This window comes from Pecten maximus, chromosome 10 (assembly GCF_902652985.1).
Source record: "Pecten maximus chromosome 10, xPecMax1.1, whole genome shotgun sequence".
NCBI classification, from domain to species: domain Eukaryota; kingdom Metazoa; phylum Mollusca; class Bivalvia; order Pectinida; family Pectinidae; genus Pecten; species Pecten maximus.
In genome coordinates this window covers 6,233,551-6,296,959 of record NC_047024.1, presented here as the reverse complement: position 1 = coordinate 6,296,959, position 63,409 = coordinate 6,233,551, and the positions used below count along the sequence as shown (strand labels likewise).

The 63,409-nt window shown below is 36.2% G+C and overlaps 2 protein-coding genes across 3 annotated transcripts; both read right to left on the bottom strand.

Annotated features, from left to right (window-relative positions):
* Positions 1-10,428: 10,428 nt before the first annotated feature.
* Positions 10,429-15,583, bottom strand: LOC117336743 (ETS-related transcription factor Elf-5-like). 2 transcript variants are annotated; one of them, XM_033897362.1, is made up of 10 exons: positions 15,452-15,583; positions 14,419-14,497; positions 14,074-14,245; positions 13,498-13,758; positions 13,179-13,307; positions 12,821-12,961; positions 12,499-12,693; positions 12,149-12,344; positions 11,631-11,754; positions 10,429-11,003 (listed from the first exon to the last, which is right to left on the bottom strand). In XM_033897362.1, the coding sequence occupies exons 2-9, from the start codon at positions 14,443-14,445 to the stop codon at positions 11,646-11,648; spliced, it is 1,230 nt and encodes a 409-aa protein (XP_033753253.1). In that variant the 5' UTR covers positions 14,446-14,497; positions 15,452-15,583; the 3' UTR covers positions 10,429-11,003; positions 11,631-11,645. The 2 variants fall into 2 exon arrangements, with proteins under 2 accessions (XP_033753253.1, XP_033753254.1); XM_033897363.1 differs by lacking the exon at positions 11,631-11,754.
* Positions 15,584-50,883: 35,300 nt separating this feature from the next.
* Positions 50,884-54,391, bottom strand: LOC117335950. Its single transcript, XM_033896235.1, has 2 exons — positions 54,274-54,391; positions 50,884-51,959 (listed from the first exon to the last, which is right to left on the bottom strand). The coding sequence occupies exons 1-2, from the start codon at positions 54,389-54,391 to the stop codon at positions 50,884-50,886; spliced, it is 1,194 nt and encodes a 397-aa protein (XP_033752126.1).
* Positions 54,392-63,409: the final 9,018 nt, after the last annotated feature.

Here is a 63,409-nt window from a genome sequence, read left to right as displayed (position 1 = left end):
TGTAAAGTTGGACACAGTAACGTTTGACAGGTACAGTAGTGTAAAGTTGGACACAGTAACGTTTGACAGGTACAGAAATGTAAAGTTGGACACAGTAACGTTTGACAGGTACAGAAATGTAAAGTTGGACACAGTAACGTTTGACAGGTACAGAAATGTAAAGTTGGACACAGTAACGTTTGACAGGTACAGTAGTGTAAAGTTGGACACAGTAATGATTGACAGGTACAGTAGTGTAAAGTTGGACACAATAACGTTTGACAGGTACAGTAGTGTAAAGTTGGACACTATATCTGTTCAAGTTTGAGACGCTATGACTATGTTATGTTTAATATTATCTGTATGTGCTGTCACGATAAAAGTTAAACAAGTATTCACATTTTCTCACTGTCAAAGACATACATGTTATCGCTAATATATCACGGGGGAGTAGGTCCCAGTAACATATCAGTCTAACTGATATCATAGCCAACATTACACGGTACTAAATCATTCTTAAAATGTAGCGAAGTACAGAAAACAAAGTGGAAGGAGAGATCTGATTTAGATTGCTACAATCTAACACAACTGTCAAGTTTTAAAGGACACGTGTACTAAACTCACCTGTAAACGATAGGCGTGTGTCCGACCTTCACACAGATCAGGTTTTCATTAGCTTTGTCTTTTGAAAAAAAGAAATACGCTGGTAAAAATATTGATACTAATGTGATCTTTTATTTATCAGAGCAGACTTCATGATATATAGAAATAAAATCAATTTTTTGGAAGTTCTTTAGAAGGTTGGTTTAAACATGCAAGTACACAAACACAAACAAAAAACAGGTTGCAAATAATATTGAAGGGAAGCAACTCGTGTTTACTTGGTAGACGCGCTGATTACACACAAGACAGGCATACAGGGATGAAACACAATTAAGTATGCTAATTATGTGACTGAGTAGACAATTACAAGGAGTTACGATAAAAATGTTTATATAGAGTAGCAATGGATCATTCAGTTTATTAGTAGATGCTTAAAATCATGAAAGCATACAAGTTCATGTAAGAATGAACTGTATGAAGTCTGCTTATCATTGTACCAGAATTTGTCATAGTTTGGTTTATTTCATTTATTATTATTTAACGTCCTATCAACAGCTAGGTTAACTTTAAGGACGGCCTCCTGTGCGTGCGACATGCATGCGTGTGGTGAGTGCAAATTGTTTTGCTGGAGGCCACCGTATGTTCGTGTTAAGTCTCTTTGTGATAGTCCGGAACTTTTGCCGATTTATAGTGCTACCTCACTGAAGCATACTGCCAAAAACACCCACCAGGACACCTCACCTGGTCACGTTATACTGACAACGGGCAAACCAGTCGCCCCACTACCAAAATTCTGAGCGCTAAGCAGGAGTAGTAACTGACTCTAGTATGTCTCGACCAGGGAGTTGTCACACACGTGGTATGCAAACTAGAGTACCCGTGCCCAGACACCTACTCAAATATCTGCCTCTGTCTCTGACTTGTTATGTACCCGTGCTCAGACTTACTTAAATCTCTTCCATTTTGTCTCTGACTTGTTATGCTATCGTAACTTTTTTCTGCACAAATCTTAAATTCACACCACTTAAATGTGATACATCTATCTAAAACAAGTATAGCCTGCTGTTTATACATGACCAACATATAGATATACGTCAATTTCTCTATTACCGCCCTCCAAACGGCTGAGTTTCTCTTTCTATCTTTTCAGTTTAAAGCGAATAAATGAATTAGTAATTGCTTTCTGAAGAGAAATTCTATCTACTCCTCAGTGTTTGGTACCAACAGTTGGACTTCATTTTAGATAGATTTCAATTTATATAAGGCAATATCAATAGTCATTATGTCACGTCAAGGTAATATATATACTAAGATTTCTTCCCTTAAATGACATGTCAATCTATTTGTTGGAACCATCAACTTATAAAATGTAAGTAAATATCAATGTTGATGTCAAAAGTTTAAAAACTGTACACAATAAGTGCAAACAAGTGTGACCTCTCGTTTTATGGGGCACTATAATGTAAATCACCTTACTGTGCATGATTTGTACCAATGTGTTTTGTACAAATATGGGAAGGGGCTCCATATGCATGTATGTTAGGTTTTTAGTATTAGTCCTTTCTTTTCCGATTGAAGTTCATGGAGAATAAGGCACATGTTTTTGGGTTTTTTTTAAATGCTTTTTTAAAATGCAATAAAAATTCATAGCTATATATACTATTTACATAATTATGCACCTTTATTTTAAATTTTAAATTCCAAATAAATCACTGTTATATGATGATCCATATTTTTGCATGTCATTTGAATGTATAAAATGACTTTTAAATTGCCAGGCTTGTTGAACCTTTACTCAAATATGTTTAGTTATGTGCAAATGTTCATCAAATCCAGTCACAAATTGATTTCTTAAAGTCATTGTATCTTTGTAATGCTCGTTTTCTTTTTCTAAATATATCCTTATATACAGCCCAATAGTAAAGTAAGAGTTGCTTCCCTTTATTCGGTTATGTGGCTTCGGTGACGAACTATAAAGGACATACTACCAAACTAGCTGTGGTATCAACGTGTCATCATTAAAGTGTGCGTACCCCGGACTGTAATGGAGAGTAGGTACCCGTCACGTGATGTGGCTATTATATACGATATAGGCATTCAAGTCTTGATAAAAAGCAGTTTTTATGTTGAAGAATGATATGATTTTTTGACAAAAGCGCAGCACGATTTAGAATATGAAAAATATCCAATTAAATATTATTTAACGTGTCAGCAATAATATTGTGTTTATTACTGTTTAAGGTATGAACTTCTCTGATACGTTATCCATCTCACGCGCTCAGCTTTTGTTGTATTCTGCATGAAGAGTTTTATATTTTTTATTGTATTAACAGCATTTTGAATTATTAAATATACATATATACTACAGAAATTGGCACTAGGAAAATATAATAACAACCACCTTGTTAATTAAATACGAACATTGTAAATTAATCCATGCATATATACGTGTATCAACATGCAATATACATCATCACAGAGATTGAAAGGGTTGTTGTACGTTCATGCTGGTATAAATATCGGTTTTATTTATATTGGCTAAAGCCCTCTACGACGACAATAAAAAAAATACATTATCAACTTTGTAAACAAATTCAATTCAATTCATTTCCAAATGCAACACAGACTATAGGATTCCAAGATACATATATATTATACAACACTTCATGGGTACAACAGTAGTAAACTCGACGAGATGTGAACTAGGATGATATGCAATAAGGAGTTCATTAACATATAAACTTGTGCTTACTTGTCTAGAATCAATCTATCTAGAAATCCACGTGTTAAAGAAGCACTATTGCTAGTATACCTTCATAAGTGTTGCTACATTGTACCAGAGCTTATGAAATAAATGATTTGAAAAAAACTTCTACAATAAAAATTAACCCAAAGAATTAAGTAATAGATTCAGATCTCCTTAAACACAATCAGTTCTTTGCTGCTAAAGTTCGAAGGTAAACAAAAATTGTTTATATGGTGAAATTGAAATTCCAACTGGAATCATATCTATCTAGCTTTGGCGACTCCAATCTGAGACGACTATACATTAAGATTAGAGTTAGCATGACCTCAATCTGAGACGACTATACACTAAGTTTAGAGTGAGTATGACCTCAATCTGAGACGACTATACACTAAGTTTAGAGTGAGTATGACCTCAATCTGAGACGACCATACACTAAGTTTAGAGTGAGCATGACCTCAATCTGGGACGACTATACACTTAGTTTAGAGTGAGCAAGACTTCAATCTGAGACGACTATACACTAAGTTTAGAGTGAGCATGACCTCAATCTGAGACGACTATAAACTAAGTTTAGAGTGAGCATGACCTCAATCTGAGACGACTATAAACTAAGTTTAGAGTGAGTATGACCTCAATCTGAGACGACTATACACTTAGTTTAGAGTGAGCATGACCTCAATCTGAGACGACTATACACTTAGTTTAGAGTGAGCATGACTTCAATCTGAGACGACTATACACTAAGTTTAGAGTGAGCATGACCTCAATCTGAGACGACTATACATTAAGTTTAGAGTGAGCATGACCTCAATCTGAGACGACTATACACTAAGTTTAGAGTGAGCATGACCTCAATCTGAGACGACTATACACTAAGTTTAGAGTGAGCATGACTTCAATCTGAGACGACTATACACTAAGTTTAGAGTGAGCATGACCTCAATCTGAGACGACTATACATTAAGTTTAGAGTGAGCATGACCTCAATCTGAGACGACTATAAACTAAGTTTAGAGTGAGCATGACCTCAATCTGAGACGACTATACACTAAGTTTAGAGTGAGCATGACCTCAATCTGAGACGACTATACATTAAGTTTAGAGTGAGCATGACCTCAATCTGAGACGACTATAAACTAAGTTTAGAGTGAGCATGACCTCAATCTGAGACGACTATACACTTAGTTTAGAGTGAGCATGACCTCAATCTGAGACGACTATACACTAAGTTTAGAGTGAGCATGACCTCAATCTGAGACGACTATAAACTAAGTTTAGAGTGAGCATGACCTCAATCTGAGACGACTATAAACTAAGTTTAGAGTGAGCATGACCTCAATCTGAGACGACTATAAACTAAGTTTAGAGTGAGCATGACCTCAATCTGAGACGACTATACACTAAGTTCAGAGTGAGTATGACCTCTATCGGAAGGTGATAAGGTATTACCGTTTTGTGAGCTAGTACCTCTGAGATTAGATTGAGAACATGTCTATACAGTCATTAGAGCCGAGGAGAGTGGACTTGTAATCAGTATATAACCCAATACTCAACTTATCACTTGTACTGTTAATAGAAAATATAACAACTAAAATCTTGAAATTGGCATTTTTTCCCTTTACGGATTTTAAACACGCAATAAGATGAGAAATCTTGATTGATGATTTTTGAATAATATTATGCTTTATTATAAACCGTTTCCATAAAAAGTAAATATCGGCGTCAGACATATATCTGTTGTATATATATACTTAACTCTGTTTTAACCCTAGCAGTCATTGTAGTTAGGCTTCTGTGTCTCTACTTCAATAGTTAATGTTTACATGAACTATACAATCTATATTTATTAAAGAAGATAATGATGAATACCTTAACCACGAATACAACATACCTACATGTACATACAACATACCTACATGTACAACTACCTATATCGATAGCTCTCCCCTGTAATATTTTATAATGCCAGATCTCTGGACTAATATTTCTATTATAAAGCATGTAATGTCAATATTACGCCATACGTTTTCTGTAGATTTAATCACACGGGCACCGTCTAGTGGACAGTCAGATTTACAAATTACATAAGTGTGTGTGAGAGGGTCTGTGTGAGAGGGTCTGTATGAGAGGGTCTGTGTGAGAGGGTCTGTGTGAGAGGGTCTGTATGAGAGGGTCTGTGTGAGAGGGGGTCTGTATGAGAGGGTCTGTATGAGAGGGTCTGTATGAGAGGGGGTCTGTATGAGAGGGTCTGTGTGAGAGGGTCTGTATGAGAGGGTCTGTATGAGAGGGGGTCTGTATGAGAGGGTCTGTGTGAGAGGGTCTGTATGAGAGGGGGTCTGTATGAGAGGGGGTCTGTATGAGAGGGTCTGTATGAGAGGGGGTCTGTATGAGAGGGTCTGTGTGAGAGGGTCTGTATGAGAGGGTCTGTATGAGAGGGGGTCTGTATGAGAGGGTCTGTATGAGAGGGTCTGTGAGAGAGGGTCTGTGTGAGAGGGTCTGTATGTGTAGACATACATGTACAGTGTAGTTTGTTTCCAACTTAAAGACATAAAAATAAATTATTTTGATAAAAAGACAAACATCAGCAGGAACTTAGACGAGTGTTTCCCCGGATACAACAAATAAACCTTGTCTAAGTTAGATATTTATATAAATAAACCTTGTCTAAGTTAGATATTTATCTAAATAAACCTTGTCTAAGTTAGATATTTATCTAAATAAACCCTATCTAAGTTAGATATGTATCTAAATAAACCTTGTCTAAGTTAGATATTTATCTAAATAAACCCTGTCTAAGTTATATATTTATCTAAATAAACCTTGTCTAAGTTAGATATTTATCTAAATAAACCCTGTCTAAGTTAGATATTTATCTAAATAAACCTTGTCTAAGTTAGATATTTATCTAAATAAACCCTGTCTAAGTTAGATATTTATCTAAATAAACCCTGTCTAAGTTATATATTTATCTAAATAAACCCTGTCTAAGTTAGATATTTATCTAAATAAACCTTGTCTAAGTTAGATATTTATCTAAATAAACCCTGTCTAAGTTAGATATTTATCTAAATAAACCTTGTCTAAGTTAGATATTTATCTAAATAAACCTTGTCTAAGTTAGATATTTATCTAAATAAACCTTGTCTAAGTTATATATATTTATCTAAATAAACCTTGTCTAAGTTAGATATTTATCTAAATAAACCTTGTCTAAGTTAGATATTTATCTAAATAAACCCTGTCTTAGTTAGATATTTATCTAAATAAACCTTGTCTAAGTTAGATATTTATCTAAATAGACCTTGTCTCAATTATATATTTATCTAAATAAACCTTGTCTAAGTTAGATATTTATCTAAATAAACCTTGTCTAAGTTATATATTTATCTAAATAAACCTTGTCTAAGTTAGATATTTATCTAAATAAACCTTGTCTAAGTTAGATATTTATCTAAATAGACCTTGTCTCAATTATATATTTATCTAAATAAACCTTGTCTAAGTTAGATATTTATCTAAATAAACCCTGTCTTAGTTAGATATTTATCTAAATAAACCTTGTCTAAGTTAGATATTTATCTAAATAGACCTTGTCTCAATTATATATTTATCTAAATAAACCTTGTCTAAGTTAGATATTTATCTAAATAAACCTTGTCTAAGTTATATATTTATCTAAATAAACCTTGTCTAAGTTAGATATTTATCTAAATAAACCTTGTCTAAGTTAGATATTTATCTAAATAGACCTTGTCTTAGTTAGATATTTATCTAAATAAACCTTGTCTAAGTTAGATATATTTATCTAAATAAACCTTGTCTAAGTTAGATATATTTATCTAAATAAACCTTGTCTTAGTTAGATATTTATCTAAATAAACCTTGGATAAGTTACATGTATATATTTATCTAAATAAACCTTGTCTTAGTTAGATATTTATCTAAATAAACCTTGTCTAAGTTAGATATTTATCTAAATAAACCTTGTCTAAGTTATATATATTTATCTAAATAAACCCTATCATAGTTAGATGTTTATCTAAAAATAAACCTTGTCTCAATTATATATATTTATCTAAATAAACCTTGTCTAAGTTAGATATATTTATCTAAATAAACCTTGTCCAAGTTAGATATTTATCTAAATAAACCTTGTCTCAATTATATATATTTATCTAAATAAACCTTGTCTCAATTATATATATTTATCTAAATAAACCTTGTCTAAGTTATATATTTATCTAAATAAACCTTGTCTAAGTTAGATATTTATCTAAATAAACCTTGTCTTAGTTAGATATTTATCTAAATAAACCTTGTCTAAGTTATATATATTTATCTAAATAAACCTTGTCTAAGTTAGATATTTATCTAAATAAACCTTGTCTAAGTTATATATATTTATCTAAATAAACCTTGTCTCAATTATATATATTTATCTAAATAAACCTTGTCTTAGTTAGACATTTATCTAAATAGACCTTGTCTAAGTTATATATATTTATCTAAATAAACCTTGTCTAAGTTAGATATTTATCTAAATAAACCTTGTCTAAGTTAGATATTTATCTAAATAAACCTTGTCTTAGTTAGATATTTATCTAAATAAACCTTGTCTAAGTTATATATTTATCTAAATAAACCTTGTCTAAGTTATATATATTTATTTAAATAAACATTGTCTAAGTTAGATATTTATCTAAATAAACCTTGTCTTAGTTAGATATTTATCTAAATAAACTTTGGTTAAGTTATATATATTTATCTAAATAAACCTTGTCTAAGGTAGATATTTATCTAACTAAACTTTGTCTGAGTTAGATATTTATCTAAATTGGCAATTTATTCATATTTAAGCTCAGATATGACAGAAACGTGTGTTTGTTAATGAACAAGATGAATTACTGTGTTTATATGAGAACTATTTTTTTGCGATTAAAACATAATCTTTTTTGTTTTCCCCAGCATCATTTGAAAAACAATATCAGATTTACATTAAACTAGCCAGATTTTTACGGCGCAAAACTCTACACCCCTGATAAAACAAATTTTGCAACCATCCGAGAAAATATCTGGACTTGATAAAAAATACTTATCTGACTAAAAAGTTTATATTTTTTTCGTCCGTTATGATCAGAAATTTATCTTTTTAGTAAATCATCGGTTTTTATCCCAATCATGAAGGCACTATAGTACAGTATTGTTATTCCTGAAATCTCATTCTCTGTACTTTATTACATGGGTCGCACGACACTGACTTAGATGTGAGGTATGATTCTAATTAATTTCAATGGAATGAGCTTTGAGGTCAGTACTAAAGTAGATACAGCTGAATATCAGGAAAATGCAATCTTTTTAGGAGGGAGACTGTCTTTATTTTAACAGTGCTTCATTAAGTTGTTTGGACATGAAGAATCACTGCCTTTAACTATTTATTGCGGAACTTTCACGCACCATTTCTGTGTGAAATGGTGTTGTTTGCCTTAATTTATTCTCACAAACCTTGCAGGTGCGTCCCCATTTTGTGACCTGCCATGATAAACCTTCTAATACATGCGTTTTCCAGGCAGGTTTTTATTTATGGTATCCTTTATATACATTTTTAGTGTTTTATTGTACACATATCAATCAGTTTTGTTTTCCCTCTCCATTCTGTAAATAATTTTACGGTGATAACCTTTTATATCATTCCACATAAGAGCATTATTGATAAAAGATAAACTTTCAAGAAAACCGATACATCACGCACACGTTCAAAGTCTGCATACATGAGATCACGTGTCATGACAGTGGTTATATGTACCCTAGTCCATACCAGGATAACTAATGTTACCCCAGTCCATCTGATGATGATGTGTCGTCATGACGACTGTTGCCCCAGACAGTCTGATGATGACCTGTCGTCAAGATTACTGTTACCCCGGCTCATGTAATAATGACCTGTCGTCAGGACGACTGTTACCCCGGCCCATGTAATAATGACCTGTCGTCATGACTACTGTTACCCCAGCCCGTGTGATGATGATGTGTCGTTATGACGTTGGCTACCCCAGACCATGTGATGATGATGTGTCGTTATGACGTTGGCTACCCCAGACCATGTGATGATGATGTGTCGTCATGACTACTGTTAACCCAGCCCGTGTGATGATGTGTCGTCATGACGACTGTTACCCCAGACCATGTGATGATGATGTGTCGTCACGACGTTGGCTACCCCAGCACACTCGACCATTAAGAAGAACGTGTGGTCGATGTTCTATGTGGTTAACCACTTACCCCGGGCCAAACACTCCCAGAGTTAGTGCATTAATATGATCCAACTACGTGGGACATAACAACATCTAACCCATCCAGCCTTGTCCAATAATTTTTACTGGGTTTGTCTTTTTTCATTTTGTTACAGAAAACAGGATTTCTCACACCAAGACGATTATATAGTCCAAATAATTTGCGTGTAAACTTATAGCAACAAAAATGAAAATAAACTGCCAAAATATCGTTTGGAACTGGAAGTTATAGAGAATACCTATAACCAGATAGCTAATATAGGTTATATTGCCAATCGCCATAACTAACTTCAACAAATTATAACAATATACATTTGTTTTAGGTATTTCATATTTATTCATATAAACTTACAAAAATATAATATCAAATATATAACATTTTAACAACATTTAACAAAATCACAAATAAATAAATTAGTGAGAAAGAACAACATGGTACATTATGTAGCTTATCTTGCACGAAAATTGTAGTTTAGTGTACATTGTTCACCGATGGGACTAAATCTTAGAACTGAAGACTTCGTCCTCTAAGTCATTGCCGTTTGCACTGACTAATACTGAATAATGGATGTCGGATGATATGATGAATGTTCTGAAATTAATCGCCACTTGTAAAGCAGAATGAATCACTCCCTAACACAGATACTCACTAAACGACCGGGAAATTATCGGTCATTCCAACAAACAACTTAGAACTCTAAGTAACTTTGTAAAGCTAAAATATACTATATTTGTATGAACACATATTTTGATATTGATTATCATATTAAATTCCTACAAGCTTTATATACTATATATAGTATTCTACTAGAGTTCATATTCACTCTCCTGCACAGCTTATTTCCTTGTGGTGAGTTTGCTATGCCAGTACTTGGCGAGGTCACGAGAAACACTAATGACGATGATCTTGGCGAGGTCACGAGAAACACTAATGACGATAATGAGTAAGTCCTTGTATCACAGGTATGCTTGTCAAACACAATAATCTCAGTTTCCATTTAATGGCTCTACGTCGTTCTTTGATTGTCGTCAACTTACACCGGAATTGCGATGAAATTGCACTGTTGCATTGATTGCTGCAATCGTATAAAGAAATCCCTTGGGAATGTTCTCAAATCTAGCCGGTAGCTTTGAAAGCCGAATACGAATGTCCAGCTTATAGAGATATCCGGGTTCCATGGACGCGGGACTGTCCAGTGGAGATTTACTGGCCACCACAATCGGGTAGTGGGGGTTTGGAGTTTCCGGTACTATGGGTAGTACGCTGGAGAAGAGTCGCGCATGCGTGATCTCAGTCCTTCCAGCCGTGGGAATTGGATCCGAACTTGTATACGAGTCTCCGGCCGTCAACACGGTCAAGTATGCCTCGCTTATAGTAATACCTGAAGAAACGTAATAAAATGGAAATTATTGTAAACATCTCTTTATACATTATTATTATCATAATTAAATCATCCATGCATGAACTGATTAACCCGTCACAATCTAACATGCAGCACATTAGTACATGTATTAAATTATCGCTTTAATTTTCAAATGATTCTTGAAAAGTTGCTCGAAAGCATTTATAATTGATTAATTACTTTAATTAAATTTCTTTTCTGATAACATATTTTTAAATTATTACTATTATTTTTTTTTTCATTTCAATAAATATACGATTTATGTTAGCAGAAAATTATTATTACAATATTTCATTAGAAAAGCAAATTTGAAAATAGTGAAAGATAATTAAATAAAGGCAAGTTATAAAAGATAAAAAGAAATAAGTGTTAAAGAAATATAAATGTTAAAATAAAGAAAGAAGGTAACAATCAGTAGCGATAATTTTTTAAAGTGTTAAAAGGTTAGAATTAAGGGTTAGATAGGAGGTTAGTAAGATATAAAGAAACGTACATCAACGATAGCGAAATAGAAAAGCAAACAGGAGTTCATACTCAAAGCTAATAAGCTCATAAGTGAGGAAAAGAATCAAGAAAAGGGAAGATAATTTGTGGAATGGTATTAACCTAAGCGATCCCAGTCTACACTGCTTTCCAACCGAAAGCTTTGGGGCCGAACCGGAAACACAATTTCTTCGGGAATTTCCCATTTTTGGGTACACCAGCAAAATAATCTGCAGATCTGCAAAACCTGTTGTACAAAAATAATGGCTCTGTTAAAACATCATCAAGTGCCCAGTAACCAAACATTGCAGCTACTACTCGGCTGACTGGTCCGTCATATTTACAGCTATAGATTCACCACAGTTACATACACTTTTGTATGTATGGTTTAACCATTTATTGCATGCATACTACTATATAATATTGTAAACCTGTCACCAATAATCGCCATGATATATATATATATTATATACACTATAAGTAAACCTTCCACCACTAACATCACTAATCGAGGCTACTAGTATATCGACGGACAACACAATACAATTAATGCACATGCCAACAAAACTTTCAGATAAACAGGAAGTACTGAAAGAGAAAATTTAGCGACGAACAGTTATACAACATGTAATTCAACGTACCTCATGGCTCTACTGAGTTTCTCGTACGTCATTCCAGGGTTGCTTTTCTTCCTTCCCCACATTTGTGCCACGGCTTCTGATTGGACAAATCGGAACACCCCTGATTCTTTATCTTCCCATTTCAGGAGACTTGGGTTTAGCTGGGGATCTTTTAACAAGTCGCGGATGAATTCCCACAAATGATTTCCTTTTGAGCCTGCGAGAAAAAAAAATAATAATATTAATCTAATACGGGTCCAATTGTGAGAAATATAGAAAAGTTGATAATTTCTGAACATTTTGTAACCAAGCAATAAGTGATAAAAAGCGTGATAGTTAAGTCATAAGTAATACATGTTTTATAAACTTACATTGGCCGTGTTTTCTGCCCCTGTTTGATTTGCCATCCTCACTCTCAAAGCCTCCGTCACTGGACGAGGTACTGCCGTGAGACCGCCGTGATGGTGCTTTCTTCTTTGGCTCCTTCTTAACAACAACAACAACATCAGCCTCTTCGTCGGAAAACAATTGCGATGGGAGCCGGGAGTCGCATTCACTTTCTGCTTCTACGAATTGTAAAACAATATATATCAATAAATGAACGTAAATCCAAAAATTTCTAAAATGAGATGAGAACGGATGATAATATTGATTTCCTTTATTAGTGAGTGTTATATACAGGAAACAACCTACCTCCACTGATGTAGCCTTGGTCAGTTCGGTCCACTTGGATGTCCATATCATCATCAAAGTCATACCAGGCGCCTGCGATGTTCACTTTTGGGACGCCATCTTGGATTTCTAGCATGGTATCCAGGTTGTTGTCAAGCATTTCTGATAGGCAAAGTATGAATTTGTTAGATAAATAAAAAAAATGTTGAAAATGAATTATTCGCTTAAATTCGTATTAACTATTTTCACCTTTTATAATTATTCTAATTGTTATAAATTAATTGCTTTGTATTTACCTCTATTTTCTATAATTATCACTATCGAATTGATGACACCTGTCTTGTGCTACAATTTTGTGTACTTTTAAAGGTAAACCTACCACTGGTTTGAGCATCGCTGACTTCCATATCTGGTATGGTTTGTGGAAGAGAGAACAGTTCCCTGGGGAAGTTTAGACTAACGCTGTCACCTGTAGTGGGGTCGACTGAGGCCGGAGGCATAAATTTAGCTGTAAATCAAACAAGCAATGTGTAAGTAGAGATTTAAACATAGATTAGTCAGGTAATATTTATACATAAAATAAAAACTACCCAAAACCTAGATAAATAACAGAAATAAAAGGACTATAGTTACAAATTATTGACATTTTATTTTTTTGATAATATGTATCTGGTTTATGTAAATATATATCGCCTTACCTTCATTAAATATTTGTCGGAAAAGCTCGAAGTAGTAGGAGCCATACTCGGGGTCTCTCTCTATAAAATCCTGTTGGGACATTTGACATAGTTTTTGCCCTGTAATTGTCTGGAAATTTTCTCCTCGGAGTCTGGCAACATCCAGATGATTTTCGGCAGCCACAAAATATATCCAGTCAAGAACCTCGTTATTGTTCCAATGCTCGGGGTGCTTCTCTGTCCAGCTCTTCATGTTCTTATCCTCAAACGAGCAGACATATTCTAAACATAAAAATAAAATATTTAAACATTTAGCAGGTGACACATATAGTATTAACATGTCGTTTTAGGCGATTAATATTAATATATTAATGCAGTTTCATTTATTGTTCATAAGACAATTGAATATTATATCTAATTAATTAATACACACATACTTACATGGTGTTATGAGAGTTACAACGATTATAAAATTATATTATTTAGATTACCTTGTTTGTATAATTAGCTGGTATAATAGGTAGACTTATTTTGATAATTAACTCGTATTACCAAGAACATATTTTTGTATAATTAGATGGTTTCATTTGGTTTTACCTTGCTTGAATCCCTCAAAGGTGTCTGTTAAATCCATAAATGTTTTGTTGCTAATACTGGAGACATCGGATTCGCCCATCACATATTCAGACACTTTTTCAAGTTTCACGTCGCATGGTTCGTACAAGGAAATATTGTCCATATCAAATTCCGGAGTGAAAGTTTCTGTCAACTGAAGTGGAAATAATAAAATATTAGCTTGCTACAAATATATGATGTACTACTTAATCCAATTCATATACAAATAATAAACTGAACAAATTCTTAAGAGATCAAACTCAATTATTTGCGACTTTTTTAAACTTATAGTTTATAAATAAAAGTATAAAATATGAATATACTTACAGCTTGTGTAGGACAGGAGACAGCCATCTGTACCAAATGATTCTGTATCCAAGAATACTGAACTGTGTTTCCTTGGTTTCTGCAATAGTTAACAGCAGATTGATAATAATGACACTGTTGTCCGTACATTGTGAATCCTTTATAATCTCCTTATCAAGTGGAGATGGTTTCACTCTCAAGTCACTTAGCCAAATGATACATAGGTCAAGTGAGGAAACGCTTTTATATCTAGTGTGTAGGAGGCGGGGACATGGATTTCATGTAAGTGCAAATTGACCCAAGGGTATATGTGAGTCGTGAGCGGTCAAGACTTTCGTCAACACCCCTTTAAATTCATTCGGTATACCAAGTAAGCAAGGTGCATCCTCAGGCTAATTAATTCAAATGCATAGTGGAATCTGTCATCGCTGTCGATCACTAAGGTGATCGATGATATGACGAGAGATCAGTTGGTACCTTGTAGGTCTAGCCTTTCCCTACAGAAGGCGACGCAACGCTAACATAACCCGGTGTAAACATAGGCCCCGCAGACAAGATGGTAATGATATCAAACGCTCTACCGTCTAGGCGACAATTTGTTTAGATAATGGTAGGCATTTATGGAGTTTGTATCACTTGGAATGTATTAAATATCCATCAAGCTAAATAAACTTTAAAGTGTCATAACTAAATATTACAGACGACAAGACAAGAACATTATGGTAAGATGACACTATGGAAACTACAATACATCAATGCTATAGATGTCACTGTACCCTGTATCCTATCAGCTTTCATCAAAATATTACTGAAATATTTTCTACACGGAACAAATGCGTAAATGTTTGCATATTATGATGTTAAAAAAAATTAAGTAAATGCAGGAAAAATAATAAATTTGTATTGTTCATCTTTTATCTAATAATGCAATTAAAAAAATAAACGAAAGGAAAATAATTATAAATGAAATGAAAACCTAATTCGAATCCGCCAACCAAAATATATTAATACAATAATACATAATTAACTAAATTATTGTATTATGTACACTTACCAAATCAAGAGCTGCAGTTGCACAACTACTTGCTATGAATAATTCTTCAATACACTAATACACCATAGATACACAGACTGTCACTCTGTCGCTATCACACAATGTTATGGTTAACTTGGCCTCGTGTACCTGATTAAATACACAGATACATCACGTGGCGCAGGAATAAAAAGGTGGTGGCTTCACTGAATCGTATACTGGATATATAGGGAATTTCCCTTTTCTGCCGTCTCTGCCGTGATTGGCCACTCATACGGTGACGTTCATGCGTACTCATTTCATCCTATATCTAGGTCATTGATTAAAACGGCCTGAGAACCATGCTCCATTGTTTCATTAACACACACAGTGGTTATATGGTAAACTAATACATAGCTGCCCAATCTAGTCCTGTCATATCAATCTAATAACAATGCTAAAATGTTATTGTTGTTTTTTATAACGCAACGAAGTTAATTATCAACAAGCGATATGCATATGTGTATGTGTATACATGTGTATTGATTCTAGAGACATGCAGGGATCATTGTCTACTGCAAAACGCTAGAATATGGAATATCATTAAAACGTGAAACAAACCACCATAGGGCCAATATTTATCGTGGAATTTTTGCGTTACGAACTGGTGGAGACTTGAATGACAACACATCTGCGTGTTTCGGTCGATATCTAGAAAGATGCATGCTTGTAGTGATATCCAAGTCGACATTCAGTAAGCCTGTCGCTGTCTAGGTTAATAACATATGGACTCCAGTCGGTATCTAGTGCATCTTTTAGTCTTTTTGATTAGTGCATGTATAGTTTTTCCTTTTAGTATAAAGTATATATAAGTTCTCCTTTGTTACAGTTTTATTATGTGTATACTATATACTATAAGTCCTGTCTGTTAAGTATCTAATATTTCTTTTAATGATTCGTCTCTTGTTAGACTCAGCTAGTCTCTAAACATAATTCCCGTCTACCACATTTTTTTAATATCATAAATCCATGACGGATAAAAGTGGATATGGTAAATGAACACAAATATTGGACCAATAAAGTAAACATTATATCAGACCAATAAAGTAAACATTATATCATAAGGCCAAAGGTGTTGCACACCTGTTGATATACAACAGACATACATCGCTACACTTTTAGGGTCAATGTATCCATATTTGGTTAGCAATGTTCCATGTAAATATATGCATAGGTATGTAAATAACTGCTTTACATACTAAAAAATTGTATATTTTATTGAGAATGTAACGATCTACAATATATATATGACCTGACTGCAAAGTCGCAGCAGATATACATTGTACAACGTGTACACACTTTTGGCCCCTGGCATCATTGACGAGTCCTAGAACGACGAAACAGCTGTATGATGCAATTTCATATTCATTATTCGGCATGGTTGACATTCAATTGCCTTTTGTACAATTATAGTCAACTGTGTGTGCGTGTTGTATCCTTGTTTTCATCCCAGTCTCTGACACTTAGGAACATCCCGTGGTCTTTTGTATATATACTTATGATCAAATGGTTGTTCCTCGTTTTAGTTTGACTTATTCTCTTGTCAATACAGAAAACAACAGAGCATGTGGAATATGTTCAAATAACCCCATGTGATGTTATTTTATATCTGTTCATTAAGCCTCATATTATATTATTTTGCATCTGTTCAATAAACCCAATGTAAGATTATTTTATATCTGTTCAATAAACTCCATATAAGGTTATAATATATCTGTTCAATAAATCCCTTATAAGGTTATTGTATATTTGTTCAATAAATAATGTTTGATAATTTTTTTTCAATAGAATTGTCAACTGTGCAACTATATCTACGGCCACATGCCTTGAATCAAGAACAAGGATTCAATGCATTGATGAAGTGTGGGGTTATTTCAAAAAGATAAGTTCAATCAAAAATAAAGAGCCAAAATTCTTGGGAAAATGATATTGCATTATCCAAGTCAGCTGTTCATAATACAGAACATATATGCGTACTAATTATATTCGATGTTATTTCTATTTGTAAATCTCAATTTGTATTGACAAATGCTAATATGGTGTGTGTTATTTGAATGTTTTATAGCACTGGTGAATTGTTGCACACCGATTATGGTTCGGTGTTAGCACTCGCTACCAGTAATTAGTTTTACCTATGCATACATTTGGTACCAGTAATTAGTATTACCTATTTATGCATTTGGTAACAGTAATTGATATTACCTATGTATACATTTGGTACCAGTAATTAGTATTAACTATGTATACATTTGGTACCAGTAATTAGTTTTACCTATGTATATCAGAATGACGTTAGCCTTGGTGATCACATGAATGCAGTGTTGCATCAAGCATATAGTGGAATAGGTTTAATGTATGAAATGATATTTTTTCCCATGATAAGTGTTTAAATAATCTAATAAACTCTTTAACTTGAAGGTAACTTATCATATTGACACACAAATAAGGAAATCTGTTCACGATATTGGAAAGCAACCAGTTCGGTTAAGTCTGATCATACCTTGGAATCCCCATTTCCCTGTATAAACATTCCTTATTCAGGACAATATAGAAATTAAACAGGTCAGTACATCAATAAAAGTATTAAATTTTTCCATGAAGTATTTGGGAAACCCATTTAAAATATATTATAAGATGTTAATAGTGCCCTGTAAAATACAAAGCAACACCTAATCTGCAGACATCGCTGTTCACGTGTCACGAATCCAGGGACGAAAATAGACGGGTATTTCCCTCCGATTTTGTGCTTGTCACTATGCCAAATATTTGCCAATAAAACCTCACCGGGGTGTTATATTACATTTCAGGGTAGACAACATTAAAAGTCATCTATCAAACCGCTGTCCTAGATTCCCGCCGCATATACCGATTGAATAGCTGATAACTACCTACATGGTATTTCCCATGTTATCATGAAATGGAATTTAAAACTACAGTAGTTTTTTTGGCATGTAGCGTTATCAATACAGTTTAGATTAACAGCATGAACTTATCACTGGTAGGTAGGGGAGATGGGTGTCTTAAAAGTAAAACTTAGGTGGCGATTGGTATCTAACTTATCCAACAGAAACTGAATATATCCGTCTCATCTAGACTGATCTTATACAGTAAAGTATATAATTTTACTTAAATGGCATAGATATTTGGTATCTAACATTGTCAGGCATATTATAAGATTTTAGTATTCGAAAATAGAAAAATAGATTTTTACCATAACTTTATTTTGAAATAACACTATTCTAGCAAATGTAAGCAATGCTATTGTATATGGATATGGGATACTAGAAATAATTTGCATCTTACAAATTAACTGAGCTTACCAGTAGATGTTTTTGCATAATTATAACATAACCTGGGCCCAGTTGTTCAAAATGTGATTAGTTTATTTACTTGATTAATGATTATCTTAGTTCACCTTTACTTGTGGGTATTCCTTAAAATAGACAGGACATTTTGTCAAGTTACTTTGATGATTTTAGAATGATTTTATCAGATTTTTAAAATGTTTAACACAATGTTTACCCTAATCATCTTTTAGAACAAGTGGGCCCTGGTATTAGCTGATAGTCTGATGTGTTCAAAGATCTAGTTTGGGTAAATTTTGTGAAATGATGTAAGGCGAGCAAATGTCGTCACAAACTGTCAAATACAACTCATGTTTACCACATTGATATCGAACTTTAATGATGTGAACTAATACTAAAATAACTATCAACTAATACAGTCACAAGATTTCTATATTAACATCAAAATTTAATCGAGTTAATTCCATATAGTCACAAGCTTTCGATATTAACATCAAATTTAATGAAAATTAAATGAACATGAAAGAACAAATGTTCTGATTAAACAATGATGATGACGTAGGATGACAGGACAGAATTAGATATTTCTCTGTAGCATGTGTATCTTTATTGATGAATTGATCGGAGTGTTTAAAAACATATATGGATCCTGTACACTTAAAGTTTCAAATCGTACATGTATAGCATTATAATTGTGGAAGATTGCTTACAAAACAGCCGTAGGGATAGATTAGATATAAAAATCGTAAATTGCCTCCAGGTAAATCTAACGTGTATACAATGTAGACTGTGGTTAGGTTATCTTGGTGATATCTTACATCTACCTGACTTATATGTATCTAAATACTGACATTCGGACAGCTGTTGGCAGAATTATGTGCATAAAAGTACCCGTATCGGTTACAAGCATCTTAAGATAATGGTAGATAAGAGATAGTTCCTCCAAATCGATACAGTGTCATTTTTATTTCACATTTAGAAGAAATTAACTTACATATACTACATTTACATCAATCTATATATAACACCCTTTGTGTTCACCATTGTTTTATGTTATGATACCCTCTTTACCAAATATCATTTATTTGTTATAATACCCTATATACCAATAATTATTCATTTGTTATAATACCCTCTATACCCACAATTATTAATTTGTTATAATACCCTCTATACCTACCATTATTTATTTGTTATAATACCCTCTATACCCAGCATTATTTATTTGTTATAATACCCTCTATACCCACCATTATTTATTTGTTATAATACCCTCTATACCTACCATTATTTATTTGTTATAATACTCTCTATACCTACCATTATTTATTTGTTATAATACCCTCTATACCCACCATTATATATTTGTTATAATATCCTCTATACCCACCATTATTTATTTGTTATAATACCCTCTATACCCACCATTATATATTTGTTATAATACCCTCTATACCCACCATTATTTATTTGTTATAATACCCTCTATACCCACCATTATTTATTTGTTATAATACCCTCTATACCCACCATTATATATTTGTTATAATACCCTCTATACCCACCATTATTTATTTGTTATAATATCCTCTATACCCACCATTATATATTTGTTATAATACCCTCTATACCCACCATTATATATTTGTTATAATATCCTCTATACCCAACATTATTTATTTGTTATAATACCTTCTATACCCAACATTATTTATTTGTTATAATACCTTCTATACCCAACATTATTTATTTGTTATAATACCTTCTATACCCAACATTATTTATATGTTATAATACCCTCTATACCTACCATTATTTATTTGTTATAATACCCTCTATACCCACCATTATTTAATGTTATAATACCCTCTATACCCACCATTATTTATTTGTTATTATACCCTCTATACCACCATTATATATTTGTTATAATACCCTCTATACCCACCATTATTTATTTGTTATAATACCCTCTATGTTTAACAGTATGTATTTGTTATAATACCCTCTATACCCAACATTATTTATTTGTTATAATACCTTCTATACCCAACATTATTTATATGTTATAATACCCTCTATACCTACCATTATTTATTTGTTATAATACCCTCTATACCCACCATTATTTATTTGTTGTAATACCCTCTATACCACCATTATTTATTTGTTATTATACCCTCTATACCACCATTATATATTTGTTATAATACCTTCTATACCCACCATTATTTATTTGTTATAATACCCTCTATACCCACCATTATTTATTTGTTATAATACCCTCTATGTTTAACAGTATGTATTTGTTAAAATATCCTCTATACCCAACATTATATATTTGTTATAATACCCTCTATGTTTAACAGTATTTATTTTTTTAAATATCCTCTATACCAACCATTATTTATTTTTCTTATAATACCCTCTATACCCACCATTATTTATTTGTTATAATACCCTCTATACCCACCATTATTTATTTGTTATAATACCCTCTATGTTCATCATTGTTCACCATATTTTATTTGTTATAATTCTTTCCATGCTCACCATTATTAATAGGTATGGTCTCGTGTAAGCTACCTGTTACAGGTATGGTCTCATGTAAGTTATCCGTTACAGGTATGGTCTCGTGTAAGTTACCTCTTACAGGTATGGTCTCGTGTAAGTTTTCCGTTATAGGTATGGTCTCGTGTAACTTGCCTGATTTGGTTCTGCCAGGTGATCTCATTGTGCGAGATGATGAGTAATTTGATATAAGGGAGACACTTTCAAATCGACCTGCACGGTATTAGCATATTCCTATCCATCAATATCTGCACATCATTGTATTAGATAATATGCCTGTCTTAAGTTCGGCATGTCTAGAATGTTTTGTTTTTTTCTTCTTTTTCTTGTCCATTGTGTCCATTGTTGGTAAAAAGTACCAATATAGCCACTGGAATTTATCAATAATATGCAATAAAATCATTTGTTAGATTCATTAAGACAACTTTACTTGTTTTCGCGTTATTTCACACATTTGAATTCTGTATTGGATTGAACGATTCACCTGGTCGCTTGGTAATACTATCTGTTGTTGATTTGAATGAGATTAAACCCTAAGGAAATAGATACGGTTCAAACAATGGCGTTTCAAATACAAGAATAAACTTGAAAAGTTTCATTCCAGCTTCAATTATGCTATGTTTTTATCTTTTCTCCTTTTCATCGAAAGGCAACGCGTGAGATTTGGGAATTCTTGTTGAAAAGCATCCAGACAAAAGAGTATTTATCATACAAATAGAGGCACTTGATCGTTTAACCTTTTGACCTGGTCACTTGTAAAACTTTCCCCTATTAATAATTCACAGAAGTCATTTGGCTTCCGAGAATGTTGTTCAATAATCGCCAGGGTTCTTACAAATAGGGTGTATACACCCATTGTGCATACAATCCCGAATAATCGCATTATCGCTCTATATTTAGTCCTGTATGTCAAGATCGGTTTGGATCCTGGCCAAGAAAATTTTACAAAATTCCCCTTTTCAGTACGTACTCGAGTTTATTTATTTACTCATGCAAAGTATTTGTTATGTTACTTGTAAAACCATTCAAGAAAATGTGCAGATTGTCGGCGAGATTATCAAGTAAGAAACGCTACTCCAGTCCAGGAGGTCTGTATGTACACATGTGCTCAAGTGAATACACACATGCGTATATTTTGTATCTGTATATATGGGGGAAATTTGATGTAATGTATTATTGAGCCATATAAAAGGTACATCATGGTACTGCATCCTTTGTAGATACTATGGTGGGGATAGGAAGTGTTTATAAATCGTTAGTTGATATATAATACACTAAAGACAACGCAAAATATTTAAAAGATAGTTAATTTCCCCTCAATAGGCCTTATAAAAAGCTCACATTCCAAGGACAGCCATTGTGTTGACGGGCGATTTGATTGGCTGCACTGTTAGCCAATGAAAATGCAGGTCCCCAGCAATTATTGATTTGCGTGGCCTAGAATAGGTTTGAGAGTACACTGAGGTGTAGTGGAGGGTAACGGTGGCGTATATAGTGGTGACTGGTAAAACAGTAAGGTTATTTATAACCACGCATATCTAGGGACATGGCTACTGTGTCACACTCGGCTGGTGTATTTATATACGGGAGTGGGAGATCTTGTGTGACAAGCAGTCCATAGCTTACTGCATGTGCACACTCAATTCTCATATACTGATCATTGTTTCATTAAAGATATGGATTACACTGATGGTCAATGAACTAATTGATGTAAATTATAATTATTGTTTTGTTAATCGCAATAAATCCAAATTCAATTTAAAGTTAAAGTTCATCGAATCAATAAATGGAACCTGAGCAACTAAATAATTAGTACAATCAATATAATATTGATATAAACCAATATGTAGTGAGAGTCAGCAAGGTAGGAAAGAAACAGCTATATGAGGCATGGTAGTCAACATTTGGTGCATATTTATCCCAGGTATAATTAACACCTGTCTGTAGTACAACCCTTTGTTCTCGGAGATGCGTCAAACATATGTCAATGATAGCGCTCTTGTTTTACGTCGACGTATATGTACATATTAATACATGAGCATTGTTAGCATATCTGTAGACGAAGATTATCAAACGTAATATGCTACAATACTAACAACAGAATCTTTTAAAAGAAGAAAACAAATTATTTTCTTTGGAGAAGCTGTACAAAGCTACAGATGTCGGACATAAATATTCTCCTGGTAACGTAGGTAGTAACAAAGTAAACGCCCGAGTACTGCTGTCTTGGTGATCGGTTTATGTCAGGTAAGATGGTAAGATTTTGAGCGATGGTAGGATCTAGCTGAATCATCGTACATGTCTTTTAAGAAAAACCCTAACAACACAACAGTTATGTACAACGGTAAAGTATTTGTAGAACTTTATAAACATATCACGTGGTAAATTACGTAGACATATATAACAAAGTAGTTACAAAGTAATATCTAATGGTTAATTAACATCATAAACTAAAATAATTAAGTAAAACATATTTATTGCATTTTTGCCAGTGAAATATAGAAATTTATCAAACTAATAAAACTTATATTTTCACTGCAGCGATGAGCAGTGAAATATAAGATTTTGCAGTGAAAATATAAGATTTTGCCGTTTTTGACCTTTGTATTCACCTCATTGAAACTTGCCGATTTTCCAACCGAAGCGGAGATAGATAAATTGGTTATTTTGCTGTATTTCTGAAATTTTCAGACTAGTTTTTGACAAAATACTCACTTGAGGTTAGCTATTCATGCACAGATTCTCCTATAACAGCAGAAAACGCTTAAATTGCGTTGATCAGTCCTTTCAAAATGGCGCCGTCGAGTTGACATGGAGTAACGTCACAAAGAAATGACGTCATTACTGATTCCCGCACCTTTTGACGCTATTAATTTTTCTATGTTTTTAATTCGTAACTCGTATGACAGAAAATATCGATATTCTGTCATACTCGTGAAATATATGTTATATTAAACGGGAAACCATTCAATATCCTCTATATAACAAAGTAGTTACAAAGTAATATATAATGGTTAATTAGCATCATAAACTAAAATAACTACGTAAACACATATAACAAAGTAATTACAAAGTAATATATAATGGTTAATTTACATCATTAACTAAAATAGCTACGTTATCACATATAACAGAGTACATGTAAATACTTAGTGATTATACCTCATTTTGACTGCGTATACGGTAGTATGCCCGCAGTTGGCAACGAACATTTCCTATGGTTAGCGCGTTAGCCGTTTCGGTGTTATCATTATTCGAGAGCTGTTATTTTACTATCGTTTCGGTGTTATCATTATTAGAGAGCTGTTATTTTACTATCGTTTCGGTGTTATCATTATTAGAGCGCTGTTATTTTACCATCGTTCCGGTGTTATCATTATTAAAGAGCTATTATTTTACCATCTGTCCGGTGTAATCATTATTAAAGAGCTATTATTTTACCATCGTTTCGGTATTATTATTATTAGAGCGCTGTTATTTTACCATCGTTTCGGTGTTATCATTATTAGAGCGCTGTTATTTTACCATCGTTTCGGTGTTATCATTATTAGAGCGCTGTTATTTTACCATCGTTTCGGTGTTGTCATTATTAGAGAGCTGTTATTTTACCGTCGTTTCGGTGTTATCATTATTAAAGAGCTATTATTTTACCATCTGTCCGGTGTAATCATTATTAAAGAGCTATTATTTTACCATCGTTTCGGTGTTATCATGATGTTAATTAACCATTAAACATTGTATATTACTTTGTAATTACTTTGGAATATGTGTCTACGTTGCTGTTTTAGTTTATGATGTTGATTAACCTTTATATATTACTTTGATGGATTGTTAGGCAGTTGGATTACTGGTGACTGGGCTGGACTTTGATGGATTGTTAGGCAGTTGGATTACTGGTGACTGGGCTGGACTTTGATGGATTGTTAGGCAGTTGGATTACTGGTGACTGGGCTGGACTTTGATGGATTGTTAGGCAGTTGGATTACTGGTGACTGGGCTGGACTTTGATGGTTTGTTAGACAGTTGGATTACTGGTGACTGGGTTGGACTGTGATGGTTTGTTAGACAGTTGGATTACTGGTGACTGGGTTGGACTGTGATGGTTTGTTAGACAGTTGGATTACTGGTGACTGGGTTGGACTGTGATGGTTTGTTAGACAGTTGGATTACTTGTGACTGAGCTGGACTTTGATGGTTTGTTAGACAGTTGGATTACTGGTGACTGGGCTGGGCTTTGTTGGTTTGTTAGACAGTTGGATTACTGGTGATGACTGGGCTGGACTTTGTTGGTTTGTTAGACAATTGGATTACTGGTGACTGGGTTGGACTTTGTTGGTTTGTTAGACAGTTGGATTACTGGTGACTGGGTTGGACTTTGTTGGTTTGTTAGACAGTTGGATTACTGGTGACTGGGCTGGACTGTGATGGTTTGTTAGACAGTTGGATTACTGGTGACACGGCTGGACTTTGTTGGTTTGTTAGACAGTTGGATTACTGGTGACTGGGCTGGGCTTTGTTGGTTTGTTAGACAGTTGGATTACTGGTGACTGGGTTGGACTGTGATGGTTTGTTAGACAGTTGGATTACTGGTGACTGGGCTGGACTTTGGTGGTTGGTTAGACAGTTTGATTACTGGTGACTGGGCTGGACTGTGATGGTTTGTTAGACAGTTGGATTACTGGTGACACGGCTGGACTTTGTTGGTTTGTTAGACAGTTGGATTACTGGTGACTGGGCTGGGCTTTGTTGGTTTGTTAGACAGTTGGATTACTGGTGATGACTGGGTTGGACTTTGTTGGTTGGTAAGACAGTTGGATTACTGGTGATGACTGGGCTGGACTTTGATGGTTTGTTAGACAGTTGGATTACTGGTGACTGGGCTGGGCTTTGTTGGTTTGTTAGACAGTTGGATTACTGGTGACTGGGCTGGATTTTGTTGGTTTGTTAGACAGTTGGATTACTGGTGGTGACTGGGTTGGACTTTATTGGTTTGTTAGGCAGTTGGATTACTGGTGACTGGGCTGGACTTTGTTGGTTTGTTAAACAGTTGGATTACTGGTGACTGGACTGGACTTTGTTGGTTTGTTAGACAGTTGGATTACTGGTGACTGGGTTGGACTTTGGTGGTTTGTTAGACAGTTTGATTACTGGTGACTGGGCTGGACTTTGTTGGTTTGTTAAACAGTTGGATTACTGGTGACTGGGCTGGACTTTGTTGGTTTGTTAGACAGTTGGATTACTGGTGACTGGGCTGGACATTGTTGGTTTGTTAGACAGTTGGATTACTGGTGACTGGGTTGGACTTTGGTGGTTGGTTAGACAGTTGGATTACTGGTGACTGGGCTGGACTTTGTTGGTTTGTTAGGCAGTTGGATTACTGGTGACTGGGCTGGACTTTGTTGGGTTGTTAGACAGTTGGATTACTGGTGACTGGGCTGGACTTTGTTGGTTTGTTAGACAGTTGGGTTACTGGTGACTGGGCTGGACTTTGTTGGTTTGTTAGACAGTTGGATTACTGGTGACTGGGCTGGACTTTGTTGGGTTGTTAGACAGTTGGATTACTGATGACTGGGCTGGACTTTGTTGGTTTGTTAGACAGTTGGATTACTGGTGATGACTGGGCTGGACTTTGGTGGTTTGTTAGACAGTTGGATTACTGGTGACTGGGCTGGACTTTGTTGGGTTGTTAGACAGTTGGATTACTGGTGACTGGGCTGGACTTTGTTGGTTTGTTAGACAGTTGGGTTACTGGTGACTGGGCTGGACTTTGTTGGTTTGTTAGACAGTTGGATTACTGATGACTGGGCTGGACTTTGTTGGTTTGTTAGACAGTTGGATTACTGGTGATGACTGGGCTGGACTTTGGTGGTTTGTTAGACAGTTGGATTACTGGTGACTGGGTTGGACTTTGATGGTTTGTTAGACAGTTGGGTTACTGGTGACTGGACTGGACTGTGATGGTTTGTTAGACAGTTGGATTACTGGTGATGACTGGGTTGGACTTTGATGGTTTGTTAGACAGTTGGATTACTGGTGACTGGGTTGGACTTTGATGGTTTGTTAGACAGTTGGGTTACTGGTGACTGGACTGGACTTTGTTGGTTTGTTAGACAGTTGGATTACTGGTGATGACTGGGCTGGACTTTGTTAGTTTGTTAGACAGTTGGATTACTGGTGACTGGGTTGGACTTTGTTGGGTTGTTAGACAGTTGGATTGCTGGTGACTGGGCTGGACTTTGGTGGTTTGTTATTCGGTTGGATTAGAATACAAAGTGTTTCCGAAAGTTAATTTAAAATAAGTTTTATTTACTGATAGTGGAGTTCGCGTGACTAAGTATATGTGGGTGTGTTAACGCTGGCAGTAATCCTACTCTTTCTGGAGTACTTTGTTCTTTCCATGCAATGTGTGTCTGTATGCAAAGCAATAGATGGCTGTGTCCAAATGAGGATCGACAGATCAAAACCCAAACACACTGACTGGGAAGGCAGAGAAGGCAATACAATACTCAGTGTACGAAGGCTTCGTAATCCTTTAAAGTACTTGAGATTAGATCAGACCAAACCTTTTATCCCCACTTACTTCAGTTCTTTGAGATTTCCGATGGTAGATACCAAGGTTGGACTTCAGGTTGATCGGGGTTTACCGTAATCTGTTGATAACGTTTTAATTCCTTCTAGTAATGACACGGTTCAGAATACTCATAGCTTTTGAATCCAATATGGAATATAATCAGAATTATGGCGGCTAATGTACCTCCCCATCTAGACTTTGAATGTAGTTTCCTTCGTTACCTCCTATTTATCAACAATTTAGGCATCACTGACGAGTCCTAGAAGGACGGACAGCTGTATGATGTCCCTGACATCACTGACGAGTCTTGTGGTGACAAAATAGCTGTATGGTGTCTCTAGAATCACTGACGAGACCTAAAAGAACGAAACAGCTGTGTGATGTCCCTAACGAGTCATGTGAGGACGACACAGTTGTATGATGTCCCTAACATCACTGACGGAGTAATGGGAGGACGAAACAGTTGTATGATGTCCCTAACATCACTAACGAGTCGTGTGCGGACGAAACAGCTGTATGATGTCCCTAACATCACTAAGGAGTCATGGGAGGACGACACAGTCGTATGATGTCCCTAACATCACTAAGGAGTCATGGGAGGACGAAACAGCTGTGTGAGGACGAAACAGCTGTGTGATGTCCCTAACATCACTAAGGAGTCATGGGAGGACGACACAGTTGTATGATGTCCCTAACATCACTGACGGAGTAATGGGAGGACGAAACAGCTGTGTGAGGACGAAACAGCTGTGTGATGTCCCTAACATCACTAAGGAGTCATGGGAGGACGACACAGCTGTATGATGTCCCTAACATCACTGACGAGTCATGTGAGGACGAAACAGCTGTGTGATGTCCCTAACATCACTAACGAGTCATGGGAGGACGACACAGCTGTGTGATGTCCCTAACATCACTGACGAGTCATGGGAGGACGACACAGTCATATGATGTCCCTAACATCACTGACGAGTCATGGGAGGACGAAACAGCTGTGTGATGTCCCTAACATCACTAACGAGTCATGGGAGGACGAAACAGCCGTCTGATGTCCCTAACATCACTGACGAGTCATGCGAGGACGACACAGCTGTATGATGTCCCTAACATCACTGACGTGTCATGTGAGGACGAGACAGCTGTATGACGCAGTTAAAGTTGTATTTTTTCTCTGCTGTATCTAACCCCAAAGTATTGAAATATGCTAATATCTTGTGATCGTTTTAAACAACCCTTACTAATTTGACACGTTGCTTTATTTAGAACGTAATCATGGTGAACATGTAAACAAATTTGATAGGGAAATGTAAATAGTCAAACAAATCAATATGTCCCTATCTCTATCACAAATAGTGTAAACATGAAGGTCTAGTACAAAAAACAAAATCGTTTTAGTGACAAATTGTCTCTCCTGAAAAATAAAAGGAGTAGTCAGGTTGTCACATGTCATGTAGTATTCATTTGTGTATGCTATAAAACAACAAAGTAACTCCAAATCAAAACTCTGAGATACACACCCATAGTGTATGTATTGTCGCTGATATTCTGAACTCTGAGACATACATGTGTATACACCCGCTGTGTACGCTAAATTCTGCCATTCTACTTCCTGTCTATAAACCATGCTGGCTGATCTCGGCCATTTCGGACTGTCGCATTGGACTTCCCGCCATGCGAAGAGCGACAGTGCGTCATGCGCTCTTGAAGAATGATCGTGCGCTACGCGAAGAGCGACAATGCGCCATGTGATAAAAATATCCTGCTAATGCGACAGCGCGACAGAATTTCTCACTGTCGCGTAATTTTGTCACTCCTGCTTGGCGCACTGTCACTCTTCGCTTGGCGCACTGTCACTCTTCGCTTGGCGCACTGTCGCTCTTCGCTTGGCGCACTGTCACTCCTCGCTTGGCGCATTGTCACTCTTCGCGCGGCGCTTGCATACTAACGATACTGTATGATTTTGGAAGATCATGATGAGATACAAGTTCTATTCCGATACTCCGATTAATAAAGATGTCGACATGGTATGCTGGGTAAGGGCAATCCTCGGGGACTGGAAATCTGTTATCAAGGCTAACCACCTACCAGTCATACAGGATCGTCACGTGACTATAAAACAACTTTACTTAAATGGAATAATGTGCAAATATTTACAGTGAAATTACATATCAAGAAATGGCGTCCAAATATTACCGGCAAGGATAGGTAAACATTTTGTATTTATACAAAAGGTATACTAGTACATATGAACAGAAGTGGTCGTACAGTCTTTGTCAAATCAGAGATCTATACTAGTTATATAGGTATCTGGTTACATACATACTATCTACAACTGAATAGTAGGCACAAAATTAGTGATAGATATCGGATCCATTCTTACTAAAGATATTGCAGATATACTGTAAATGCCAACGTTGACTAAACCCTGCCTGTACATATTTTATCAAAATTGGATTCGTTTGGAAAGATCAAGCCATGCTTCTGACTGAAACCCTTTAATCATACAATTGTATGTCATTTTGAAATCCTTAACACCCCTTCACTACATACTTTCTGCCTAATAATGTTTTGGGTATTTTTTATTTTTAACTGTCGAATTATGTTGCGAAAACGGACCTGTCTCGTTTGTATTGGATTCAGAAACATAAAAATCCACTGGTATGGAATAAGGAGACATCTATGCTCATCATTTTATTTAATAATCAGGAGCATTTATCCGAGAAAAGCGGACGACGACAGGAAAGAAGTGAAATGGGACAAGTTCACTTTGGATATTTCTGAATGAAAATAAGCTGAGGGCCATTACAAAATATACCGAGAATCCAATCGTAAGGCTGATGGAATTAGTCGTAAGGCTTGTGGAATTAAGTCAAAAGGCTTGTGGAATTAAATCGTAAGGCTTGTGGAATTAGTCGTAAGGCTTGTGGAATTAAGTCAAAAGGCTTGTGGAATTAGTCGTAAGGCTGGTTGAATTAAGTCAAAAGGCTTGTGGAATTAGTCGTAAGGCTGGTTGAATTAAGTCAAAAGGCTTGTGGAATTAGTCGTAAGGCTGGTTGAATTAAGTCGAAAGGCTTGTAGAATTAGTCGTAAGGCTGGTCGATTTAAGTTGAACGGCTTGTGGAATTAAGTTGAAAGGCTGGTGGAATTAAATCGTAAGACTGGTGGAATTAAATGGTAAGGCTGGTTGAATTAGTCGTAAAGCTGATCGAATTCAGTCGAAAAGTTGGCGGAATTCCTTATGAATTATCAATCTATTATCGGTGAGATCGCTTAGTAGGTTTGTTGGCGTCGCCAAATAGTGGATGATTGGTGACATGTGTGGCCCCTTGTACAAAACTGGTAAATGTACAAATTAAATACGCTCATTATCGAGTATCAAATTTCCTCTGTGAAGTTTATACCATATATTTTACTTAAACTACTGAATAAAAATGTTACCGTAACAATTCGATCCAAAGATGTACATACGTCTCTGTCTAATCAAGATAAAACAACACAAATATCTTTCTTTTCTTGAGATTGGTGTAGACATGTAAGAAGGGGACAAAAAAAAACATTGTTCTATTCTATTGTCGTAGGTAACGATATAATCTGGATCGGAGAGACCAATTTTTATATCTAAAGCCTTGTCATTATTACGTTATCTCATATTTGTCCTTTGAAGTCATGTATCCTTTGTAACGATGGAATCCCTGCACTATTCAAACGAATTGAAATGATGTATGTGTCTGGTAAATCTGCTGTGACAAATCACGTATTGGGCAATGGCGTTATATTCAATCTGCAACATGAAGTAATTCTGAATAATTCGTTAATATTTATGTACGGTTGACTATATCGGGAATATAAATATGCAATACGTCCCTGAATATATACATCCACTATATAAAAGTGCACCATTTACATATGCAGCATATATTCCACAGTCTTAAAGGAGAGTGCTAGCCGTTATATACAAAGTGAATCATTATTTACACTGTAGGATTTACAATTGAAAGTTGAAGCGCTAGGTCAGAGATTCGGTTATTTATGTGTATGTTGTGGGTGGATCATACATGTATATGTCAATAAAAACAATGAACTAATTACATACAGAATACAGGTATGTTTAAATGGACCATACTAGTGGTATTCCTTACCTTAACAAGGGAAAGTTTTACTATAGAAAACCGAGAGGAAACGTCTTAGATAGGAACTCTCTCTCAATTCTGTAAAGCTTTTCTTTAGGAGGAAACATCGAATTAGGAACTCTCTCTCAATTAACTCTCTCTCAATTCTGTAATGCTTTTCTTTAGGAGGAAACATCTTAGTTAGCAACTCTCTCTCAATTCTGTAAAGCTTTCCTTTAGGAGGAAACATCGAATTAGGAACTCTCTCTCAATTCTGTAATGCTTTTCTTTAGGAGGAAACATCGAATTAGGAACTCTCGCTCAATTCTGTAAAGCTTTTCTTTCGGAAACATCTTAGTTAGGAACTCTCTCTCAATTCTGTAATGCTTTTCTTTAGGAGGAAACATCTTAGTAAGGAACTCTCTCTCAATTAACTCTCTCTCAATTCTGTAAAGCTTTCCTTTAGGAGGAAACATCTTAGTAAGGAACTCTCTCTCAATTCTGTAAAGCTTTCCTTTAGGAGGAAACATCGAATTAGGAACTCTCTCTCAATTCTGTAAAGCTTTTCTTTAGGAGGAAACATCTTAGTAAGGAACTCTCTCTCAATTAACTCTCTCTCAATTCTGTAAAGCTTTTCTTTAGGAGGAAACATCGAATTAGGAACTCTCTCTCAATTCTGTAATGCTTTTCTTTAGGAGGAAACATCTTAGTTAGGAACTCTCTCTCAATTCTGTAATGCTTTTCTTTAGGAGGAAACATCGAATTAGGAACTCTCGCTCAATTCTGTAAAGCTTTTCTTTCGGAAACATCTTAGTTAGGAACTCTCTCTCAATTCTGTAATGCTTTTCTTTCGAGGAAACATCTAGTAAGGACTCTCTCTCAATAACTCTCTCTCAATTCTGTAAAGCTTTTCCTTTAGGAGGAAACATCTTAGTAAGGAACTCTCTCTCATTAACTCTCTCAATTTGTAAGCTTTCTTTAGGAGGAAACATCTAATTAGGAACTCTCTCTCAATTCTGTAAAGCTTTCCTTTAGGAGGAAACATCGAATTAGGAACTCTCTCTCAATTCTGTAATGCTTTTCTTTAGGAGGAAACATCGAATTAGGAACTCTCTCTCAATTCTGTAATGCTTTTCTTTAGGAGGAAACATCGAATTAGGAACTCTCGCTCAATTCTGTAAAGCTTTTCTTTAGGAGGAAACATCGAATTAGGAACTCTCTCTCAATTCTGTAAAACTTTTCTTTTGGAAACATCGAATTAGGAACTCTCTCTCAATTCTGTAAAGCTTTTCTTTAGGAGGAAACATCGAATTAGGAACTCTCTCTCAATTCTGTAAAGCTTTTCTTTCGGAAACATCCTAATTAGGAACTCTCTCTCAATTCTGTAAAGCTTTTCTTTCGGTTGGTTAGTTAGGAACTCTCACTTAATTCTGTAATACTTTCCTTTAGAATATATCAAGCTAAGGAATGTCCTTAAGTTAAGTACTCGGCCATATATTATTGACGTACCTCAGAGACTTGTGTATATAATTTTCATTTAAATCCCTATATGTAAATGTAGCAATTTATTCTATGATGCAATATCTGGTCTCAAGGGACACTCTCGTCGTGTACAGTTTAACAGGTTGGTTCTGAGTGATATCTAAGTGATGATGTACATACAAAGGTTATGATGTCGGGGGGGTTTCCTAGCACGCTATGTCCGACCCCGTCATCACTGCATAGAGGCCTATGTCGTGTGTGTATTATGTTCGTGACATCAGTCAAATGCTAATAAGTCTCAGTGATCGTGACGTCACCGTGTTCAGTCAGCCATGACAAAATGATTTAGTACCGGTACACATACAGTAGTCAGCGACTCGTGACGTAGTCGACTTCAAACACCTACGTCCGTAAAGCTAGTCTTTGACCTGAACAACTTGACCCCGTGAGGTGACAGGTGATTAGTATAAAAATCCCTTAGAAGGTGTTAGGTCAGACAGGTTCGATAGAATATTGATTTATTAATGCTCAGGTGTGAACGGCTTACCAATGGATTCTCACATCAAAGTGATCGAATAAATGTATTAGATGTAGCTGTTAGCGGTACTAGAATTAACATACACCCCTTACCTGTTGTTCGGACCACGGACTTAGATATAATTGTGTATGTAAGTCCGTGCTCGGACGAATGTGACGTCAGTAAAGCATCTCAATTTAAATATTATTACATGTTATAGATTCAGACACAGATGTTTTATATCAAGTCGAGAATGTTACACATCAAAAGAGCTTTTCTTGTTTTAAGTATTTAATCAAATTAAACACGACGTTTCAACAGCTAGTGACAGTCTATAACCTATTGTATGGTGATGTCATTTGCTGTCGATAGAATGTAATCCGGTATCTATTTAAGTCTCCCGGACTGATATAAATAATACAGCTATTATTTCACCGTGTGTTTATGTCTCCGGTACATTCGTCCTGTAATAGCATAGCAGATCTCACATTTGCATTGCATTAACACTTTATACTTTCTATGAAATCATCATTTGAGTTCCACCTCCCTTCCTCTTAGTTGATGACCTACCCCTCCTCGCCCCAAATCCTTCTTACATATGCACTTTGCGCCTATCTCTCTCTTTCGTTGCTCGACGCCGTATCTAAATAGTGAATGTTCTCAAGAAATGGAGACGGGTTTATACAAGCTAAAAAGCTTATTTCTCAATCCGATTCAAATGTGAATAGGTATACTATGTACATGATTTTTTTTTTATATCTAAATTATATACGACGAAAAAAATGTTTGCATAGATAAGATTAAAAATTACGCGAGTCGTCTCCACGCGTGACCATTAAGGGCTGATTTATTTTAATTCTATAGTTCGTGATATTGTCGACGTTACTAAGACAATGGAACACAGTCCAGCATATAGATTTACATATGTATTGCTGGTTATGTTTACATAAGTAGGTATGTATACAAAGTCCAACGTTGTTCATGTTTTTACATATTTACATACCAGCTACACGTGTTGAGAACTAAACTATCTGTACTCAGGCGTTCGACAAGTGTTCGTTTTATCATGTCATGTGTTGTAATGATCATTGTTATTAAAATGTTTGTCCTTGTCATGTGTTGTAATGATCATTGTTATTAAAATGTTTGTCCTTGCAATCACAGATCTTAGTTATCGAAACGCACTTAGATCTAAGTCCATGCTGAAACGTTTGTTCCTGACCATAATCCTTTCTGAAGTGCTGAACTTCATCGGAGGTTGTATAACTTGTGCCCAATCCCGTTGCTTTAAGACAATAAAATATGTTTAAATCAAATTCCTCGGAGGAATCGCACTAAAATCCTACGTTCCGAATCAGATTCAGATTCTTTATTTTGCCGAGAGTCTTACGGCTCATAGGTGCATCAATAATACATGTACAAAGAATACAATTAGTCACGTCTAATAAACACACTCGCACACTTTCACACACACACACACACACACACACACCAACATAAGTAAATAACTACGTAATCAGGAGAGTGATGGCTATTTGTAATAATACACAAAACTTAACACACAAAAGTGTTAAATGGTAAAAGTACACATAATTTTAAAGTACAAACTCATAATAGAGAATAATTAACTGAATATGTAAGAATAATCTACGTTCCGGATCAATATGGGGAAAGGTTACAATAATTACAGTTTAATAATTGGTGTCCGATTTTAATTGTAGCTGCCTATGTTTATCAAGTGGGGATTTTATTTGGTTTGTTTTTGTTTAACGTCCTATTAACAGCCAGGGTCACTTAAGGACGTGCCAGGTTTTCGAGGTGGAGGAAAGCCGGAGTACCCGGAGAAAAACCACCGGCCTACGGTCAGTAACTGGCAACTGCCCCACGTAGGTTTCGAATTCGCAACCCAGAGGTGGAGGGCTAGTGATAAAGTGTCGGGACACCTTAACCACTCGGCCATCGCGGCCCCTGTGGGGATTTTAAAAGGCGGGCCTATGTTCATAGGGGGTAAAACACTGTCACGGTCATGCCTAATACCATCACCATATGGTCCGATTTGAATGAAAATGATGAAAAATAATCATACCTTTCTGATTCACCTAAATTACCTCGCCACCCCTTTGGATTCCCCTGTAACACATTGAACTATCTTACAGATGTAATAATTATATTACCGATGTCCTTGTTTACTCAACCAACAGGATCGCGTTAAACATATTATGCACACTTTTAAGGTATGCTCAGTTTGATTTCGCCTGAAAAGAATGTTACACAACTAATATCACCATCTCTGGACATAGGCACATCCAATGAGCCCTAAGGTTCTAGCGCAACGCAAGCGCAGGAGGAGGACACTTTTAGCTGCATGTACATTGCATGTCCCTGAACGCGTGTACCAAACTAATTCGTGCAAGGCCGATGGGACGGTGAAGCTTTTGGAAGAGTAATATGTACAAGTGTATGTCTAATTGGTCAAAAAGAATCCACCAGCACGTGAACAATATGCTCTATTGTCAAACACAACATGAAAACATATAAGTAAAAACGTAATCACCGCATGGACATCGATATGCCACCAGATCAAACGCCCTTCACGAGTACAAACAACTGTTGGTTGTTCTCGTAACGTGTGAGGAGTACAAACAAGTGTCATTTGTACATGTTAAGTGTGTAGAAGAAATCACTTATTAATATAATTAATTATCTCTGTCTAATTGCGACCCCGCCTTGTAAAGTATACGTACGGGGAATCACCTGTTACACAGCAAGGTCTCTGGTTGGTGCTCTGATTGACACGCAATTATGTACGCAACGATGTTACCTCCATATAAGGTCATACGTTATTGAGAAAAAAAGGTTCATTGTAGTATTTCATAATGAATTACGACGATTAAAAATCTACATTACAGCGTTCGTGTAGGTCAGTAGGCCATACAGCATTACTGTCAATCATCGGATGTGCTAATAATTTAACGACACAACACACTTACTGCGATATCAACCATGTTCCCATTACACTTTACTCATACCTCTGTTACAGAAGTTCCCGAATATAGGTGCGTTAACGAATGATTTAATTACTAACTAGTAATACTTAATAAATCGTTTTATATACGTGAGGTACAATCGGGCACCTGTCTGGTGCACTCACCTCAGGGACGAATATTAACGAATGATTCATCGAACGGCTCCCAACTCTGTACGAGTTTTAATTAGAATCATGTTGATTCATCGTGATTTAAAAAGAACATATGTTTGTTTTTATGCCTTTATATCTGTATCTTCTATAAACGGACTTGTGTGTTAAATAAGATCTGAATTGATGATCGTGTTTTGAATATTCGTGATTTATAAGTAAATGTTACTTTAGCAACCATTGCTTTTAACAACGTGACTCTCCTTTGTAAACGAGTTTCTTGTAAAATAACAAAAGTGGAAAAGTTTAAGCTTTATATTGATTTATATCGTCATTCATTAAAATAACTTTGAGATTTGGAGGAATGCGTGTCATGGCACTCAACATTATCATATTTAAATATGTATCTCTTTAAATATGTATCTCTTCAGAACAATGTCTATAACATACCTTAAACTTGTACTCCAAACTGTTCACATACCAAATTTTGAACCTTGATTTGATCTAGATCAGTGTGGCGTTTGTCGTCGATGAAACAGAGGCCACTTACTCTTCCGGACCACCTGGTCCTATTCAGCCTTTACGTTTTCAGGAGTCTCCAAGCAAATCTGTATTTTTATTTATATGTTTCGATCTTTTAATTGATTTTGGGATTGTATTATGGTTTGGATATTATGTCAGTATTCCTGCTGTTTGTTAACCACTTGATATGACTAACCATAGCCACATTTATCATTCTAAACTATATACATCAATGTGAGTGCATATTTGCGTTGAAAATTTGTAATAATTTATCCCTTAATGTAGAATCTAAATTGAACGTTTTTGATGTTTACGTCTCCTCTATTCTCAATTATGGTTGCGAAACATAGAAAAGGTTCATGTTGATTTTTTGAGAAAGATCCTTGTTGTTAAGACAAGTACGCCATCCTTCATGATATATTCGGAATTAGGACGTTTGCCGTTGCATATCGTCAGGAAATGTCGAATAATAAAATATTGGCTGAAATTGATCAAATGTGAGAATATTGTTCTTAAGTCGGTTTATGAAGAGATGGAGGTTTGCAACCACAGAAATTGTAATTGGCGTTGCCAAGTTAAAAAATTATTATTGTCTTCTGGTTTCGGTAGTGTCTGGTTAACTCATTATGTTGATAATGAAAAGGTGTTTTTACATTGCTTTAAGCAGAGCTTGATTGATGCTTTTATTTAAGCAAGAAATGAATTTATTGAAAGATCTTCTAAATATTATCTGTATAAATATATTGTTGACACCTTCACACTGCAATTCTATCTAACAAAATCTATTCCTGATCCGTATCGTAAACTTATTTCGAAATTAAGACTTTCATCGCATAAGCTTTATATAGAAGAAGGCCGGTATCGTAATATTCCAAGGTCAAATAGGTTATGTCGTTATTGCAACCAGAACCAAGTAGAGGACGAATTCCATTTCATCCTTATTTGTCCACTATATGTTGATATTCGAAAAAGATTCATTAAAAATATTATTGGAATCACCCGTCTTCTTTTAAACTTGTCCAATTGCTTTCTGTTCACAATAAAAAAGAGTTATGTAATCTTGGAAAATATTTACAATCAAGCTGGTTACTACGGTCGGGATTCCAACCTTTAGTATAGATCAGTATCGTATTGTACGTGTTTATCTCCAGCTATACCTATTTTTTGTTCATACCCTAACTATTCATCTAAATTATGTACACTTAGTATTTAGTGTTGTATTAACGATGTTAGTTACTTATCTCTATTTATATCTATTTATATATATTGTTTGTTCATCATCTAATTATTCTCACAAAGTATATATTGGCATATGAAAAATCCTAGATACTTATATTAGTTATACCTATTGTTTGGTAACTACTATCTATCTACTGTTACAAACTGTATTATTTACTTTTTATTAATGACTGAAGGTACTCGTCTCCAGTTATGTTTATTGTTTTGTCCACCCCCGAATACTCTGACAAATTGTGCTTTTGTTGTTAAAATCAATGTTTGCGGATGCTTTTCACCAGTTACGCCTACTTTTTGTTCATCCTCTATAACAATTAGTTACGTATTGTATATATGTGTATGTTGATGCTTCTATGTTATACTTATGAGCCGTAAGGCTTCAAGTTGAATAAACTAATATTTAAAGTTATTGTGTTTGATTCCTATTGCTACTCATCATTTTTTTGCCTGATGACTTTTTTTCTGTGTTGATATGTCGCCGAGAATGTAAATAATAAAACTCAATGTGTCGGTTAAGTTTTGATCTTATTTGTTTTTGTATTGGCTTATAAAATAACAAACTGATCACGGAACATAAGCTTTATCTAGGTATGACCTCATTTATTTGAATTTGAAGTCTCAAAGTTTTTCAAGCAAGTTCTGAAACGTTTTGACAGTATACGAGTATCGAAACAGTTCCGCATTGAGATCGACATTGACACAAAAAGTTTAAATATTTTGTACTTTTACTTCTTTTAACAAGAAAACCATGTCAAGCACCTATAAACTTAAATTTGAATCAACTTTAAAATGAAACAAATTCCATGACAAGGGAAATAGAAATTACTTACATGTACCAATTTAGAGGATTTCGTTTGGTCACATCTGGTTACCGAATATGACCACTTAAGATATCCACTCACATGTTAATTAATCATCAGGGACCAGTTGTTAATTAATCATCAGGGACCAGTTGTTAATTAATCATCAGGGACCAGTTGTTAATTAATCATCAGGGACCAGTTGTTAATTAATCATCAGGGACCAGTTGTTAATTAATCATCAGGGACCAGTTGTTAATTAATCATCAGGGACCAGTTGTTAATTAATCATCAGGGACCAGTTGTTAATTAATCATCAGGGACCAGTTGTTAATTAATCATCAGGGACCAGTTGTTAATTAATCATCAGGGACCAGTTGTTAATTAATCATCAGGGACCAGTTGTTAATTAATCATCAGGGACCAGTTGTTAATTAATCATCAGGGACCAGTTGTTAATTAATCATCAGGGACCAGTTGTTAATTAATCATCAGGGACCAGTTGTTAATTAATCATCAGGGACCAGTTGTTAATTAATCATCAGGGACCAGTTGTTAATTAATCATCAGGGACCAGTTGTTAATTAATCATCAGGGACCAGTTGTTAATTAATCATCAGGGACCAGTTGTTAATTAATCACCAGGGACCAGTTGTTAATTAATCATCAGGGACCAGTTGTTAATTAATCACCAGGGACCAGTTGTTAATTAATCATCAGGGACCAGTTGTTAATTAATCATCAGGGACCAGTTGTTAATTAATCATCAGGGACCAGTTGTTAATTAATCATCAGGGACCAGTTGTTAATTAATCATCAGGGACCAGTTGTTAATTAATCATCAGGGACCAGTTGTTAATTAATCACCAGGGACCAGTTGTTAATTAATCATCAGGGACCAGTTGTTAATTAATCATCAGGGACCAGTTGTTAATTAATCATCAGGGACCAGTTGTTAATTAATCATCAGGGACCAGTTGTTCAAAAGGTGATAAGACTAATCACAGTTTAACAACAATTCTAAAATCATGATAAAATAATTTCTTGTCAAACTAAGCTTGATATTTATTTGACGAAACTTTAGCACACTTCAGTCCCTTCCTGCTTACTATCGTAAAGAATACACACACGGGGGTTTTGAAGTTAAGGAGATTTTCCCTAATCAAGTAATTAAGCTCATTTAATTTAACTTGGCCCTGATCTATATCTCTATCCCTTTATTTTTCTCTTCTCTTCTTTATTATGGTGTCGAGCTCAATGCGGCCTTGCTTCGATCTGCGTGTAGTGCCAAAATGTTTCAAGACTTTTGCATGAAAAAACCCTGGGACTGCAAATTCAAATATTTGATGGAATGGAGTTATATACCGTTAGACAAGTCTATTATTCCGCGGTGTTGTATGATAGGGTCAACTTTTAATACAAAATCTATCGACATAGTCAGACTGTGAAATGATTCACCGTCCGTCGATTGCCCGTGGTACCTCGCATGCCCGGTGATATAATGTTACGTGTAGGAAGTAGTGGACAGCCGAGCACACACATATTCGTAAACTGTAGACATATTCCAGAACTTCAGATGGCCCTGTGACGTCAGCCTTTGTTGCTTTTGTTTTGCTGCATGTAATGTATTGTGTGAGATCTTAGTCAGTATATCGACTGAAAACTAGGAAATTATACTTTGAAATAAAGTCGCAGGATTGTAAATGAAAAAAAATGAAATTAACTCTGGTTATTATCAGTTATGCGTGTTGGTCAAGAGTCCCTATGACACAGTGTTATCATACTGTAGGCGTGGGAAATATATACAAATACAAATTTTCATCAATTGAACTGCGCCTTTCTAAACAAATCAGAAACTATTGAGGATTACAGCGATCCGCCCGCGACACGCATGTCTGAAGTACATGTACTTATGGTCGGGTGTGTGATGAAGCCAGCCTCTTCCGGTCCGCCGAGCTGAACAACTTCCGTGCTGCTGTTCCAACTATAAGTGGGAAAGGGGATTCTCTGAATTGGTCTGCCCTGAAACTATGAGTGGAGGGAGTGCGTCACACAAACCCCGGAAAGTATACACATGATGACTGTTACGTCCCAATACTGAAGAGGATATTTTGTTGTTATTTTTGAAGTCACATAAAATACACACAGTCAGATTTATATAAGTGTTGAAACTAAATACGGAGTTCCTGTATATCGTTGGGACAATTCATATTTAGTGAAATTTTCATGCTTTACCTCACGACAAATCAACGATTTCAGAAAAAAATACATATGGTACTTTTCGATGTCTGTTATTGGCGTAAACCCCTAGTTCGTTGAGTATTTTCACTAAATACACATTTTGGGGGCGGAGTGATTTATTCAATGTCATTTTCGTTCAAGACAAAACCTACGATTCTGAAAAAAAACGTATATCACAGACATAACTATTAAGAGTATGGTACATTTATCGCTAAATGGCTCTGATTGGCCAACTCTCTGTAATGCGCAACAAGAAAAATATGATTTCATACAGATGAAGAAAAACCAAATTGAAAATTAATTTTCCAAAAACGGTATGCATACAAGGAACCATTATCAAACATTTAGCGGGTTTAAGATGAATGGTATGATTTTTTAACTGTATACCATATAATAATACTTCTGTATTTGATTCTTTCGTAACAAAATCTCGTAAATGATAAGAAGTGGGACCGGCATTACTTGTACTGATTTTAAAACGTATTCCACAACAGTCTTCGTAAGCAATGTTGTCGTTGACCCAGGTATAGTTCCATACACAAAGTTGAAGTCTCGTATCAATAACAACGCATTGTTACACTGTATACTGGAGACGTAAATTCACGTTAAGACAATGAAAATAATCCAATATTCGATTCTGCTTTGAATTATCACATTTCACAAATGAAGAAATACATTCGTTTTATTAAAAAAACTACTTTCTCTTTCCAGAATATTGAACAGTGACACTAACACAATGCGGTCTGCTGTGATACAATAGAATACTGAAATCGTAAATAGTCTTGGTTAACCATTGCTTTGTGGAGTCCATATTTGCCAGCGGACTATTGGTATAAAAACGTAAAAGACAAAGTATGAACCACAGGAGGCTGATGTTACCGATCTGATCACGATAAAGTTATACAAATTGTCTTTGGTAAGGTATCTATTGTCCAAGTCAATCGTATGTAGGCCAGGTTTGGTTTGTTTTGTTTTTGTTTAACGTCCTATTAACAGCCAGGGTCATTTAAGGACGTGACAGGTTTAGAGGTGGAGGAAAGCCGGAGTACCCGGAGAAAAACCACCGGTCTACGGTCAGTACCTGGCAACTTCCCCACGTATGTTTTGAACTCGCAACACAAAGGTGGAGGGTTAGTGATAAAGTGTCGGGACACCTTAACCACTCGGCCACCGCGGCCCCATGTAGGCCAGGAACACGAAATCAGGCATCATACTCTTGTGTATCATCAACATAAGTCGTTATTACTAACATGTGTAAGTACTGTCAGCTATACATAATTCAACAATGGTACACTTTATTGTACATCTTTATCTTAATTATTCAATACTGTATATGTATTAGCCATTAAATGTTGTTCAATATACAAATGTATATACATATATATATATGTACACATTTTCTAAAATGTTATATGCCTTATTGCTGACACCCTTGATGCTCTTCACACAAAAAAAGATATTGTTTTGCTGTAAAACTGTATCTATAATTGATGCTTTTTCTATGTATTTTATGTACTCACAATATGCAAAAGGATGAATAAAAATATTTCAAAACCGAAAAAACAACATTTGTATGTATCTAGAGACTTGTGTACTACTGCTCTAACAGGTAAAGACCAAAAAGATATCAACATGCTTCTCGCAATATTGATTTGATTATAAATCTTTATTTACCTTACTATACAGGACCAACGCTTATGATTAGCAGTACATAGCCGGAACACGTAACATTAAATTTACCCTTGTCCAGTTGGCATTCATCAACCTATAACTGCCAAATGAAAGCAGTTCAATGCTTAAATAAAAGTACTGTATAATTCATATAAGGCCTGATTGTAGCTATCAGCAACGCTGCTATATCGTTTATCAGCAAAACGTATATCTATGAGTCTCGACTGTAGATATCAGTAAATATTTATAAAAAAAAAATAGAAAAAAAACAACAAATACCAGTCTGGATTGTAAGTACATGTACCTGTAACAAAGGTCAACAAAGGTTAACATAAAACCTTGATTACCTCGCCCTAAATCGCATGATATCGTAATATATTTTGAGTGATTGTTCAGTGTAATGCACTTTTACAGTTCCAGTTTTCACATTTCAATATTCAATCCCGTATTTCTAGATGTTCAAAAGTGTAATAACGGAATCATATTTCACCCTAATACGTTATCATATTTTATCAGGGTATGATCAGATTATACCTAGAATGATAGCAATAAATACGACAATTCGGTCATATCAACTCTAGGATTAGTTGACCTGTGGGCAAGACGGGCCGTGTCAGGAATCTACCTCGCACCTTGGTGGCCATTAACTCGTAATTAATTACATGACACCTGGTAACGTCTAGCCGAGGGCTGGACAAGCGGCGAGTGGCCACTGTAAGGTCTCATTAGGATACCCGTGTGTGGAGATGATGATGGATCGTCTACCCGTGGACGTCCCTGGGTGTCTTCCGTCATAGCGAGTATTCGTGTCGTAACCGGCGTATTCTTTGTCGGGTTGTGTGAAAATACATCACCAGTCTTCAAAAACTATGTAAGGACGGTTCCGCTACTGCCCTCAAGGTTGGGTACATCGGGTTGTTTCTTTGTCGGCGGTTCAAAAACCACACCTCGGATGAAATAACGGTTCACCATGGGCCTTGAGGAGAGATGATGTTAACTGACTTTGTCGGCAGCTTCCAAAATCCATCACGTTTATTATAAAGCATTCTTTGGAGAATACATCATGCTCTTTCTTTGTCGGGTAGAAAAGAGATTTTGTCTGAGCTTGGTACCGTTAGTATTACACACTACATTACTTTTTTATTTCACTAGCATTAAAAGACCGACATTTAATTTTTTCCGATGTTGAACCGATTTTTCCAAACTGAAGGATATACACAAATACAGTCTCATACAATATCAGGTTTTTCAACTGTCTCTCTTCTCATGGAACTTAAAGACCGTCCTTTATGTTCTTATATATCTTTTCTGATACTAAACCGTAATTTCTTATTATGATGTTTGACAACTTAAAGGACATAGTTGTCTGTGATAGTAATAATCTGAGTAAAAGAACACATATCTTTCAAACAAGAATTGTGACATTAACAGCAGTTAAAGCGTCTAACATTACTATGTCTGTGGTTGTATAAAACACCGAACGCCGAACCCGTGACATTTCCCCCAGTGTGTAATAAACGTTTAAGTTTAAGTAAGAAGACTACAGATGGATCGTTAACAACCTACAGAAATACAGGCTATTTATATGTAAGAACACATATACACTGTATCTATATTAAAATTTGATTGCATATACATTTAGAATTTCACACATTATTCAATTACGTAACTCAAAATGAACTTATTTCATTGACTAAATTTATTATTGATATAAATGAGATAATTAATTCACAATACTGATGTCCATCCTGTTTCACCATGTAGGAGGGCTACCTGAAATACTTTTCTTTTAGTTGTTGTTTGATGGAGCGAAATAAGGTGAATAAGGCAGATACTCAATCAATTTAAAGCCACACGTGTGAATGGTAGCCATGACAATGACAGACTTGTGAACAGGAGCATTGTACTGATGGAATAACACACCTTTAGTGAGCTTTCCGCGGCGCTTAAGTTTAATGTTTTCCCGTAACTGCCTCAGAAGTGAAGCATAGTATGTGCCATTGAATGAGCAGAATACCATCTGCATTCCTGAAAACCGAGACCATAACCTTCATTGCTGATGGAACAGTCAGTCTTTGCCTTCTTTGGCAGGGGAGAGCCATGGTGCTTCCGTTGTTTCGATTGTTGTTTGGCCTCTGGGGTAAAATGATGGACTCATGTTTCATGCATAGTGACAAATCTCTGAAGAAAGTTGGCAGGATCTTCCTCAATAAGGTTAAGATTAGCATGCGATAATGTGGCCTGGTGTGCTTCTGATCAACTGTCGGAAGTCTCGGTACCCATCGGGCAGAAAGTTTTCTCATTGCAAGATCCTCAGTCAGAATGGGATGTACTTTCCTGTGAAATGCCTGCTCTACCTGCTACATATCTTTCTGTGACTCTGCTGTCAGTCATAACAATATGATACACTTTATTGACTATTTCTGGGGTTGCAACATTGATAGGCCTTCCAAGACATGGGTCATCCTCATGGCTCTGTCGGCCGCACTTAAATTCTGCCACCTATCTTTTTATTGTATCATATGAAGGGACATCTTTCCCTAGTGTTGCTACCATATCATTATGGATATCCTTAGGTGTTAAACCTTTTTTTATGCAAATATTGGATCACTGTTCTCTTACCGATTTTGTTCATTTTGTAAAATTGTTTACTTTAGAGTGCTACCTCGTCGATATCAATCTAACCAAATGAGACCAGTCCTTGGGTACACGGCCCTATATTGTCAGAGAATAGTAGGGCTTGAACAAGATCATCCTCGAGTACCTCTTTCAATACGAGGATCACAATATATCAATCATCCCTTGTATCATTGTTATCCATTTGTTAATGTCCATATTCTCTGCATTGTACTGTTTGTGAGAATAAATAATTGCCATTGCTGTTACATGGAGGGTGTATTATTATCGACACAGGACTTGGGTGTTGGACATTTCTGAAGGGAAGGGTACATTATATATTTTCGTTATGTATTGTACATTGAATTATTCAAATAACTAAAAATATCAAAAACATAAAATATGTATCAAATTAGGCAATTCTACGGTATAGAAGTCTAACCGTTTGATGATAACAAAATTCATCAATTTCATATAATTATTTAATGTATGACACACTAAAAGAGAACAATGATCAACTGTGTTATATATATATATATATATATATATATGCGGCCCCATAAAAGAGCAGGATAAGGTTATCAGTGTCCTATTTTAGGACATTATGTAAAAATATGTTTTATAAGGACATACGTGAGATAAAAAGTGAGTAACATGATTTTAGATAGTCCGCCCATAACTACATGTATATATTGTTAAACTATATTTATAGAATTTACGTGATATTAAAAGGAATGTTATGGTTACAAATCGATCACGTTTTGCATAATTCGTAAACGTGACTGTTGCAATGATATCCGGATTGCTAGTCAGCCTTCACAAGTATTTTAAGTTACTTGCTTATTAAATACTTCCGTACCTAAAATTCACAAATCTGGGACGCAGCATGAAAATTTATTTCATTGTTGAGAGGCAGAGTATGTGACGTGCTCTGTCACATGTTGTTGAGAGGCAGAGTATGTGACGTGCATTGTCACATGTTGTTGAGAGGCAGAGTATGTGACGTGCATTGTCACATGTTGTTGAGAGGCAGAGTATGTGACGTGCACTGTCACATGTTGTTGAGAGGCAGAGTAAGTGACATGCATTGTCACATGTTGTTGAGAGACAGAGTATGTGACGTGCTCTGTCACATGTTGTTGAGAGGTAGAGTATGTGACGTGCATTGTCACATGTTGTTGAGAGACAGAGTATGTGACGTGCTCTGTCACATGTTGTTGAGAGGCAGAGTAAGTGACATGCATTGTCACATGTTGTTGAGAGACAGAGTATGTGACGTGCTCTGTCACATGTTGTTGAGAGACAGAGTATGTGACGTGCACTGTCACATGTTGTTGAGAGACAGAGTATGTGACGTGCTCTGTCACATGTTGTTGAGAGACAGAGTATGTGACGTGCTCTGTCACATGTTGTTGAGAGGCAGAGTATGTGACGTTCTCTGTCACATGTTGTTGAGAGACAGAGTATGTGACGTGCATTGTCACATGTTGTTGAGAGACAGAGTATGTGACGTGCACTGTCACATGTTGTTGAGAGACAGTGTCATTTATTTGTATTGTCACATGTTGTTGAGAGACAGTGTCATTTATTTGTATTGTCACATGTTGTTGAGAGACAGTGTCATTTATTTGTATTGTCACATGTTGTTGAGAGACAGTGTCATTTATTTGTATTGTCACATGTTGTTGAGAGACAGAGTATGTGACGTGCTCTGTCACATGTTGTTGAGAGACAGAGTATGTGACGTGCACTGTCACATGTTGTTGAGAGACAGTGTCATTTATTTGTATTGTCACAGGTTGTTTAGAGACAGTGTCATTTATTTGTATTGTCACATGTTGTTGAGAGACAGTGTCATTTATTTGTATTGTCACATGTTGTTGAGAGACAGTGTCATTTATTTGTATTGTCACATGTTGTTTAGAGGCGGAATAAGTGATGTGCAACAGATAAAAACGTTTGATGAATCAATGACGTTGATGCCACATTAAAACCACAATTACGATACGACAATTAACATCTACTGAAAAATCAAACGAATGAATTTATCGTTATTTTCATACGAATTTTATGCACAATTGTACACTAATTTACTAAACAGTTCAAAACTGCTATGAATTCACAAAAGCAGTCGTTTTGAATGTTTTGTGATATTCGATGTTAAGATCTAGCTTACATTATGATAAATTCTGGTTAATATAATAATTTAAGAAAATGATAATAAATTCTAGGGTTTTTCCACAAAAAGATCCTATATAACTCATTCCCTTTTCCTGTTTTGTATTCTATAAATATTCTGCAACCTCACTTTTTTTAATTACAGTTAGATTTATATATAGTTTTTAATGGGGACCATGTTAACCATCCAATGCTTATCACGCACGTGGTGTTGTCACACATGTGTTTGACCAGGTGATCGACTGCTTACGAAATATAAAACGATTTCATTACGCCATATTACCCAGTAGTGGTCACACAAACCTAACAACATCCTGTATCATCTGGTATGTTGGTAGATGTTTCACTTTAATCACCTGCGGCGAAACTATGTCAGGAGTTTGATGAATTGCGTTAAGCTAACCACGTACATTGATCGTCTTCTTGCCTTTTGCCGATCCCTACCTTCTACATGTATTGTCAGTTTGACCCTTGTTGCCTTTTGAAGTAGTTGAAATCATTTTCGTTGATCTCTTGTGCGTGACCTCGAATGGTGTGGAGCGGCTATATTTATTTTTACTGTGTACCATTTTTGGAAATGCCAGATAAACCTACAAACGCAGTTAAATTAATTGATTTTGTACAATATTTCAGAGAAATATATTCGTATTAAGTATGTGTATCTGTTATTTAGGTCTATAATGTTTGTCTGAAACCTGATGTCGATGTGTCGTCCCGTACCTGTTAACATTGTATGTAATACTCATTACTGGTCATTTGTCTAGGGAAGGTAAAAGAGTACACAAAGAGTCATCCAAACTTTACATCACCTTGTACTGGTTTGCGGTATATCAGTAAGTTTCCCGAGGTTGTCTTACACACGGCGTAACAATGCACATGTAACTGCATATTGCATGTCTCCTGTGTCTGCCTCATTACACGGTAATGACGTTTACACTATAACTGCAATTTGTATGATATTCCGGTCGTTAACCCTTTCTTACCAAACAGTCATGTGTGAAGTAAATGTTCAAAAACGTAATTTATAATGTTTGCCCAGACGCATTCTTTCCTGGTTGTACCATGCATCATTTGGACCGTAATGCAGGTGAATGGCGCCGTTTCCATGGTCTGGCAGTCTGACGCGCGTGATATACTACAGCATATGACAGTCTTACACTGACCGACTTACAATATCCAGACAATGACATCTCATCCATTGTAGTTCGATACGGGCAAATACCGTATGATGTTAAATACACACTGAAAAAAAAGATGTCTTGTTCAGATTAGATTGGACAGACATGTTACAGAATTATTTTAGTAAGTTGACTAATTTTACCTGCACATTTTTTTTGTGATTAATACTTTTACCTGTTTGCACTAGATCTAGCAACATTACCTCCCCGACCTTGGACATAAATAAAACTTCTCATGATACTTTGTCTACTCTGCATAAAATAGTTTGACGTTTCATATGCATCAGTACTTTATGAAGGAGCCTGAATGAGTTTTTAATGTAAAAGAATGTATCAAACATTTCGTGAAGGAGCCTCATACATCTTATGCAAAATCCCAAGCATGTCATGTTCACGACTTGCCAGACAAGAAAAAAATGGCATTAAACTTTATTTTAAAGATGTTAGATCAATTTTTCATATCGGCAAAGCTACAGGGTAGCATAAACCATCCATGTGTCTGAGTATTTAACATTAGGTATAAAAAAAAAACATTGTCGCATGTTTTAAGACGACCATAGTCTGTGGAACGTTAAATCATATTTAACCAAGCTAAAACTCAGGCTTGCTTCGTCAGCATTTTTTACTTGGTATATCAACACACAACCATTTGGTCCATTTATGTAAAGAAATTTTCAAGAATTTAAAAGGGTTCTTAATATCCAGAGAATTTCACTATCAATTATTAGACTCGATACAAACGGGTTCCGGGAATTATGTGTTTGTATAGATGTACATTTATTATTATGTATTTGTCTTTTAAAAGTATCTGTTAATGATGACAATACTGACCTCCTTTCTTTGTATTGGATTTCGAGACGTTAGATGAATCCTTGTAAAAATGATAGTCCATATCTTTATCAAAACTATCATTCCTACTACTGTCAGATTATATATATATATATATAATTGTCGTATTATGGCATTGGCTACCAAGCAGTTTAGTATATACAAGTGTATAGCAGCCTTCTCCTAACGGCGAGACCATTACAAAGACCAAGATAAAACGTGTATGAAATCGCGAGAAAGATTGAATTCTCGACTTTGTTCACAAGTACGATTTTTCTGCTGGATGTTGACATGCCTATGAGAACCAAATGTATATAAAAATACAAGAACAGGTATCAAAACATTGCTGAGTTCTACTTCGCCGGAGATAGTCTGTCTTCAAAAAGAAAGAAATATTTCGACTGATATCGTTAAACATCGAAAATATCCGTAGTACGTTTCAAATCCTGACAGTTAAAATTCCAAATCTTGGATACTTTGGATAGCTGTAGGTTTTCCACATAAGACTCTCTGCTCACGGTTTCTAGGTTCTGTCTCATTGACTAAAGTGTCCTGTGTGTCGACATTCTTCGGGACGAGTTCATTAACTGTAGTGTCCTTTATGTCGACATTCTGGGGGACGAGTTCATTAACTGTAGTGTCCTTTATGTCGACATTCTCGGGGACGAGTTCATTGACTGTAGTGTCCTTTATGTCGACATTCTCGGGGACGAGTTCATTGACTGTAGTGTCCTTTATGTCGACATTCTCGGGGACGAGTTCATTGACTGTAGTGTCCTGTGTGTCGACATTCTCGGGGACGAGTTCATTGACTGTAGTGTCCTTTATGTCGACATTCTCGGGGACGAGGTCATTGACTGTAGTGTCCTTTATGTCGACATTCTCGGGGACGAGTTCATTGACTGTAGTGTCCTTTATGTCGACATTCTCGGGGACGAGGTCATTGACTGTAGTGTCCTTTATGTCGACATTCTCGGGGACGAGTTCATTGACTGTAGTGTCCTGTGTGTCGACATTCTCGGGGACGAGTTCATTGACTGTAGTGTCCTGTGTGTCGACATTCTCGGGGACGAGTTCATTAACTGTAGTGTCCTTTATGTCGACATTCTGGGGGACGAGTTCATTAACTGTAGTGTCCTTTATGTCGACATTCTCGGGGACGAGTTCATTGACTGTAGTGTCCTTTATGTCGACATTCTCGGGGACGAGTGCATTGACTGTAGTGTCCTGTGTGTCGACATTCTCTGAGACGAGTTCTTTGACTGCAGTGTCCTTTATGTCGACATTCTCGGGGACGAGTTCATTGACTGTAGTGTCCTTTATGTCGACATTCTCGGGGACGAGTTCATTGACTGTAGTGTCCTTTATGTCGACATTCTCGGGGACGAGGTCATTGACTGTAGTGTCCTTTATGTCGACATTCTCGGGGACGAGTTCATTGACTGTAGTGTCCTTTATGTCGACATTCTCGGAGACGAGTTCATGTATCGTGGGTTCATGGTCACTAACATGGCTTTTTATTTGAGAACCTAGCTAGTATATTGTCAATCACAGTAATTTGATTCATGATTTGTTATTAAAGGTCATTGATGTGACACTACAGAGTGCATGGACTCGAGAAAACTACAATGTATACAGTGTTCTTCTTACCCATGAGGAAGGTTCAAGGCAGTATGAGAGTGATCCTTAAGATGATTACGTAGATATCTGATACATCATCCAGAGATACTGTACACGGACTTGATACAACAAGGACTGGACACTGGCGTCGTTAAGATATAATACAATTGTGTGGAGAGTGATAGTATTACAGACGGTAAAAGCTAAGGAATGGGTTTCCTGTAATTTATATCATAAAAAACAAGAACCGCCCAGCTGTGCTAGACGTTTATTACATAATTATAATGTGCATCGCAAGATTCAAATATACAAAACTAAATTAATATTATATAATAATTTGTAATAAAACTTGTGAAATAATTTATTAGACAAATATTAACTCATAAGCCATACAGTAGGCTCAAATAAATTCAACAAGATTTACACATAAAATGTGTATCTACATGAGTTAATTAATACTAAATATGGACATGTTCATGCACGTGGTTATTTCAAATAGTGTTTATGTCGATTTTATATAATGTTACTGTGTATGTCCGATGGCGACCATTAACATGTGGTGGTAATGTTACGCACGACCAAGGGAGACGTTATAACACATGTATCGGTCAGATAAACCGAGTTTTTAGTATCATAGCGCTGTTCAATCGCCTGCATTACAGTAGGATTTTACTAAATCAAATTCAATATTAACATGAACCGTTTTGCATTACGTATGTCTGTACATATTAATTAAAAAAAGTGTTCACGCAAAAGCGGCATATTTTAATGATATTGGTACATAAACCTACTTCCAAAATTATTTTAGCAGTTTTCCGATGAAAACAATGAGCTAGATTGCGCAAACTTTGTTGTTTTGTAATATCTTTCATATTATATCGAGGGTGTGCTATCTTATGAAACTGTTTTAAAGCGAAAAATACGCATAGTTATGAATTTTAAGGCTTAAACGTCTCACCACATCAGGTAAATTACAGGTATATCAGGTATATTACAATGATATATTTGTAATGATTTATTTAAATAATTTATGAATATACATGTAATTGATCAGTTTTGCGACATCTTAAGCCTACTGGCCATTTCAGAATTAACATTTAAAATACCCTTGGAATACACAAACTCACGCATGTCACTGTGTAATTGACACTGAGAACATATTAACGTATAAACCCATGACCGTAAATCTCTGAAGCTAAGATCAGCACAACCGCCGCTGATAGGTAAGTCAGTGCTCAGCAAAATGGCCGACCTTTAGTTTTATTTATTGATGTTTAAAATGACAGCGTGTTTTTATTCTAATATGGAAAACAATCTGTCAAATAAAACGATTATAAGTATGTACTGGTGGTTTTTTATCTTGTTTAGGAGGTGCTAAATGATTCTTTAGGGCTTATGTAATAGAACGCATGTTTAATTTGTATATCATTGCCTCCACTAGGGATCGAACCTGCGACCTCTGGCTTACTAGGGCTTAAGTTCAACCGATCAAGCTAAAAGGGAAGATTTCTTTAACCGAACAATATGCTGAGGCTAGTATAAGCACTAAAACTGTCGCGGAGGGGTTGATGTACATAGTCCAGAGATAGCACCAACAACTGTCGCGGAGGGTTATGTAGTCCAGGGATAGCACCAACAACTGTCGCGGAGGGTTATGTAGTCCAGGGATAGCACCAACAACGGTCGCGGAGGGTTATGTACATGTAGTCCAGGGATAGCACCAACAACTGTCGCGGAGGGTTATGTATTCCAGAGATAGCACCAACAACTGTCGCGGAGGGTTATGTAGTCCAGAGATAGCACCAACAACTGTCGCGGAGGGTTATGTAGTCCAGAGATAGCACCAACAACTGTCGCGGAGGGTTATGTAGTCCAGTGATAGCACCAACAACTGTCGCGGAGGGTTATGTACATGTAGTCCAGGGATAGCACCAACAACTGTCGCGGAGGGTTATGTAGTCCAGAGATAGCACCAACAACTGTCGCGGAGGGTTATGTAGTCCAGAGATAGCACCAACAACTGTCGCGGAGGGTTATGTAGTCCAGGGATAGCACCAACTGTCGCGGAGGGTTATGTAGTCCAGAGATAGCACCAACAACTGTCGCGGAGGGTTATGTAGTCCAGTGATAGCACCAACAACTGTCGCGGAGGGTTATGTACATGTAGTCCAGGGATAGCACCAATTGTCGCGGATGGTTATGTAGTCCAGCGATAGCACCAACAACTGTCGCGGAGGGTTATGTAGTCCAGAGATAGCACCAACAACTGTCGCGGAGGGTTATGTAGTCCAGAGATAGCACCAACAATTGTCGCGGAGGGGTTTATGTAGTCCTCTATCATCTTGATGACTAATATATCAGACAGGTATCATCAAACGAGCTAAAAGTGCGCGTTAACACTGTGACAGCAAACAATACGACACATCACTAACTCAGACACGTATGTTACATCTTTCCCTTCCCACTGGTGTTGGTATGGGGTTACACAGTGCTAGGGATTCTTTTTTTAAAGCCCATGTGTAATCATTTGTGAATTATTTCATATTTATTGTTCGCAAGAATATGCATACAATTCGTTTCAACTTTCAACATACTTACTTCAGCACGTCAAAATATTCATGAGCTGCATGTTGCTAAACTGTGAGGTATCCATTGACAAGATTTAATTCAACAGAAGAGAAGCTTCGTTTTGATATATTTAGGCAGGGTTCGTTACATTGCCGTATTGACATGAACATATGTATAGATTTGATCATAATTTGTTTATAATATATATGTTATATATATAATGTTATTCCGGACTGAATATCTAATGACATTTTCTTTTACTTTCCCCAACATCGTCGCACCTCTATTACATAAATCAGCTCATTATATACCACCAATATTGTTTATATGCCAAACATTGTCTTTGTTGGAGATGCAGCTCCTTAAGGTATTTTTGTCTCGTTTGAAATTGCATCCCCAGCAGTGCACTATGGCATGATTGACTAGCCTGTTAAAGTGTACACCCTCTCCCGGAGTAAAATACCTTCAATACGGTGTCACGGGCGTCTACGCTCCAAACGTGTCCAAACATCTTAATTACTAATTAATTAACGTCATCAAGTTTAAGACTTTAAATTAGCTGGCCAAGAATGTGCTCAGGTGAACTAGCGCGGTATATAAAACAGAAAACGTTTTAATATTCAGAAGCACATGTTGTTATTAAACAGTGGAAATGTCTGAATTGTTATTCGGTATTTAAGGTTTATTGTGACCTTAAAGTGTCGTATCATGACGTCATAGAAACAAATGTCGAATAAAAACTTCACTGTCACTTAAAGCTTAAATATATTAGTGTCATGTTTTACTTGGATATCTGATCGACCTGTCAATTGAAAGGTGTAGGTTGTTTACAATATTGAAGGTATACCTTTATAATAGCACATTCTACGGATCTGGATCGTCCCACTAATAGTTGTTTTACAGCTGTTATTGGGTGTACTATAAACGTACATGTATTTAAATCAATCCTTTTGATTGGTATCCCATTCGCTCTTGGAGGGAATTTATTTTATCAAACCTCAATAATCATTTCAATCTTAGCAACATGTAACCAGTTAAACAACTCTATGGAGGTACCTGTTTCGTGGTTATCTGAATTGATAATTAGTGACTGCACAAGGGGCTGGATTGCATATATTTGTTTGAATTCACCTACCTATAGCGGATAGCGTATTCTATCAGTTAAATAATTTCTGTAAAATTGCATGAAATTTATTTGTAGAATGTTTAAGGTCTCTTCAACCCTTTGTACTGCAGAAAAGGAACACCAATACACCTCTGGTACAGTATACAATCACAATAAGTATGGTGTACCTTCCTTCACCCAACCAGCAAAGGAACACCAATACAACTCTGGTACAGTATACACACACAATAAGTAAGGTGTACCTTCCTTCACCCAACCAGCAAAGGAACACCAATACAACCCTGGTACAGTATACACACACAATAAGTATGGTGTACCTTCCTTCACCCAACCAGCAAAGGAACACCAATACAACCCTGGTACAGTATACACACACAATAAGTAAGGTGTACCTTCCTTCACCCAACCAGCAAAGGAACACCAATACACCTCTGGTACAGTATACACACACAATAAGTATGGTGTACCTTCCTTCACCCAACCAGCAAAGGAACACCAATACAGCCCTGGTACAGTATACACACACAATAAGTAAGGTGTACCTTCCTTCACCCAACCAGCAAAGGAACACCAATACAACCCTGGTACAGTATACACACACAATAAGTAAGGTGTACCTTCCTTCACCCAACCAGCAAAGGAACACCAATACAACCCTGGTACAGTATACACACACAATAAGTAAGGTGTACCTTCCTTCACCCAACCAGCAAAGGAACACCAATACAACTCTGGTACAGTATACACACACAATAAGTAAGGTGTACCTTCCTTCACCCAACCAGCAAAGGAACACCAATACAACTCTGGTACAGTATACACACACAATAAGTATGGTGTACCTTCCTTCACCCAACCAGCAAAGGAACACCAATACAACTCTGGTACAGTATACACACACAATAAGTATGGTGTACCTTCCTTCACCCAACCAGCAAAGGAACACCAATACAACTCTGGTACAGTATACACACACAATAAGTATGGTGTACCTTCCTTCACCCAACCAGCAAAGGAACACCAATACAACCCTGGTACAGTATACACACACAATAAGTATTGGTGTACCTTCCTTCACCCAACCAGCAAAGGAACACCAATACAACCTCTGGTACAGTATACACACACAATAAGTAGGTGTACCTTCCTTCACCCAACCAGCAAAGGAACACCAATACAACTCTGGTACAGTATACACACACAATAAGTAAGGTGTACCTTCCTTCACCCAACCAGCAAAGGAACACCAATACAACTCTGGTACAGTATACACACACAATAAGTAAGGTGTACCTTCCTTCACCCAACCAGCAAAGGAACACCAATACAACTCTGGTACAGTATACACACACAATAAGTATGGTGTACCTTCCTTCACCCAACCAGCAAAGGAACACCAATACAACCCTGGTACAGTATACACACACTAATAAGTAATGGTGTACCTTCCTTCACCCAACCAGCAAAGGAACACCAATACAACTCCTGGTACAGTATACACACACAATAAGTATGGTGTACCTTCCTTCACCCAACCAGCAAAGGAACACCAATACAACCCTGGTACAGTATACACACACAATAAGTATGGTGTACCTTCCTTCACCCAACCAGCAAAGGAACACCAATACAACCTCTGGTACAGTATACACACACAATAAGTATGGTGTACCTTCCTTCACCCAACCAGCAAAGGAACACCAATACAACCTCTGGTACAGTATACACACACAATAAGTATGGTGTACCTTCCTTCACCCAACCAGCAAAGGAACACCAATACAACTCTGGTACAGTATACACACACAATAAGTAGGTGTACCTTCCTTCACCCAACCAGCAAAGGAACACCAATACAACTCTGGTACAGTATACACACACAATAAGTATGGTGTACCTTCCTTCACCCAACCAGCAAAGGAACACCAATACAACTCTGGTACAGTATACACACACAATAAGTAAGGTGTACCTTCCTTCACCCAACCAGCAAAGGAACACCAATACAACCTGGTACAGTATACACACACAATAAGTAAGGTGTACCTTCCTTCACCCAACCAGCAAAGGAACACCAATACAACTCTGGTACAGTATACACACACAATAAGTATGGTGTACCTTCCTTCACCCAACCAGCAAAGGAACACCAATACAACCCTGGTACAGTATACACACACAATAAGTAAGGTGTACCTTCCTTCACCCAACCAGCAAAGGAACACCAATACAACTCTGGTACAGTATACACACACAATAAGTAAGGTGTACCTTCCTTCACCCAACCAGCAAAGGAACACCAATACAACTCTGGTACAGTATACACACACAATAAGTAAGGTGTACCTTCCTTCACCCAACCAGCAAAGGAACACCAATACAACTCTGGTACAGTATACACACACAATAAGTAAGGTGTACCTTCCTTCACCCAACCAGCAAAGGAACACCAATACAACTCTGGTACAGTATACACACACAATAAGTAAGGTGTACCTTCCTTCACCCAACCAGCAAAGGAACACCAATACAACCCTGGTACAGTATACACACACAATAAGTAAGGTGTACCTTCCTTCACCCAACCAGCAAAGGAACACCAATACAACTCTGGTACAGTATACACACACAATAAGTATGGTGTACCTTCCTTCACCCAACCAGCAAAGGAACACCAATACAACTCTGGTACAGTATACACACACAATAAGTATGGTGTACCTTCCTTCACCCAACCAGCAAAGGAACACCAATACAACTCTGGTACAGTATACACACATAATAAGTATGGTGTACCTTCCTTCACCCAACCAGCAAAGGAACACCAATACAACTCTGGTACAGTATACACACACAATAAGTATGGTGTACCTTCCTTCACCCAACCAGCAAAGGAACACCAATACAACTCTGGTACAGTATACACACACAATAAGTATGGTGTACCTTCCTTCACCCAACCAGCAAAGGAACACCAATACAACCTGGTACAGTATACACACACAATAAGTATGGTGTACCTTCCTTCACCCAACCAGCAAAGGAACACCAATACAACTCTGGTACAGTATACACACACAATAAGTATGGTGTACCTTCCTTCACCCAACCAGCAAAGGAACACCAAAACACCTCTGGTACAGTATACACACACAATAAGTATGGTGTACATTCCTTCACCCAACCAGCAAAGGAACACCAATACACCTCTGGTACAGTATACACACACAATAAGTATGGTGTACCTTCCTTCACCCAACCAGCAAAGGAACACCAATACAACCTCTGGTACAGTATACACACACAATAAGTATGGTGTACCTTCCTTCACCCAACCAGCAAAGGAACACCAATACAACTCTGGTACAGTATACACACACAATAAGTATGGTGTACCTTCCTTCACCCAACCAGCAAAGGAACACCAATACAACCCTGGTACAGTATACACACACAATAAGTATGGTGTACCTTCCTTCACCCAACCAGCAAAGGAACACCAATACAACCCTGGTACAGTATACACACACAATAAGTATGGTGTACCTTCCTTCACCCAACCAGCAAAGGAACACCAATACAACTCTGGTACAGTATACACACACAATAAGTATGGTGTACCTTCCTTCACCCAACCAGCAAAGGAACACCAATACACCTCTGGTACAGTATACACACATAATAAGTATGGTGTACCTTCCTTCACCCAACCAGCAAAGGAACACCAAAACACCTCTGGTACAGTATACACACACAATAAGTATGGTGTACCTTCCTTCACCCAACCAGCAAAGGAACACCAATACAACTCTGGTACAGTATACACACACAATAAGTATGGTGTACCTTCCTTCACCCAACCAGCAAAGGAACACCAATACAACTCTGGTACAGTATACACACACAATAAGTATGGTGTACCTTCCTTCACCCAACCAGCAAAGGAACACCAATACAACCCTGGTACAGTATACACACACAATAAGTATGGTGTACCTTCCTTCACCCAACCAGCAAAGGAACACCAATACAACCCTGGTACAGTATACACACACAATAAGTATGGTGTACCTTCCTTCACCCAACCAGCAAAGGAACACCAATACAACTCTGGTACAGTATACACACACAATAAGTATGGTGTACCTTCCTTCACCCAACCAGCAAAGGAACACCAATACACCTCTGGTACAGTATACACACACAATAAGTATGGTGTACCTTCCTTCACCCAACCAGCAAAGGAACACCAATACAACTCTGGTACAGTATACACACATAATAAGTATGGTGTACCTTCCTTCACCCAACCAGCAAAGGAACACCAATACAACTCTGGTACAGTATACACACACAATAAGTAAGGTGTACCTTCCTTCACCCAACCAGCAAAGGAACACCAATACAACCCTGGTACAGTATACACACACAATAAGTATGGTGTACCTTCCTTCACCCAACCAGCAAAGGAACACCAATACAACTCTGGTACAGTATACACACACAATAAGTAAGGTGTACCTTCCTTCACCCAACCAGCAAAGGAACACCAATACAACTCTGGTACAGTATACACACACAATAAGTATGGTGTACCTTCCTTCACCCAACCAGCAATAGTTAAAATATACAATATCATTTCAAAGCCATTCTGATATACATTGCATTTACCAATATTATGTCATTCACAATATAAATTGAAACATTTAAATGTCCATCGATAAAAAAGGAATAAAAACATGTATTTACTTTACGTTCCGGTGTTTCATTGTAAAAGTTTAGAAAATGAAAAGAAAATCTTTCAAATTACTTGATTTATTTCAAAGCTGACACATAATTATTCTGATTTCGCGACTAATATTTCTACTATATCAAAAACAACTTCATCATTAATAAACTAGCGTTTTATACAGAACAATCAATATCAGATAAATCAAATATGGATGGTCAAATTACTTAACTTCCGTAAATACAGAAGATAAAATAGCTACTTTAATACCATACTGTAAGAGGAATATAGAAGTGTCAATTCATCCTTACTGTGTGTCTTGGTGATATCAAACAGTTATACAATATAACCAATATTAGCCCTACTCCTACTACATCAATATACACGTAGTAAGAGTAGGGATACTATCCTTTTTCCTAATAATACTAACCAGAAGCAGACACCTGTTATATTTCCGATGTGTAGGCTCATGAAAAGGAGCAGTGTGTTGGACGAATGCAATGGTATCAATTATGAATAAAATCCAAGAGACCTATGGATCTGACGCTCGAGGTCGTTTGAAGAGGATATAGCTCGATAGGTCAGAGTTCCTGAATATTGTTTAGAGCAAAAAGAGTCCATCATGTCTGTTTTACAGTAGTAAGGTATAGCAATACTAGTACATCACCAGTAAGGGGTAAGTTTATTTGGGTTGTTGCCCTATGATATATCAGCATATGATCAAATCATAAGTGTTATTCTGCATAATACATAATTATATGAAACTGCTCTCAGAAAACTAGCCCTCCTAAGTATGGTGTTTTTTTCCAGAGTCTTTATTTTGCCAAATTGTAGTAGACATTTACATGGTAAGTATACAAACGCTTCTTTTAAGCAATAATTGCTGTAAGATAGCACCAACAAAATTGTAACACCACTGACGTAGTCTATACTCGGTTATCAGTTGTATGGCCGTTATGACATTATACTCGTTAGTTTTAACTTTTTTGAATTTCTTAGATATTTGAGACTCCCGTTTGTAATTCTTATAACCAACTAAACAACTTGTGGCTCACCTTCAGTATTAACTGTTGAGGTAACTAAAGTGTGACGCGCATTATATATGCCAGTCCATGCAAATACAGCTGACAACATTACAGTACTTCATTACCGAAAATTTCCATCAGCTTAGATCATATTTAGTCGTGTATCCGTTTAAATTTCTAATTTAAGCATATTTTTTTATGTTTATAAATGTAACAGGATATTTGAGGTTTTGTAACATTTTTGTTCGTTGACACAAACATCATTTAATTGTTTTTCATTTTAAAAGCAAGAATTAAGTAACATCGAACATACAACACGTTTCCAATTTTTGGTAATGTCGCTCCATTTGTATCCTTACTCTTCTTGTGTTACTTTCAATACTGGGTGTAGATTTTTTCGGATCACGTGTTGTTCCTCATTCTCGTGTTACATTAAAATCGAATAACAATCGAGTTACAAAAATATGTCGTTTTTCAAATGACGAATAATGCCTTAATATAATTTAAAACATGGAAAGTATAACGTGATGTTATTATAAATCATCAATAGTTTGACATAAAGTTTTGCCTATCTATTTGTTCTGGTTGTTATACAATATACAATATCATCTCAAAACACTACTGAATTCAAATCTAAAATGTAATTAACAGCAAAGCAGGATACCGCCATCACTTGCCCAGTATTCACATGTAATACACTAGTTGGGCTTTAATTTACGATAAAATATTAAACATATACCGCAGTGATCCTTATCAGACAGACACACATATTGTTTAGTCTTTTTTTATGATTGAACAAGTAACAGGTGTCTCCTACATTTTCCTAACCATTGTGTTGATGTAGTATAGATCAGTAAACTAGTGGACTACGTATGTTACATATTGGTCTACACCACAGATAGATCAACATTGCAGGAAATAAAACACACTGGTCATCCAATGCAAAACAATGTTGTCCGGTAAGTGAAGGGAAAAACCCATATTATTTATAGAACAGGATCTCTTACACGCCTAAAGGTAAATACTAAAGATAAACCTACCGCGGTCACGATGGCAGTAGTACGAGTAGAGATAGCGCTATGGTTTCACCATGGTACAGTCTACCGCGACCACAATCCTTACATATATAAATCCATGACGTTTTACCAACAAACGTGGTTAGCCGAGTATAGATATAGCGACACGCCTACCGTTATAATCTCATTGTTTATATTCTTGATACGTAAATAAATAAATTATAGTGTGAACTTATTTTCAAAGGTAGGGTTTACTATCAATTGAATTGTTTAGAAATGTATTCAATGTTCAAAATTAAATGTTCAGTCGTTAGTATTAAAAAGCTTATTTTAATAATTGCTGTAAGGCCCCGCTTCCCCTTTTGCATGTCATCCTTTATAATCAATTAAAAATATCAAATCATATAACATGTTATATCATACATTGTTGCAAAATATGCCTTGTCGGATAATTTAGCAATGATCAGTGGCTTTATTGTTGTTATAGACGATATGACAGCAAGATGTATGGTGAGCAAATGTCACGGGAGCCCGTTGGTTCCGATGACATTTGCTCACGATACATCTTGCTGTCATATCGACTATAACAACATTAAAATCATTGTTTAATACTTATATTAACATTGTCTAACCATTTTCAACATTGAAAAAAAAACTGAACAAACACATCATTTATCGCTTTTTTCAATATCACATGATCCCATTGGATGTTATAAGCAAATGTAAATACATTGTATTGTTATATATTATGTTGTATCATATGTTATATGAGATAGTATTCCACTGTTTTTGTCAATGTATTCCTTGTCGGTGTCTTCTATTACATTCAAATGAGTCACGGATCTAACTGCGAAATCACAAACTTTTTCATTTATTTAACAGGTTTTGTTACGTC

Excerpts from the sequence above, each read along its gene's own strand:
- LOC117336743 (XM_033897362.1), bottom strand. The coding sequence starts at position 14,445 with ATGGCTGTCTCCTGTCCTACACAAGCT. Across the intron at positions 12,694-12,820 it reads CCAAGGCTACATCAGTGGAG|AAGCAGAAAGTGAATGCGAC; the intron begins GTAGGTTGTTTC and ends TACAATTCGTAG. Across the intron at positions 12,345-12,498 it reads GGGCAGAAAACACGGCCAAT|GCTCAAAAGGAAATCATTTG; the intron begins GTAAGTTTATAA and ends TTTTTCTCGCAG.
- LOC117335950 (XM_033896235.1), bottom strand. The coding sequence starts at position 54,391 with ATGATAGAGGACTACATAAACCCCTCCGCGACAATTGTTGGTGCTATC. Across the intron at positions 51,960-54,273 it reads CATAACCCTCCGCGACAGTT|GTTCTCAAATAAAAAGCCAT; the intron begins GTTGGTGCTATC and ends TATACTAGCTAG.